The 72,089-nt window shown below is 39.6% G+C and overlaps 3 long non-coding RNA genes across 3 annotated transcripts in view; 2 read left to right on the plus strand and 1 right to left on the minus strand.

Moving 5' to 3' along the window:
* Positions 1 to 7,720: 7,720 nt before the first annotated feature.
* LOC124268267 lies at positions 7,721 to 10,528 on the plus strand. The gene is made up of 3 exons (XR_006896252.1): positions 7,721 to 7,990; positions 9,654 to 9,711; positions 10,325 to 10,528. It is a non-coding gene; the product is annotated as an uncharacterized LOC124268267 (long non-coding RNA).
* Positions 10,529 to 24,651: 14,123 nt separating this feature from the next.
* On the minus strand, positions 24,652 to 38,133 carry LOC124268220. Its single transcript, XR_006896240.1, has 4 exons — positions 37,935 to 38,133; positions 35,688 to 35,778; positions 25,209 to 25,285; positions 24,652 to 24,729 (listed from the first exon to the last, which is right to left on the minus strand). It is a non-coding gene; the product is annotated as an uncharacterized LOC124268220 (long non-coding RNA).
* A 16,590-nt stretch (positions 38,134 to 54,723) lies between these two features.
* Positions 54,724 to 72,089, plus strand: part of LOC124268224 — a 23,688-nt gene continuing 6,322 nt past the window's right edge. The window contains exon 1 of the long non-coding RNA XR_006896243.1: positions 54,724 to 54,789. This is a non-coding gene — a long non-coding RNA (uncharacterized LOC124268224). The remainder of the gene's footprint in view (positions 54,790 to 72,089) is intronic.

Below are 72,089 nucleotides of genomic sequence, written 5' to 3' on the forward strand. Positions count from 1 at the left end.
GCAAAACGAGACTTTAAAAAGCTATGCAACCACATATGAGTTATGAGACAGATATTGAAAATCTTAGATGCAGCAAAGAGCAATATATGTAAAGACTTTTGGAAGGCTATTAAGGAAACCCGGCGAATTGAAACTCAGTTGTTGTAATATATCAGCTGATAACTGGTTTGAATATTTCAGTTCACTGCCCAACCCACATAGCGACCATAAATCCCACTTTGATGATGAGGCAAAACACTTTATCGATAACCATGATGTTACAAATTGCGACCAATGTAAAGACTGTGACCATATGTTGCGTGATGAAATTACGGAGGAAGAAATTAGAAAATCCGTTCATAACTTGAAAAACGGTAAATCCCCTGGGGAAGATGGTATCCCGGCGGAGGCTAGCAAAGCTACGTGTCATGTATTGTCACCTTTCTATAAACCTCTTTTCAATGAAATTCTTAATACGGGGAAATTGCACAAGACAGGAAATAGAGATAATCCTAATAATTATAGGGGAATAGCGCTTCTAGATATTATTAATAAAGTTTTTACATCAATACATGTACTTGATACGCGTATAAAATTCTGGATATCAACCAAAGAACTACTGAGTCACAAGCTGGCTTTCGAAACAATTACAGTACAATTGACAGATATTCTCACGGATATTCATACTTATCTCAATAATTCATAAATACATCAGAAAAAAACGTGGCAAATTTTACTGTATATTTGTAGACTTCAAAAAAAAGCCTTCGACACTGATAGGAATAAATTAATGTATGTTCTTTTGAATAATGATTTACATGGCAAAATAACCTCTCTGCTTCGCAATATGTATTTGAATGTGAGAGCAGCTGTGAAATGCAGTAAGCAGGCTATGACAGATGTATTTAAGTCGACAGCCGGAGTCCGACAGGGTTGTATACGGTCTTTTATTTATTCTATATACAGAGGAACTCGTAAACGATATTGTGAATAGCGAATACAGTGGTGCATTCATTGATGAAACTGTAGATGCATTATCTATCTTATTATTTGCAGACGACGTCGCCATATTTGGAGATAGTGTCATAAACTTGCAGAAGAAAATAGATGTTCTTAAATCATATTGCCAAAACTGGGGACTGTCGATTAATACCGAAAAGACTAAGATTGTTGTATTTAAAAAAGGTGGTGGACTTTCCAAAAATGAAAAATGGTTTATTGGCTCTGAAAGACTGGAATCTGTTTCCTATTACAAATATCTCGGAATAGTGTTTTCATGCCGGAACCTGTTTTCAAGAGCTTGTGAGGTTCTATGTAAACAAGCCGAGAAGGCGTTATATCCTATCAAAAACATATGTCGATTTAAATCTCTTCCCCGAGATACATGCCTTAAGATTTTTTATGGCAAAATTCAACCAATCTTGCTCTATGGCTCAGAAATTTGGGGAACAATGTATCCTCATAACATTGAAAAAGTCCACTCTTTTTGCAAATTTGTCCTAGGAGTTGGTTATCGCTCTTCTTATAAAGCTGTTTTAGCGGAATGTGGAAGATATCCACTCCAAGTCAATTATAAAACAAGAGTTATATCATACTGGTAACCATTCGTGACCAACTCGTGTTATTCCGGGACAAGCCGAATAGCGACTCGTGCCCCTCTGGAAGGATTTCATATTGGCGCATGAACATCAGAACTACTTTAAACAGGAACGATAACTCTATTCTTGTTTGATTCCAATGGTACTTAATATCACCGAAGTAATCATACATTGTATTGCTGTTTATGTTTTTAAAGAATTAAACCTTTGTGATACAAATAAAAGGAGAAAAACTTATTTGTTACATTCTGACGTAAATATTACCAGATGTTCACCTTATGTTTCCAATTATATTTCTAAATAGGGTTTGATAATCACAAATGGGATCTGTTTTATTAAATATGTAAATAACATTTATTAAAGCTACATTAAATCCCAAAGCAGAAACTCAAAAATGATTTCAAAATATTTCTCAAGCTGTGTAACCTTGCTGTCATACCCCAAGTGGAATTTTGAATGAATTCGCTGAAAAATATATGAATGACCTAAAAAAAAGAGTCAGATTAAAGTACATGTATTCCCAAAGATGTGAAACATATGCCCTATGTTAAAGATTAAAGTTCATTAGTTACATGCAGATATATGTCTAATATTATTATTTTGAAACTCGTAGCGATTTATAATTACTTTTCCTAAAATTGTTGGAATCGCACGTACAATCTCCATTGCAAGCCCGCAAGATCGTCAGAAATACCCTCAGTTGGAAACATGAGAGCCGTAATGTCAACAAACGCACGTGCGTGTATTTGAATCTCTCACCGTCAATCGCATGATTCTTATCGAAAACTTCATACCAGGCAGCAAATCCTGTTAGCTAAGTTCTTTGTACTTTCAATATGACGATATATATTTTGCTTGATTTTTTAAACAATGACATAATGCCATAAACGATTTAAGCAGTTAGGATTATTTGTATCAAAGCACCGCAGTCATTTACGCGCGTTCTGATTGGTTTGTCGTATTTTCGCACATAACGAGAGGGGGACGGGTCTTCTTGGAGGTTATGGAAAGGGGCGAGTGGTGACGAATGACTGGTTACGACTACTTAGCCAGCCAGCCACAAGACACTCTAAACGTTGCTATAATATGATGAAAAATCTCGATGATAATGGAGATACTAACTGGACCTCCTCAGTTAGAACATTGTTATTTTAATACGGTTATGCACATGTATGGATCCACCAAACAGTTGTAGAGATATTTTTTACCAAGAATGGTCATCCGATATTGCAAGTTCCAAATATTTGTATGCATATTCACTATTTAAACATGACATTGTCCATGAAACATATTTAGAAGTATTATCCTCTATTCAACTCCGCAGATCTCTTACAAAATTTAGATGTGGCATCAGTAAACTGAATGTACAAACCTACAGAAGATCCAAAGATGATATCCGTTCTGCCATGTGCGCTCATTGCGTCAGTTTTGTCCAGGACGAGTACCATGTTCTATTACAATGTCCTGTTTTTTTCTGATTTACGCATCAGGTATGTACCACAATATTATTGTGTAAATCCCAACGTACAGAAGTTTGTAAATTTACTTAATACCCAAAATGCAAATGTTATTTTACGCCTAGCAATATTTGTAAACAAAATCCAGAACGTTTTATGATACTTATAAATGCCAGTGTACTTCTCATGCCAGCGCTCCAAAGAACATGATGTAAAAATGTCACTGTACTTTTGGCCTCATGGCCACTCTACGAAATAAATCTGTCTGAGAAATCTAATGAGATCATTACAACAGTTTAAAGAAGTTTAGTTTTACACCACATTTAGCAATATTCCAGCAATATAACTGCGGGGAACACAAGAAATTGGCTTCAACTTAGTGCCCATGTAGAGAATCGAACCCGAATATAAATCATAAAAATACCAATATCCCTAACTTATTTTGTCCAGTATATAATCTTTATAGAAATAAATAATTGCGTCCCAAAAGGCGTTAAAATGAAAAGGAGCTACAATGAGATGGGAGCAGTGTGCGAAATAGCTGCTAGCCCGCAGGCTCGTGGCTAGTAAAGAAACAGTCCAGTAAATCGACAGTCACTGACCCGACTGGCCTGTGAATTTTCATTTGGTATGGGGTATTCATGTATAACCTTTTTAAGTTATTTGAGCATAAACAAAATTTCATGTTTTCTTATTTATTTTTGATATTTTACCTTTTTGTAATTGTTTGTTTAGTTTATTCATTCACATTTCGAACTAGTGAATTATTTTGTGGGCTAGTAACTTCCGGGTATAGCTGGCCCTACTGGCTAACAAACATTGGGAAACTATTTCACACACTGGATGTGAGACTGCTATATTAAGGCTTTAACATTGCAGAAAGGGCTGGAGGGCTCAGCAACAATGTGGTTCAGGGACTGTGAGACAGACGACATGTTTTGAGACACAGTTGGTAACTGAAAGTGGGTCAAGCTTGGAAGGTGCGAAATGCACGAGCAGGCGCAGTCACGTTTGTCATTGCTGAAGGAGACAGAATGTTAAGTTAATTCACAGAACGACAAGGATATGCTGAGACAGTACTCCGGCTGACTTTATGGGACAGCATACCAGGACCACGAACACCATGTTTACTCCATGTCGGGAATATCCCAATCGTCAGAGGTAAGGTGTTATGGATGTTCCTAAGTTAGGTTGGTAGTCAATCTTGGGTGGTGGGGTAGCCCACAGGCCCTCGTGTCTTTGCCAGGATCAAAATTTAAATAATATTGTTTTTGAGATGACCCCCTACTCGAAATGCTTCACAGTACAAAAATAATGACAGTCATGATGTACTGTATGAATGACAGTCATGTATTGTACTGTGAAGTATTATGAGTTGGGGGTCATCTCAATTTTTTATATACATGTATTTTTTTTAAATCATTTAATCCTCGCAAAGACACGCGGGCCTGTTGGGTAGCCTTGTGGTTAAAGCGTTCGCTCGTCACGCCGAAGACCCGGGTTCGATTCCTCACAGGGGTACAATGTGTGAAGCCAATTTCTGGTGTTCCCCGCTGTGATATTGCTGGAATATACAGGGGCGGTTGGGTATCCGTGGGGTTAAAGCTTCCAAAACAAGCTTGACTGGATATTCAGGGCGACATAACGAACTTCACAGACTGCAAGTCTTGATATTATGTAGGGGCGGCGGGGTAGCCTAAGGTTAAAGCCTTCGCTCATCAATTCCCCACATGGGTACAATATGTGAAGCCAATTTCTGGTGTTCTCCGCTGTGATATTGCTGGAATATACAGGGGCGGTTGGGTATCCGTGGGGTTAAAGCTTCCAAAACAAGCTTGACTGGATATTCAGGGCGACATAACGAACTTCACAGACTGCAAGTCTTGATATTATGTAGGGGCGGCGGGGTAGCCAAAGGTTAAAGCCTTCGCCCGTCGATTCCCCACATGGGTACAATATGTGAAGCCCATTTCTGGTGTTCCCCGCTGTGATATTTCTAGAATGTGGCTAAAAGCGGCGAAGAACTATACTCACTCACTCTTTGATACAGCAAACCTCAGAAAGCGGCGTAAACCCAACTCACTCACCCACCCTTTTTCGAATCTCCAAAGTTCCACATTGATACCAATTTTTCTGCAGTTGAGATGGTAGCATTCTCCAGACCCTTCATCGTTGGTAAATACATTTCTACGCTAATAAATGTTCATGTTATTCTCCAAACGCGTTTGTCACAAAACACTGACATTTCATCCAGACATAATGTTAACCTATTTAAAAATGTGTATCTACACACTCAAAAATTAAACCCAGCAAGAGCCCCAAACAATTCTTTGTCAGAGCTGCGGCAAGTTTGACTTGTCCAATCATTCTTGACTTGAGTTCGACTACGCGTAATTTCTGGACACCGATCCTGACGACCCGACCACGTTCGGGAGAATTGTTTTTTTCTTTATTTTAAACCGACCGACCGACTCAACTTAGGATCACGGTGACTTACTGAAACACATAAACGAAATGCTGCCCTCACGGTGGAACTCTGGGCCTCCGACCGTTTCACCGAACGCTCCCGAGGGTTGCCGAAAAAGGGAAACCGGGTTCACCCGAGTTGTACCGAATCTCCACATACCGGCTTCAGCAGCTGCTTCTGTTAGTCAGCGCTCAGCATACATATGCACGTCGCTGGCGCCGCGAGTGACTGTTAACCTGTTTGTATGTATTTCTGCTCCCCTAAATATGCCATTAACAGTTTCAACATACAGCACAGAATAACTGCATAGTAAGTCACCGTTCACTGTTTTCCACCGTTACACAAATCTACAGAAATCAGCTGTTGTGCCTTCACAGATTTTGTAACGAATGCTGCGTCCAAGTGAATTATTTACCAGCGAAATGTGGTGGGTATGGATATGTTGATGCCAGTGCGCAGTACTCGGGAGACGAGACAGGTATATAACGGTTCCACGTGCTGGATCAGTCGGGAGGTCCGCGGCAGTCAGTTCTGTATCCGATACTCTGGAAACTGATAAATGTAAGATAACGCCGACTGTGTACCTCGACCTCCTTTTGGTGCCTTTTTTGTTACCATTATTTCCTTCAGGTGCCACAATATCCAAATACAACAACCATCCTTTCCACACCCGCAGGACATCGACCCCCTTTTGGTGCCTTTTTGTTACCTTTAGTTCCTTCCGGTGCCACAATATTTTCATACCAAGATCTCCCTGTACTGACCACCTTCGAGCATGTACTGCCTTTTCATGTAAATACGTCTTTTTGACATCACGAACCTGTGTTTAAGCACAGTTAGTGACATGCATGTACGTCTGTCGATGCTTGTACCCGTGAAGATCCGGGTTAGAATTGATCTTCATTAACCCATGCCTGTAAGGGATCAAATGGTCAGGTTCGCTCACTTGGTTGACACATGTCATCGCATCCCGGCTGCGTAGATCGATGCTCATGCTGTTGATCACTGGATTGTCTGGGCCAGACTCGATTATTTGTAACTTGTAACAGACCGCCGCCATATAGCTGGAATATGGCTGAGTAAAGCTAAACTCACTCACTCACTCCATACAGCCACATTTGGGTTAGAATTTGTCTTCAGCAGCTCATGCTTGTCGTAAGAGGCGACTATCGGGATCGGGTGGTGGACGCCATCGTATCAGAATGGAGTAGATCGATGCTCATACTGTTGATCACTGGATTGTCTGCTCCAGACTCGATTTATTTATATTTATTTAACATATGTTATCGTGTACGTCGCCATATACCGGGAATATCGCTGAGTGCGGCATTAATCAACAAACAAACAAGGCGGTGATAGTACAGGAAGATTGCTAAAATCGCCGTAAAACCACGATCACTCCGGGAAACCTCGTGTAAAATGTGCTCGTCAAAATCCGTGCTAAGACCTGGACGCTCAGCGAGATCTGTGTTGCCCGATGCCCCTGTTGCCTTGTGCGCAACACATTCGGCCAATCAGAAGCCAGCTTTTTCGAGTCCGATGCCCATTCGGAACTACTCGTCCTTTTCCGTACGATGGCTTGAAGAGGGAATCGTCCATTACGTGTGACGGGAGCAAGGAAACAGCAGAGACCATCCCCGCAACAAAACATGAGTCAATACAGCTATCAGCGTTGAGTGAGCGAGTTTAGTTTTACCCCGCTCTCAGCAATATTCCAAGGCGGCGGTTTGTAAATAATCGGGTCTGGACCAGGCAATCCAGGGATCAACAGCATGAGCATCGGTTTTGGCAATTGGGATACGATGACATGTGTCAGCCAAGTCAACGAGCCTGACCACCCGATCCCCGTTGGAGCGGAACATGACATTGGTCTGTTAACTATTCAAACGATTCTAATTTATTATGTGGGCAATGCTTTAGTTACAGCAGATTCTGAGGGTTTGGTTAAAGATGAAAAACCTAAAGCGAAGGAATTGGCTCGAGGTTTCACGTTTTCATCCAAACCAATATCATAACCATAACCATAACAAGTAGTTTCTACAAGAAAATAGGGGCGGTGGGGTAGCCTAGTGGTTAAAGCGTCCACTCTTCACGCTGAAGACGCGGGTTCGATTCCCCACATGGGTATAATATGTGAAGTCCATTTCTGGTGTCCCCCGCCGTGATGTTGCTGGAATATTTCTAAAAGCGGCGTAAAACCATACTCACTCACTCGCTCATTACAAGAAAATACAGTTCCTAAATTACAGTAAGAAAATGCAATGAAAAGAAGCCCAGAGATCTTCATTTCGTGGTAATCTAGAATTGGCTTTCTTGGATATATTTTGTTTCAGGGTCTGTGACGGACTATATGTACCAGAGAGAAAAAGACACGTCAGTATACCTTCAACTTTAAACAACTCGGTTGTAGCCGGCGAGCGGGCGAAAGACCACGTGCAACATGCAGACAATTGAAGTCCTGGCATCCGATGGGAAAACCGTGCGTTAAGGTACTGAGCATGAAAGAGGTGAGTTTAAATTGGGTTTTACGTCGTGCTTGAGAATATTTCGCTCATATGACGACGTGCATGCGTGTGTATGTGTATGTGCGGCTGCTTGTACTAGCCCAGACTTAAGCTGGTTTTATAGTGCTAGCCCACTGAGATACCATGCCGCAGTGAAGCATGAATACCCCACTCAGACACATTATACTGACTCCGAGCCGAACATTCCTTGTTGTACCCATTAATGCCGAGCACCAGGCAGGGACCAACAAGTACCGTATTTTAATGTTTTTTGGTATGACGCGATCGGGGATCGAACCCGCGACCTTCCGCTCTCCGGGCGGACGCTCTAACCACTACACCACGGAGGCGGTCTGTACAAAACAAGGACAAGCATGGGTTGCTGAATACCAATTCCATCCCGGATCTTCACGGTTGAAAATACATATGTATTCCTTGTGGTCAATGTTGGGATAGGTTCCCAATAGGAATCAGTGTATTGTTTGATCCAAGCTACAATATTTTACAGTTTGACACATATCTGGAATATTGTCGGGCGTTTAACAACAAAACAACCATACTTACGTTTGGTGTGAGAGCCCCAGCTACAAGTGGGGCTATCATCCCGGGTATAGTAGCAATTGTGTTGGTAAAACCAAATAGTAAACCTGAATAGCTGCAAGAGAATGAAGACATTGTTGAAACTAGATTTAGTTATAGCCACAATCATATGGGAATGGTTATTTTACTGCAAAATGTTGTGTAACGATCATGTTTTAGTTTTTCTTTCAATTACTTTTTGAAATATAAACCACAGTTACTCATTCTATTTATTGTTAAGATTTTCACATTTTGAACACATATCCGTATCCAGGTGTTAGTAGCTTATTAGTCAATATTATGCAAGTGGTAGTGTTCGAGAAAAGGGTAAGCTTGTCCATATTTTAACGTCTTTTGGTATGACGCGGTCGGGGATCGAACCCGCGACCTTCGCACTCCGGGCGGACGCTCTAACCACTACACCACGGAGGCGGTCTGAGCATGAAAGAAGGACTTGCAGGCATGATTCACGCCCTTTGATTTGTTTTACCTGTATCCTGTGAAATCACGATTTGATGCAAAGTGAAAGGCTATAGGTACAAATTATAGTTCAGTAAACTAGGTCTGAAAATGCAAATGTAAAACCTGATAGCAAGCTATTTCTAACAGTTTTAATGTTGTGCTTCAACGTTGGTCTCAGTGTTACTATGAAATGCTTATAATACAATAACAAAATGGCCTTTTAATGTGAGACTGCTTAAATAATGCAGGGCAAATCTGAAATAAATGAAAAGAAATTTACAAGTTTGGCATGACATCTGTGCATTTGATTGTGTATATTCCGATCCACAAAGCCTTCGTAACGTTACGACATGTCGTAGCTCTATACTACACCATTGGTATACGAATGACGGAAAGCTACAAACGCATTGTGGATAGGGTCCCTGGATATTATTGCCCCTGGGTGCAGAATTATTTATTGACGCATAATGTTTATTTCGAGGATTTCCATTATTCTTTGACTGATAGTTAACGATCCACAAAAGGATGTACTTTAAAATCATTTTTTGTAACCCACCTACCTTTTAAAATCGTACAAATAATCGTCGTTGACTCTTTTCTTACGCAGGTGATTGAAGTTTCCCTGGCTGAACAGCTGAATTGTCCATGTGTTAACCCAGGTTAAGGTAATACAACAAGTTTAAAGTTCGGTCAATTGCCCACGTTAATCAAATGTATACTAAAATCCACGGAAAGACCAGATATGGAACATAACCATATTGTACTAGATTATTGAAGATAGATGACGCTTAAAGACTTGCACAGGGGCGTGTGGGAGGCCTAGTGGTTAAAGCTTTCGGTCGTCACGCCAAAGACCTGGGTTCGATTCCCGACATGGGTACAATGTGTGAATCCCATTGCTGGTGTCCCCCACCATATTGCCGTGATATTGCTGGAATACGTTTCAAAGTGACGCAAAACTAAACTCACTCACTCAAGGTTGTGAGTTTTAAGACAGCAGCCATTTGTTGCAATTTGGGGAAATGTTCACGATGCCGAGCTGTAAAAAACAGTACTTCACCTTGAAACCCTGACCCCTATACTGGAGCCAGCCGATTGCCCGGGTTCGATTCTCCACATGGGTGCAATGTGTGAAGCCCATTTCTGGTGTCCCCGCCGTGATATTGCTAGAATATTGCTAAAAGCGGCGAAAAACCCAACTCACTCGCTCACAACCCGGGTGAAACGTGAATTACTGTTTTGTGGATATGTGCAGTAATATGCCTTTTCTATTTATAGATTCGTTGTTGCAGTCGACATAGGATTGCCCTGTTCCATTAACTCGTTTGCCATTGGTTGACTTGCCAGCTCTGTCCACACTAGAATCAACCCATGCTCGTTAGAGTCGACTTACGATTGGTCAGACTCGCTGACTCAGTTGGCCACAAGAAATGGAAGGACGTTTACGTCAAGCCCAGAATCAGCCATTGACGTTATCTGAATTGGGACAAGCGTTGGTTCAGACATGGAACAACATTACCCAAGCTTTCTTCAATCGCTGTGTGTTGTCGTTACCAAGCCTGCATCAACGCCAATGGTGGACACACACTATACTGAATTTGTGAACTGACTTTTGACAACACAACTCTCCAAGAGCGTGTGACCATATCTAGTGTTAAATCATACAAATTTCGATATTATCCAGTTAAACAGTGATTTAGGAAAACACCACAAATCATGTTGTAATCTTTTTGCATTAAAAATGGCGTAACATCAAATAATGCACAGTTACTTTATTCCAGTAGAATATGTGTACTGTGCTCGGACATCGTCTCACCCTCATGTGAATTATGCTCGGACATCGTCTCACCCACATATGTGTACTATGCCAGGACATCGTCACGCCCACATGTGAACTATGCTCGGACATCGTCTCGCCCACATATGTGTACTATGCCAGGACATCGTCTCGCCCACATATGTGTACTGTGCTCGGACATCGTCTCACCCTCATGTGTACTATGCAAGGACATCGTCTCCCCCTCATGTGAACTATGCCAGGACATCGTCTCACCCTCATGTGAACTATGCTAGGACATCGTCTCACCCTCATGTGAACTATGCTAGGAAATCGTCTCGCCCACATATGTGTACTATGCCAGGACATCGTCTCACCCACGTGTGTGTACTTTGCTGGGACATCGTCTCAACACACGTGGACAACACTTTGCCTATTAGAACACCCTATTAACCAAATGTCTGATGAACACCTGACACCGTCTATCCCACATGTGGACATCCTCTCACTTACACACGTGCATATCACTATGCATTTTGGACATCCGTCCAACCACATGCGTATAACATGGGAACTGACACAGGTCTATGCAACCCTAGGACACCGTCTAAATAAATTGAATTCTTTAAGTTAAAACAATTTCTTCCACTTGTGAGTACACTACTATGCCAGTGATGACACCTTTTTAACCTCATTTCTCTTCAGTTCAAGGACACACGCTATCAACCACATATCAGTACAGGGCAGTGGGATAGCCTAGTGGGTAAAGCGTTCGCTTGTCACGCCAAAGACCCGGGTTCGATTCCCCACATATATATTTGGTGTTTCCTGCCCGGATATTGCTGGAATAATGCTGAAAGCGGCCTAAGACTAAACCCACTCATTCATGAGGACACCCTTTTATCCACATTCTGCACAGCACGTCTCACCCACACGTGTGTTGGCTCTTTGTTCACAGTACTGCGAGATGGACGTAGTTTCTGGTGGTCACGCTCTGGCCTGTCTCTACTTCTGTCCATTCCTGGCACTGGTGGGCGTGGTCAAACTTGCTATCCTCTTCTACTTCCAGGATGTCATTGCTCCCACGTGGCGCCAAGAAAGGTTTTCTAATCCGTGAAGATCCGGGTTAGAATTGGTCTTCATGCAGTGAAGGACAAATGTCTTGTTTCGCTCCAACGGGGATCAGGTGGTCAGGCTCTCTGATTTGTTTGACAAATGTCATCGTATCCCAATTGCGTAGATCGATGCACATGCTGATGATCACTGGATTGTCTGTTGGTCCAGACTCGATTATTCACAGACCGCTGCCCTGTAGCTGAATTATTGCTGAGTGCGGCGTAAAACTAAACTCACTCGCTCACTCATGTTTATTCCACTTCTTCGCTCTCTTCCCCCTGGGATACGCCGTCATAGAGAACGTTTAGTTACTTGCCATTTAGTGTTCTTGAGTGTCCGTGGGGACGTCGTCATAGACTACATTTAGGGAACTACCACATTAGGGACCATGTAAATTACTTGTGTGCTCTAGGATTATCAGCCAAAAAGCCTCACCGACTCGGAACACATTCAAACATCGAATCACATTCAAGGCGAACCGAGATTCGAACCCATGATTGCTGGTTATTGGTGCACCTGATGGGATCCGAACGGTGAATTTCGCCTGAGCTGACCGGGGAAGATTTATGCTGGATGTTCACAATTCCACATGTTCTACATGAAAATATAAACAAAAACCCCATCTTTTTCAAATGAAGACGAAAACATAACAACAAATCTGCCAAAAAATACATTGTGACTTTTCCGGTGTTCAGAAATCGATTGGATCGACCCTAAATTCGGTTCAGAAACGGCGGGGGCCATTGAATTATACAGATGCACGCACAACTCATTGAAGTAGAAATACACACCGTATCCATAATAATTTGAATAGTTTCCAGCATGACATAATATTTACTGCTAAATCTGCAACCACCGCTTGGCCGAAATGGTTGTAGATTTTGAGGTGGATCGACTCTACGTATGAATTTTTCACTCAGTGGTTCGCCAAGGTATGAAGTAATATTTTTCAAGGTAACATCAGCATCTTTACATTAGTTTCATGTTGGGAGTGTAATAAACCTTATCACCAGAGAAAAATATATGATAATATATATATATATATATATATATATATATATATATAGATGACGTCATAGCAGTTTTTCCTCACACCAGGCCGTGTAGTTTTTTTCTTCATAAAAATCACGCGTTCTGAACCTTGAAAACTGGGAAATGGGCAGCAAACCGCCTTTAAGATCGGATCCATCGGCCAGAGGGGTGCGGGATTCAACATCGATCGGATCCACTTCCTTCAGGATGTCAAAATCTGTAACTTCGGATCCCAGGTATCGGTACTCGGCACCTTGCTCAGAACCCTTGCTCAATATTTCGGATACCGACGAAATCCGAAATTAACTTGATCACCGGCTCATTGAAAGATACACACCCTGAACGTATGACAACGGTAACTCGGATCCGAACTTAATGCCAATTTGGCAAGCATGCATGATAAGATGTACATAATTTACACAGACAGATACGCAAGAACACTTGGCAAGCGTTTGAATTCTATGATTTTTATACACTATATAAGGTGTAGTGGGATTTTTGTATGCACTTCAAAATCCAGTTCGCCGCAAGCATGTTGCTCGACCTCTTGGGTCCTCAAAGCGGTGAATGTCTTAGACCTGCCAACTTCGGGCTTCCCTCCCACACAAAGCACACACACCGTGATATCATTTGAAAACTGTTCAAGGCGGCGTTAAACCCAAAAGCCTCACTTACTCACTTTTCAGACTTCAAATGACTGCGGTCCGTTTCAGCTGGAGCGGCATGTTATTGACGTCATCGCCTCACGTGTGGGAAACCTCCCTGATTGGCTACAAGACGCTCTGGATTACATAGCAACACCCTCTGTCATTATCGCCGTCATTATACTCCTGCTGTGAGTTATACACATACTATTGTTTATGATAACAACCAAACATAAAGATTCGGATCATAACTGGTCTTCAGCAACAATGCTTGACTTAAGCAGTGATCGGGTGGTATGGTCCACTGACTTGGTTGATACATGTAAAAGTATTCCATTTGCGAGGGCGGTGGGGTAGCCTAGAGGTTAAAACTTTCGCTCGTCACGCTGAAGACCCGGGTTCGATTCCCCACATGGGTACAATGTGTGAAGCCCATTCTGGTGTCCCCACGCCGTGATATTGCTGGAATTTTGGCGACGTAAAACTAAACTCACTCAATCCATTTGCGAAGATCGATCCTGATGTCAATCACTGCATTGCCTGATCCAGACTTACTTACAGCCCGCCGTTAATGCTGGAATACTAAACTATAAAAATTGGCGATAAACGTTAACTTTATACGGAAATCTTGGTGAATGTATAATTTTAAATTTATCGCTTTCCATCAACCGAATGATATTCTTGAACCTTCACATCTAGTATTGGTTTTGATGATCGAATGTAGGTCTGGGTTAAACATAATTCTCTTTAAGCTGTAGTGACGTCATCCTAGTGTTGGTCGGTGTGGTGGGCTAGGGATAAAGCTCACTCCGAAGACCCGGATTCGATTCCCCACATAGAGACAATGCTCAATGCCCGTGTTTGGAATCCCCTGCCGTAATACTGCAAAATACTGTCGCTCGTAGGGTTCCTTAAATGGTAGAAAGCGTCTTTCCAGGGATTCCTTTAGTGAAATCAGTTGTTGCTATTCTCAGAAATACCTAGTGTCAGGTGTTCGATGTTCATGATGTCAATCCCTCGATTATCTGGTCTGATTCACATGTCACTGACTTCGGTTGTCTCCATGCAGCCCGTGGTCTTTGTCTCGCCCTCGTCAAAGATTTTGAATCAGCAGAAGGTATCCCGATGTACTCTTTTTAATATTCATTTTTGTATTTTTTGCATGTGGACGGCTCATAAATTACAGGCCAACCAGCTCTTGTGAGAAACAAAGACAACATCGACATCGACTGTTCCCGAACGTTTAATACTCAACATGTAAACATAAAACAAATACACAACCAGCAGAATATCCGAACAGGCAACACAAACAATGATGAGCGGATATGACGTGAGTAGAGCTGATGAGCACATCCTGCTCGCGGTCCATCGTACACCATCACCCGGAATACCAAGCTGACTGACAGAACCGGGAAATCACGTATTTAAGCCCCCGTTAATAATGAAAAATAACCCCTTTGGTATTCAAATTATAAAACCATACTTAAGCCCAGGTCTTAAATTCTGGAATTGCACATATTGAATGGAAAACACATGCAAACAATAATTATTTACTGACCTTTAATGTTTAATTCGTTTAAAAGAACACAGAACTGTAACCATAAAAGGATAAGTTTTCAAGAACTCAAAATGTTTTCTGGTTTTAAGGTCACAAGAAACTTCTATTATATCTTACAAGATCAAAAGTCTTAAACGAACAACACCTTTCAAATATTAGGCCCAATTTTGGGCCCTTGGACTTAATTTCGCATGGGCTTTAATTGATAGGAAATCCCGGTACAAATGCAGACACATACTTGTATATAGAAATGTAGAGTCGACCATGTTGCCCGGGACACGTGACTGATGTGCGTTATTACCGACGCAGACCAGGGGATAATCGATTATGGACTTATATGTCATTATATGAATAACAGTAATTAATGAGACTTGATAGTGTTGCTAACAATCAATATGCAATGCGATGCTGATGATGAGTAACAATGAGGATTAGTACATAATGAAGAATGCAACTTGCTAATTCCTCTGTCAATATAGGTCCATATAAACAGGTATTAACCTCCTGAAAATCTTTATTTGCATACTAGCGTCATAGACATTATGGCAATAACGTAATGCTGTATTTATAGGATCGTTCTACTAAGTTCATTGGACTGGTTTATTGCATCGACGACACTGACCCTGGTGCGCCAGCAACTCACCTGGGCTAAGGCTGTCAGTAGTTTTTCTGTGGTACTTATCTCCATCCTCACCCAGAAAGAGAGTGGGCGGGCGGAATAGAAAACTCAGTAAAAAAGTTTTATTCAATGGTTGAAAAATTCATATTTAGATCACTTGGCGAGTCTTGAAAAAGCATGATGTACCTGTTATTTTTTATGAGTACAATTGTAAGAATATGTTTTTATCACATCAGAGTATATAATTATTTTTACACTGAGAGAAGAAAACGTTGTATTTGTTTACGTTGGAATGAAAATTCAGGGCCCGGTGGAGAAGGGTAACAGAAGAATTTCGGACCATCCTCATGAGTGTCACCAAATTCAACTCGTCCACGACCTTATTTCGACCGGGCTACGACATTTAGATGTCATGTCTTGATTCAAATGAAATACTGTTTAAAGCGTAAAACACACTCCGCTCCTTCAATACCAGACTTACGCTTGTTATGTTTCAAAATACATATCTTCCACACAACAGACCCATGAAGATTCGGGTTAGAATTGGTCTTCAGCAACCCATGCTTGTACGAGGCGACTAACGGGATCCGGTGATCAGGCTCGCTGAAATGTCATCGTATCCCAGTTAGGTCTAGAAGCCAGACCCCCCAAAAGGGTGAAAACAGAGTATGAAATATGGCCCGAGACGGGCTAGATTTCTGTCGGATGGTCTAAATATACAGCTGGCCAGCCCGATGGTCTGGTAAAAAGATTAGATAACATTTTCCATAAATCTGAGTAAATTCACCATGTCTTAAAATCTATTTTTCAAACTGAGCGTTACATTTAGACTGGACAATTACTGTTTGAACATTGAACTGCGTTGACATACTCAAACAGACACCTATCGATGCGCGGAGTAAATACATGTCTTAGGTTAATTGAATTTTTCTTTGTAACTATAGTACTTTCTTTGAATTGTCTGGTCTTGATAAATCCATTTTGGGCTGGTAACATTTTGAAGTTACCAGCCCGGATGTCTGGCTGTGTTTTTGGCTTATTTCATACACTGGTGAAAATGTGGTGCAGTTCTGGCGACCGTCACATTTAGGAATGATTTAGCTTTGATTAAAAGACGCTTGTCATCAGCTCCCATGCGTGACTACCGTGCAGGGGCCCTTTTAAGGTGCAACATGTCATTTCAGTATTGGTAATATTTCAACCGATAACTGGATGGTTTAATTTAATAACTCTGGTTTAGATTGACCGATTTTCATCAAAATAGTAGTTTTGGAATGCTCAGATCATGATTTATAATTGTGGACAATAATATTATGTATATACTCATCGCAAAAATATTTTTGTAAGGTCAATTTTAATAGAAAGTGCATTTGATGAGAAAAATATGAGGTAAATTTTGGAAAATATAGGTATTTTACCAAAAGTATGTTTTACTAATTCAGCTATATCATTTGAAGATCAAATATACGGTTAGTTGGCGCTGTATGCATGAAAAGTTGGTACTATGTATTAATTACATCGGCATAATGTTTATTCACCAGTAACAGCTCCATGCTTTACATAGCATCAACGACACCAAATATGTCGAAGATACTGTTGGACTACGCGTATTCCCAGTTGACATTTTATCATAGGAATATTTGATAAAGATCTATTACGACAGAAACTTATTGCTTTAAATACAAATTCATTAAGTGCCTACTTTTATGGAAAACTGAAAGATATTCCTTGTTAAAACTAAGTTATGTGGATGTTAGTCGCAAAAGGGTAAATTTTCATGTTAACTGCAAAAGCTATTAGTTTATAAACAAACTAAGGGAAAGGTTCCCATAGTTTGTAACTAAATTCTACTCTCCCATAGTCATGTGTACCCTCTCATAGTAAGGCGAGCTGTCTCTGTTCCATAGTATGCAACGTTCTCATGTTACCAAAACTGATCGCAGAAATACAGCAGATAGAGACAGCATGACGTCATTAAGTAACCAGCTTTTGGTCGGTTGAAAATGGGATCTAACCGTTTTCAACACTTCCTCATTCAGTTGGTTGTTAAACGCAAACATTATGACAGTGGTTTGGAAAAATAACACATATCAATAAGAACACAAATAACATTATATTTTAATTAAAAATTTGAGACAGAGTCACAACATCTTTCAAAACTAGTTGAAGATCTCGCGGGGAAGAAGTTCCATCTTGGACTACATTGGCATGTTCAGGGCCGGTTTAAGTTGCGGATGGAGGGGCGGAGACCGAGAACGTGGGCGACGATGTCGTGGATGTGGATGTGGATGTGGCTGTAGCTGCAGCTGTGACAGATGGGCGTTTCCTCTGTATTATGTCATTAACCCGGGCCTCCATCTCAGATGATGTTCTCTGCGTTAGGAAAACGTGAACATTATTCACAGAAGCATATCATGATCTTATATTAAGGACCTTCTGGTAAATATATAGGCAAAGCCTACTATCTGAAATTTAGGCGACAGCTTGAATAAAATAATCTTAGGCAGACGAATTGCTGTTTACAAATCGATATGCACAAGGACGTGGCCCAAAAAGTTGAAATGTGGAACATCTGTGCCGACAAATTATATTTAAAGTAGTTACATTATATTTCGCCCAAAAACCTACTGATGTAAAACGTCTTTTGGGGGCGAGTTTATGATAAAGAATAACTGTATACACACCTTGTAACTCCTAATGGCTACTATTTATGCCCCATCCTCTCTGCAATAAGCTGTTTGTCTACACCGGCGTCGTAGAGACGTGTAGCTGTTGTTGCTCTCAGAGAGTAGTTGGAGTAGAATCCTGCAAACCCAGCAAGTTTGTATATTCGCCCGACTGTTCCTCTCAAAGGATGTTTACCAATAGGACAGTCAGCAAACCACGTGTTATCTTTCACAAACCTAAGTGGTCGGAGGTAGAAAGCAGAACACTTGCCATCTCTAGGCGTAAAAGAGAAATAAGAATTTGTAATATAGATATCTTGCCCATTCAGTGACAATTTGCAATAATGCCACTACATTGTAACAGTAATTCCAATATTATAAACCAAGACAAAAATAGAATTAATTATTTCTGACAGTCGCACATGTCATGCCTTCTTGTGTATACCAAATATCAGTGAGAGTGAGAGTGAGATTGGGTTTAACGTACGTTGATAACCAGTCAGGTCTAAGCAGCGAGCGAGACCAAAATCAAGTATTTTTAAACAACATTATCAAATCAAACTAAAATATTCACATGTAATATTATGATAGTAATACTATTTATTACTCACCGAAGTGACATGTACTTTTGGTAGAGACGAATTAGGTATCTCTCAGGTCGCTCTCTTTTGACGGATATGCTTATTGACATTTCTTTAGCATGCGCCTGTGTTTTATTCCTCCTGTTTGTTTTGGAAACATCCTCTGTGTGCCTAAGAGTTTTACACCCATCTTCGGTGTCGGTCAGGAAGAACGGTGAATTCGGTCCCACCCTTAGATTTCTGTGTTCATCCCTAGCTCTTAATGCACAGTTCAAACCAATCAGATACACTAGAGTGTCTAGGAGTTTTTGAGGGGTGTCCTCACCTAAAATTCGCTTTTTCCACAACAACATCCTCCTGTCCAACACTTATCACAGCAGCCTGTCTCTTATCAATCCCAATTCCCTGTCGCGCTAGAGATTTCATTTTGGCTTCCAAAACAGTTCTAAGTCCGTAGAATAAGGGAGATTCGTAAAAGTTTATTTGAATTCCATTCCGACGAATAAAGTATTGAAGTGAGGCAAAAAACCTCATACAGTGTTTTGTCCCGATATTCTTGACCCTTCCGATTCCTGACCTCCTTCAAAAAATACATTAATGTTTTGTTCAATTCACCTTCATTCACTGCTATTTCTAAAATGTTTGAATTTAAGTCAAAACCACTAGGCCCTTATCTTGCTTTCCTCTCGTTCTACCCATGCCTGATAGAGTCTGACAGCCCACATACACACTCCGGCACAGCGATGACTAACATAACATCACTGCCACAGGCTAATTTGCATATCACGTGACCGGACTTTTCTCTTGTTTGTAATCAAACGCGCATATTCAAAATAAGAAGAGACTGGACTCACGAAAGCTTTTCGGCACTCTCTTCATAATGTTTTACATTGTTACATATATATTCTTCCACAACTGCGACAGTAAGGTCTATGACAGTACATATTTAGATATCAAACTGGCTGCATCGTTTGCTCTCCATCAGCTTCGATGACAGCAGGTGGAGCCGTACAACCTATGTAAACAAAGGATCGATACGCAAATCGAAATAGTGTTACATGTTTTTGGATATTTTCTCAGTGAAACTAAACCATTCTATTAAAGATGTTTAGTTAGATGTGTAGACTCCTCAAAAATATAAGAGTAAAAGAAATCTGTACATTATATTGAATGGACATTGCAAGATGTGACGAATCGTCACATTTTTCTGGCCTGTGGCAGAGGTACTATGCTGGCTTGCCGCATGGAACTCTGGGTAGGAGAGTGAGCCCACATACTTTTGTTTTCAGTATTTGTAGAATAACATTAATTACATAACTTACTGAAGTCAGAATCTGTCAACGGTTTGGCAAAACGGAATCTATTTGCAGCATTAACTATTTCCGGAATCAATGGCTGCAGTTGCTTCTGTAGAAGGGGCCTAGATGGTTTACGTTTGTTAGACAATTCATTATTGTATAAGTTTTCTTCAATAGCCTGACCTGCTTCAAACAAATAATCATCTGAACCAGAGGAATGTCAACATTTAAATCAAAACGTGGGGTGTCTTTTGGTTCTGAAATAGTGGTATTAAGTAAATCTTCAAAGTCAGAATTGATTACAACTTTTGAATTTCGAGAAAAAATGTTTTGCGTAATAAAGATGTCCATATCGGAATCAGAGGTTTCCATTATGAACCCAACAAACCAACAGTTCAAGCAAAAATGAATGATGCACGTGCCGTTATCAATTTTCACGCGATTAACACTCCCCTAGTTTTGTTCGTGTTAAGCTGCGTTCAGGCGAGGTGTACACACGTTTCCAGACCATGGCAAGCATTTGATAGTAACATAAACATTAGATGCGCACGAACAAGTAGTCAAACTTTGTTTTAAGTAGGCGAAAGCCTACGGCCTCGAACCTGCTTCCCGTGGGAACTAATCGCGAGTTTTCGGACATTCTCCTACACATAATATTTATATAAACATTTTGCTTCAAATATAACGTTCATAAAAATATGCAGGCCTCGGTTTTAGTAATATCTAATGATACACACTAAAGAGTTACACATAACAAGTGGGATACGAACACATAAGCTCCGCCCACTGCTGAATATTCATGATTATTGAACACTTAAGCCCATTCTACATTTAAGGTCACAACACACGTCAGCTAAATGTGGGAGGACACGTGAACTTCCCTATGAACCAAGTCAGCGCGCCTGACAACCCGATTCCGTTAGTCGCCCCTTACGACAAACATTGGTCGCTGAAAAACAATTCTAACCCTGTACTGCATGATCACTGGGTGGAGAGGTGGGGTTGGGAGAGGTGGGGGTTGGAGAGGTGGGTTGGGGTGTGTGTGAAAGAGATGATTTTACGGGAGGGGAAGCAATATTGTACATGACATGCAGGATGGGGTCACTTACTTTGTACCTATTTTTTTTTTTGGGGGTCTTTCACATTATACATGCTTCTCCTCCATAAAAATCATCATCACCCCACTAGACATAAATTATGAACGGTCCCCTACCTCACTTATATATGAGTGAGTGAATAATGAGTTTGGTTTTACGCCGCTTTTAGAAATATTCCATGTACATCTCGGGGGGACACCAGAAATGGGCTTCACACATTGTACCCATGTGGGGAATCGAACCCGGGTCTTCGGCGTGACAAGTGAATGCTTTAACCGCTTGGCTACCCAAACGCCCCACTAATATGTGACCTCATACAATCTTCTATGACATTCGCCTGTTATTCTACTTCCCTTTCATCCGACAGACATGCCCAGAATATCAGGATTGCAGTTTTGTTTGTCAGAGAAATTGTTGCTATTTCTTGAAACCGAAACTGGAATATGCTCAAGTAAATAATTTTAGTGATACAGAGCAAAGGTCACTAATTAATTGCTCAAAACCATAAAGAAATGCAATCAAATTCATAGCGGCTACATACAGGGGCATGTGGTTTTGCGACATGCCAAAAGTCATGTATAGCACAGACAGTTGACAACAATGTACTTGTGTTCAAGAGATTAATATTTCTCACCAACGAAAGATTCCTGCGTCGAGTTGACATCATGAAAATCAGTCGGCATTTGGTTATTGAAAGCTTTCAATATACACATACATTTCTGGTAGTTCAGGGTAGGGTCACGATTGCCGATAACGACCTCGCCAATGGGTTAGATAAAGGCCGTAAAGTATGTGTTAACTCAAATCTTTGAAGGGCATTTAGAAGTGGAATAAAGAAGTTGACATCCATAAATCTTGCCTTTCTTATGTGTAAACTGTTGTAATAATCTCATTACATTCTTTTGTTTAATGTCAGATATTAGGTCATAATGGCTAGACTTCGAAAGGGTATACCTCAAGTTCTTGACGAGTGAAGCACACAACTTTTGTATCAGGCTTACAGATAAATGCAATGCGGAATGTATATGATCAGTGGTTATGTCCTTGATAAATGCTGATGTCAATTCAAATATATACTAAGTCAAAAAAGAAACTTCACAAAATGTAATTTGAAAAATAATGAATAATTTTTCTCTGATGATACATCTATGTATCCGAAATGGGATCCCTATCTTACGACTCTAGAAAAACGTTAGCAAAACCCACTCAAACCCATCCATTCGTCGTGCAAATGACGTTAGTGCCAAATCAGGTTTTGCACGTGCAGTCGATCACGTGATCTTCGCATCGAAGTTTTCTTCATATGCACGTGTTTGCATTGGCCTCAAGAATTGAAAAAACACTTTTAAACCACAGTTCTAACGGTACTTGAAATGCCACGATTGTCAAATGTGCAACGTGAACGTGCCGTTGGCATGTTGCAAGCGGGAAGATCAGTTATTGACGTCGCAAGAGCAATGGGATGCAGCCGTCGTACTGTGTATGACTTGCGAGGTCGTCTACAACAAACTGGCACCACTTCCGATCGCCCAAGGTCGGGTCGTCCACGTGTGACGTCACGAGCAGAAGACCGTCAAATCGTCCTACGTCACCTACGCGACAGATTTCTGCCGGCTACACGAACCAGGGCTGAGATGTTTAGAGGTCGACTGTCCTCAGAGACCATTCGAAATCGGTTGCGGGCTGCCAATCTCCATTCTCGACGTCCATATCGTGGGCCAATATTGACGCTGTTTCATCAACGGCAACGTCTGCTGTGGGCCCAACGTCACCTCCGATGGACCCAGAGAGACTGGAATCGAGTCGTCTTTAGCCATGTATCCATGTTTACCCTCAGATTCGCGGACGGCAGGCATAGAGTCTGGAGACGACGTCGTGAACGGTATGCCCAATGTTGCGTACAGGAAGTCGACAGATTCGGGGGCGGAAGTTGCATGGTGTGGGGTGCTTTCTGTGGGAACAACCGTTCCCGACTTCTGGTCATCCGTGGAAACCTCACAGCTGCTGCTTTACCGCGACCAGGTGCTCACCCCTGAACTCGTTCCTTTCATGGCGGCTCATGGCCCAGGTCTACAGTTCCAGCATGATAATGCTCGGCCGCATACCGCGATGTTGACACGAAATTTCCTTCAAAACGCTGGAATCAACGTCATGGACTGGCCATCGAGGTCCCCTGACCTTAATCCAATAGAGCATGTTAGGAATGCACTTGGGAGAAGGCTTCGTGGTCTTAGGAACCAACCTGAGAATTTGCAGGAACTTGGCGCTGCCTTGCAAGAGCAATGGCGCAGAATCCCCAACCACGTGTTCACAAGCATCAGGCAGTCGATGAGGAGACGGTGTTTGGCAGTGGTGAATGCGCGGGGCGGCCATACACGATATTGAACTGAGAAATTTCGCATTTTTATTCTTGTGACTTGACATTCTGTATACCCATGTTTTGGAACGGCGGTGTAGCCTAATGGAACTGATTATGGCACTGTCAGTGTATCGAGTACATCACACAGATCTCAGCAATGAAATAATAACAATTTAACCATCTTACCATCTCTTGTTCTTTTATAGTGCCCTGAAGAAGAATGTGAAGTTTCTTTTTTGACTCAGTATATTATAGTTTGTGCAAATGCAGTGCTTCATATAACGTCTAATTGATTCTACTGGACTAATCCGTTATAAGAAATAGGTATCAGCTTCAGGATTAGTTTGCGCTGAACCAGAAATGTTTTAAGCTGTCTAAGTTTTGGGAGGTTACTATTTTGTTCATGATGGTGACACGGGATGCTCAGCTTCTCGCTAACCCCATGCTAGTGGCACTATTTGAAAGCGATTCATGGTGATGTTGCTGAATGTAGCGTGAATCTCGCATGGTCAATTGTACAATTGGGTGTTTTATTCACCAAGTTAGTATAGATGCTGTGAGGAAGATAAATACGTTTTTCACTGGATTATTTACTATCGTTTCAGGTTTCTTCGAAGCTGGGGCCACGGCAGGCTTGCTCAACTTGAAGGGTCTATACACCGCTTTAAAAAGGGTAATTGTTCTGTCACATGTGACAAGTCTGTATTTTAGCGGGTAAACGACTTACTCGATGGGGTAGACAGGCTCGCTGATTTGGGAACCGATGACGTGTCAACTAAGCAGTAAAAGTAAAATAGGTAAATGTCGACACGGAATTAAAAAGCACGTAAATAGTTGAGGCAAGAATTTGTTGTATGTGGTTTCAGCGGGGATGAGAATTGGACAGATTTTTCTCAAGACTCGTCTGACAGTAGTGCCAAAGGATCTGCGAAACATCTGGAATGAAAAATATTCTTTGGATCAAATCGAAACAGTACATACGGCCAAGCATCTATAAATGTGCTTTTCAGATGTAAATAAAACGTATTCTCCATATGTTTATCTTTTCTGTAATATATCTATTAAGTCTCAGTGTGCGGAATTTATTTGGAACAGACAACTGTCGACTTCTAGTCCCGATGTTGTAATATGTTCGACTTGTGGAATAAACAATATTCAACTAAAAAGTAAGTTACACGGGTTTCATACTAGGAAGTCCCACAAGCAGAAATAGGCTCTTCAATACAAAGGAAACCTGTATCCTTTAAGCAAAGTTATAGGACATGCTGTTTGTTTTATATTGTATCCCCCAAAAAAAAAAAAAAAAAAATAAAAAAAATCCCCCCCAAATAAAAAAAAAAAAAAAAACAAAAACAACAACATTGTTTTAATTTTTGTATGACAACATCTACCGATTCAGTGTGATCTTTACTCACTTTCTAGTTATTGTCCGGACGAACATCACTCACTCCTAAAGCCACCTTCCCTGTGGCGGAAAGACAAAGGGGAATTCCTGCAAAATACACATGAAAGAATCAATCCGTTAGATGTCTGAATAAAACAAAAGAGTTACTGTATATTAATTTCTAACTGAAAGAAATTTATCTTTATTTTCAATGGTCTCTCTAACAGATTTAATACAAGCTATTTTTATGATAGAAACTTCATTTATCGATGTCAGTCATGCCTTCACCCATTAATTATACGTTTTATTATCTAAATACCCTAAATGACAATACACGTTCAAAGGAATCTTCCTGTCTAAACAGTGCAGCATGCAGTTGTCATTTATCTGATTATGACGTCATTTATCTCTAAAACGACCTTTCCGACGATGGTGGTGTCACGGGGTTAACAAACCCTTCTACTGAAAGCCTGAACTTCCTTCTTGAAGGTGGGACAATACACCTATAAAACACTTCAGTAAACAAGACAAGTGTGGATAAAAGTAATAATGTTGACATAACTGTAAATTGAGTCAAGAAAATATGCAAAGTCAGCTTCGACTGCGCTCTAAAGAACTGTTACTCAACATGGTTACACGTACACAGCTCACACAAATTAACAGGGACAACAGGTGATCACTGTTAGAGTGAGAAAGTTACTAAAGAGATTATAAAAGGTATACCCAAGAAGGTGTCCTCCCAAAAGTTAGACGCGTTAAAACAACAAAGGTTAGGGTTGTTCACTACAGAGGTTCACTACAGTGTTACCTTCGTTAATTAATGGACTAGTCCAAAAGTATAAATCCAAACAATGTTAGGTGAGTGAGTGAGTGAGTTATTATTTAACGTCACATCGGCAATATTTCAGCCATAGGAAGGAAGTAACTCCATTAGGTTAATGAAAACTCTTGAAATAACCAAACATAACCAAATCCATATGAAAACAATAAATTACGCACAGATGAAACAGTTATAACCACAATTATCGTAATTACATTAGCATATCATAAGCTTTTTGGAAATTCTTTGTTGATGCATATTTACAAGTTTAAGCCGGTATTTTATGAAATGCCGTTGTGCATGTATGTATATATACTGAAAGGCAAACGAAATGTCGTAATATTGGAAATGACATTTAAGTATCAATGGAACATTTGAACCTATTTTTTAAAATAATACGCCACTGAAATGCAGTACCGACTTTCATCAGAGAAGATAACCCCTCTCCATTGTCCCCCACGACAGTTTTGCCGCTGTTGTGACCACTTGGATACGTTCCCGGCGGTGACGTTGGGTGAATATGGGTCTCCTGGCAGGACATCGACAAAACAGGTTCCTGGCTTGGTCACCCAAGCTGTTTCTCTGGCCCTTGCGAATAGGTCTTGCACGTGTTGATGGACGATATGACGGTCCTGGCGACGTGTTGTTACACGGGGTTGACCACTACGTGGACGGACATCAGTGCTGCTGGTGGCGTTGTATCGCACTCTAAGACGTTCTATCGTTCGTACGCTGCAACTGAAGTCATTAGCAATGACTCGAGCATGTTGACCAGCGTGCAGACGTCCAATAGCTTGTTGTGGATGATCTCTCGTTAACCTAGTCATAGCTGCTGTGTTCAGAAAATAAGTGAACGATTGCCATTCAAGCCGGCAATTTATGCCTGAATGCATTTATGATGCACGTGCATCTCGATTTCAATGTTGTGTTTGTGGGAACTTTTCCCTCTCCAAAAAACAAAAACATTTCTAACTTCAATCTCAAACAATACTTTATTGGGCAATGCAGGCTATACGACCACGATTCATGTTTCCTCAAACTTGACTTCTGGTGTATATTTAAAAAAATAGGTTCAAATACTCCATTGATACTCAAATGTCATTTCTAATATTACGACGTTTCTTTTGCCTTTCAGTATACATTGGGTAACGATTACACAATGCCATTTAGAAAGTGGTCAAATGCAACATGTTATATTTGGGATTACACTTTCTTGGTAAAATACAAATTCTGGTACTTTTGGGGGTTGAGGCCCCTTTTTGTGTTAGTCGCGGTGGCTGAGCGGGTTAGGCGGCTGACTGTGCTGGCGATTTGCTGCCTGACTGAGGGCGTACTTACAAGATGAAAATGGAATCCCTAGATATCTATATGAATCAACTGTTCACCTTTATAAAACCATTTCTCGCTAAGTGTCCACCTCTTTGAGTTCTCTAGATTAACTGTCAACATTAGTATTCTGATCAAGGTATTTCTATACAAATATGAAAACCATCTCGTTAGTGTATGGGACAGGTTCATTATATCAGTGGGCGAGACTAGGTTGTAATCACAGTCACGCCTGATTAATTTGTCTGACAAGTGGGATGTATGACTTTGGGGAATTCTAACTTTTGGGAGCAAACCCCCAAGAACACTGTGCCAACTGATTAGCCTATGTACGTAACGACCTTATATAACCTTCGAGCGGACCTGAGAGAATGCCGGCACCCAGGTGGGGTGCTTAATTAGAAAAGGGCCAAGGGTTGTGTTTGTTCTACAGCTTTTAACACCACACGAAATGACTGTATTACCCAAATTTTCTAACGTTAGTAAATAAACGTGTCATCCGGCGGCCATATGAACAACGTTTGAAATCTACGTATCATCTGGCTGTCAGATTTACACACGTTTAAATAGGTGTTTAAATATTTGAACATTCAACTCTGTATTCACATGGGTTTTACAGGTGTGGAAATCTGGCCATTGTTTTCGTGTGTTTTCTAACATGTGTAATAAACGTAAATGTTAAGAATGAAGGACATGGATTTCAGTACCCTTGAAATCTTGTATGACCAGGGTTAGGTTTGTCATATATTTAATACACGCGTAAATATTTGGTAATGTCTAAATGGAATGTAGCAAATTTGACACTAGATTAACATGTATGTCAATGGTTCGCTAATATAACTGTAACACCGGGCTCGTTAGCGCGTCCGACCACGTCATAATGCACTGAGATAACTAGAAACACATGGTGAAGTGATACCCATGACTGAGACCTACACTTTAAAGGGCTACACAGACTATTAACGTGTGCGCCTTTCTTGCCCCACACATAATGTCTGTTTAGTGTCTTGCACACGACGCAGACCTTTAGGTTTCAAACTATTCACACGAGGCAGACCTTTTTTTCCTTTGATGTTCGCCGAACTGATTGGTGTTTGTTAAGTGGCTTAAAGATGAGATTTCTTGATTGACTAATTAACTTATTGAATACTGATCAATCAGATATCACCTATATGAGTAGGTATTCTCCTACATTGAACCGTGTTCAGAATGACACCTGTCATTTAATGAAATGAGTTTGACGGTATGGGGGCCACTGGCCCATTATACATGTACAAGATACAGCGTAAAACATAATGAAGCGCCTGAAATATATATTATACATGTGACTGTAGAAAACGTGATCGTAACTTAAATCCTAGGAATACATACTTCCCAAGCAGTGATAATACATTGGTATTTTCAGATGCAATCAACTGTTGAGAAATTTTAATTATGACGGAAATATATGTATATTAATATGCAGGAATAATAGAGCGTCTACGACCATCATAAAATGGACACACTCAACAAAGGTGATATTCTGATTTTATGTTCCTAACTACACACAAAGGACATAACCTTTCTTCTCTATTTAAACCTTTTTTCCTACCTTCTTCTATGAATAACTTATGGCTACAGCATCGGAGAGATACACGACAGGCAAACTTCAAAGCTTGCCTCGTGTTTTATAGAAGGGTACAAAGTTAGTTTATTATACTTATGGAGACCTTCAAACCAGCGTTACTCATCTATGTCTATACACCTCTGCTTGAAAGACGATATGAACCGATTTATAATACCAACATCCTGATTTCTCCACATTTACCCAGATCCATAATCAAACAATAATGCTTTAACGTTTCATGCCCACCAACTCAAACACTTAATCATAATACTATGAACAGTATTCATCGGGATACTACTGAAGGGAATGGTAATTTGGCAATGGCATCAATCCCAGCGATGGTCCACCCTGGCAGTTGACATTTGGGTTGACATCAACGCCAGCAAGCCAGATGAAGCTCGGTGCACAAGCCTTGCAGACTACGTTACCAATCAGTGGATAGTGGGTGATCTACACACCTGTACCCGCCTGTGGAACCCTCACCAAATCATCGGGCCACGGACGAACAAACACTTGGAAGGATACCATAGTCGCCTGAAGAAAAGCGTCTAAAAGGCTCATCCCAACATCCTTGAAGCCATCACATTCCTCAAGTCAACACAAATATCCACTGAATCGAGATTGAAACAATATCCAGCCTGAAAGGGAAGGAAACATGTCCGATTGGATGAGACCCTTTTAGCTCTGAGAACGACGTCTACAGAATGACGAAATGTCCCTCATGGACTATGCAGATTTTGCTTTTTTCAACCTTAAGTTGTGCTAGCTTCCATTTGTAATGTAACATCTGAATTTTACAGAGTTGCATATACATGTATATATATAAATATTATTTTAAAAACTGTATATATCTGATTTCATTTTGTATGTACATGTGTACCAGTCTATAAGCAAGGTAGACCGATAGACCTAACGAGCTGATCACTCAGGCATATAATCCTGATTTGCCGGATTAGTAGAGAAGACAAAAACATAGTTAAAACTGGCTTAACACTACTGGTCAAATGCACATGATGCAGACCTAATTTTTCCCTCGCAGAGCTAGGTTTGCTTCATGTGCATAAAGCGTCTGTTTAAAAGGTTCATATATCGGCTCCATGGGTGAGCATTGGTCCTTCTGTTTTCTTTAGTAAATGCCGTTTCTTGTCCAGCAGAAGTTAGCATGCTGTGTATTAAGTGTAGGATGATTGATAATAAATAGTTTATTTGTAAGATGGATGTTATCGGTTATTAAAGTGGTTCTTTATCTCGTTAAACAAAGTTTGGTTTTGCTTTGTTTTGTTCTGTGTGTGTATGCTTCTGTCTGTGTGAGAGAAAAGGTGGGAGAGAAAGAGGGGATAAGTATTATTGGTTTACATTTTAAATAACTGACCTTATGTAATCTGATATTGACATAGAAGGCAGACACTGGTTATAGCAATAAAAACACAGACAGTTGTATCCACAAAGACTTGAACCGTCAGGTCCCCAATTTTATTACACCATTGTATGATTATCGTAGCTGCACAAATATTGTTACCTATATTTTCAAATTAATGACAATGTATGAATGATTTTCGTAGCAAAATACTCTTGTAAAAGTGTTAACATGAACATACTTAGTATAACCTCTTTTATTCGGATTCCAGACATTTTGCCATACAGAGGTTTTCTCAAATTTCAGTTACCCGCCGGAATTTACCCCAAACCTGTTTTGACAATACATATTTTGGTTCATATCTAGGGTCGAAAATAGAAAATGATAGTGACTGCAATTAGTTCATTAGCTTAAATAACAAAGCAGGTTAATATCGTGTATCGTATAAAGAAGTGTCAAAATACACAATCAGGTAGATGTTTTTGACGTACTTGGTATAAGAGTCATAGTTATAAAATTTATTTTCCACTCAGAAAAAACCCCAGGTGCTATGTAACATAACGTCATCTACACAACCAACCTGTTAACTTTATTTACATTCTCTCCATATGTAGGAGTATGTAGTTTATCAAAACAAATGCCGCAACACTTTAATGTTTCCAAAACAGATTGAGGCACCTTATTAATTTGAATTTGAATGGTGTAAAGATCACACGAACACGCACACGCACACGCACACGCACACGCACTCCATATCCCTTACTCCCCAACCCCCACCAAGACTCATGCCAATGCATGGACTACCAGTAAATGTGGCGAATGTGTGGTACAACAGTTAAAGTCGTTTCTCCTTTATGGACGTATTGTCCGCCGATGAACTTTGAACTGATATTTTGCACAGGCATGAACACTGCGGGACCGTCACATTCAAAAATATTGTTGCAAAATAAAGTTACGAGTGAAGTCTTGAAGTGATTGGTACCAGGACATTCGACCAAATGTCAAGTCTGTTCTCTGACCACGCACTGTGACATAACACCTTATGTAGTATAGAACCTTTCCTGGGCGAAGATTTCCAACTCTGTCAATGTTCCCGTCAAGACCACACCAGTTTGCAAGCACAAAGCTGGAACGTACAGAACGTGACTCTTCGCTGCCATATACTTCTCCCAGCATCTCAATCATTCCAACTTTTGTAAACCCTTGTCCTAACTGCAGATCAGACACACTGTGCATAAGCGTTACACGAAGGGCTGATTTGAAGAATTCAAATTCAGCACTGGAAAACATGTCCGGAACAAGTGGTCCTATTGTGCCGACTTTAATGGAAATAAACTTTGACAAATCCGTGTCATTTGAAAGGTTAATAACCATACGTGCACTGGCAGCAAATACTGGTCGTTCATCGTGATCTTGGAGGAAGGTAAATGACGCCAGGAAGTCATCCTTGTACAGAATAGGGAGTGGCCAGTCCAGAATAATTTGATTCCGAATATATTTTCTCATTATTTGAACTTCAATCGATCGTTGGTTTGTTGAATATTTTTCCAAAATCCCATTTTGTCTTTCATACGAAAATAGCCAGAATCCGTACACCGGCCCATAATCAAGTATGCAGTCTACAAGATGGCTGTGCAGATGCATATTTGGAGTTACGGCTACGCTGCAATACCGGACGACATAGCTTGTGACATGCTTCCACAAAGATACACCAGCATGAATAATGTTTCTCAGGGATTATATCCTTTAGCGCGACTAATGAGAAATAAAGAGTCCAGTTTTTCCACTGATCAGCCGTGAAACTGGCAAAGTTGCTTGCAATCTTCCTTGGGATTCTCCCCGTTCCACTGGGAACTGATACCCTGTCCACCCGCTCTTGGATCACCTTTAAATCGGCATACTTAAGGATGTCCTGTTTGAGCCAAATCCCTTTGAAGATATGTTTTGCCGTTCCAAGGAAAAGGTTGTGCATGGGATCAATGATTGCAAATTTCACACAGTCGAAGTAGCACAGTCGCATCAGTTCAGAGTATCTTGCTCCCGTCTTCTTCTCAATAGCATCTCTTGCTGTTTGTGTAGATACTCCGAGTTGCTATAGATGCATTCCCTCTCTGTCTCTCACTTGTCCTGGGAGGACATGGGGAAAATCCACCATAGTTCATTTTATCTCCGAACTTTCCTTGAAAACAAAGGAAAGAATACTTATTTTATGTCTTAATCATGTTTTACAAAATTGCATTGTCAGTAATTGAAGACTTACTACCTGACAACATGTATGTTGCTGATGAGTTTTTAGTTTTTCGTTTAAATGAAATCCTTATGGAACCTTGCTCCAATCAGTTACATATAGTTATATATATTACGTGCTTAGCTTATAGACTGCATCAACTGTTTCGTACATATTTCACACACTTGGAACACGACTCCTAGCCTCTAACTTCTTAGCTCACCAAGTGCTTGCGAAGTAAGAGTTGGCAGATGCGAATGTTACTGAAGATGTTGGTCCCACCAGTCATGGGAATTTGGTATGTTTACTCTGTAACCTGAACCCTGCAGTGACTTTTCCAGCAGATGATAACAGACCCTGAACATGAGGAAATCTAGACTTCATTCATTTAGGGAGTTAATTAGTACAGCATTACTGAAAGGGCTGGGATGAAGGGAAAATAAGATCGTTCTGTGACTTTGGTACAGACGGGGGCACAATGTGTGAAGCCAATTTCTGGTGTCAAGTATGAAGTAACTAAATTAATGCTACCCACTCTCCAACTCGTATGATGAAAAGTGCATGTCCTGCAAAATACTAACAACAGATAACATTTGGACAACAGACTATTATAAGTCTCTCTTAATTATAGTTCATATAGCTCAAAATAAGTTTCGATATCCTTCCAAAACACATTTGGTTGAAGCTGGCCAATATACATTTACTTGAAGGCAAGAACGCATTTTAATATGTAATTCCAGTGAGTGAGTGAGTTTAGTTTTACGCCGCATTTAGCAATATTCGAGCAATATCACGGCTTCACATTGTACCCATGTGGGAATCGAACCCGGGTCTTCCGCGTGACGAGCGAACGCTTTAACCACTAGGCTACCCCACCGCCCAATGTAATTCGAAAGTACATGAGCACGGGTATCACTTTTGTCTTTTGTCCTCCACATACCCCTTTGTCACAGGGGCAGACTATGGCATATTCTCTGATATATATATATAATTATGATCAGATTTGAATTAAAAAGGAGCCCCAGTGAAATGAGAGATCGTTCCCGGAGAACTTGGGGAAATCTAGACTTGCTTCATTTAGGGCTTTAACATTGCAGGGAGGGCTAAGAAGTAGGGAATATAATGCGGTTCAGGGGCTGTTAGATAGACTATTACAGGGGTTCAACAATATTCACATTATAAAATATCTCCATTGAGTACGTGTATTACCTGAAACAAATTCCTTTGTACACTTGTGACACCCTTGCTTTGAAGTGTGACCGAGGAATCCACAGAGTTTTCTTGTTGCTGGGACATCACAGGCACAGCAGAGTATGGCAGCGAAGTAGTTTTCCAGCTGCTTACGCCCGGATGCTTGAAACGATAGGCCATATTCCCAAAGTGTTACAAATTCATCAACAAGAGGTTTCAAATACGTGTTTATATCCTTCGACGGTTCATCTGAACCTTGTAGAACTCCAGCCAAAATAACATTGTGCTTTTTGTACCGTTCTTCGCGAGGCAAGTTCATCAATGTCAAGAACAAAACTCCAACGCTGTAGGGAGAATGGTCAAAGGGTTGAAACCAATCAAGATTTAACATGAGAGCAAATCGTCTCTCAGTATTGAGGAAATCAACTCCCAAATACTCTTCGAAATTTCTCCATATGCGTCCATCATACACATCACGCAGAACCCCTTTATCTCTTAATCTTCTCAAATGATTTGTCGCAGATTCGTAGAAGCCTGGCCTAAGTAGAAATGACTTAAGAGTATCCACTACAGGTCTGTAACTATATACCTTTAAATGGGTAGAGGTTGCGTTCACCGTGTCTTAGCGTGATTTCCTTAAGAAGTGGGTGTCCGCACGCTCTAGATCTGGAACTTTGTGGATGATTTGGAAAATATTTGAACTGACATAGTCGTGAGATGTCTTTTCCGTACTTGTGTTCCAAACAGTCGTCATATAGGTATGTATAAACGGCTCCAATACAAAAACGAAGACTTCTAGTTAAAAGCTAAAAACTTCCAGAAAGAGCGTTACCTACGCTACAAGAGCATCTATGTACTTGTGACATGAATAGTAAAGATAATGCCAAAATACGACCAGAATAATCTGTATTGGGACAGAAAAACATATCCCGTAAACAATGCTAAAGTACAATATATACCCAGAAAGAGCAAATGATGATGGAATAACGCAATGACATAAGTCGGGAAAGCACGCGAACAGCATGACAGTGGGATAATTTAAGGCCAAGTTGGCCATTTCTATTTCCGTGAGTATTTTAGGGTATGGGGCTGTGTGTCGTATGACTGCAAACTTCAGCTTGTCACTAAGAGAGTGATTTTAGTTTTACGCGTCACTCAGCAATATTTCAGCTATATGGCAGCGGTCTGTAAATAATCGAGTCTGGACCAGTCAATCCAGTGATCATCATCATGAACATTGATCTGCGCAATTGGAAACCGATGACATGTGTCAACCAAGTCAGCGAGCCTGACCACCCGATCCCGTTAGTTGCCTCTTACGACAAGCATAGTCGCCTTTTGCGGCAAGTATGGGTTGCTGAAGACCTATTCACAGTGAGAGGAAATCCCAATGGCCAAAGATACCAAAGCAAATCTTCAAGAGGCATTATATTGATGACAACGCTGGGCCACATCGCGCACACGCAGTCATTGATTTCCTGCTTCAAGGAGCCATTACCCACCTTCCATGGCCAGCCAGAAGCCCTGATTTGAACCCAAGCGTACGTTCAGAATATTGATGAATTAGAGCGTACATTGCACCTAGAATGGGACAGATTACCCCAACATTTGATTCACATTCTTGTGCACTCAACGGTGACGAGGGTTCAAAACGTCCTACAGATCGGCGGAGGTTACACAAGATACTGACCGTCTTCTGTTTCTGAAACTAGAGACCCTATTTGTGGATTGGGTGTATGAATTATGACTATGCATCGTGTTACCCGTTTGGGGTGACCATACTTTTGACCCATGTTTAATCAAATACCATTCAGATTCTTTATTGTTGGCTTTTGCGTTAAAGAAAAGTCTTTAGCACTTTGGCTACAAAATTTCCTGTGAAGACGCACGAAGACGTACATAAACTGATTAAATATAGCTTTAAATATTTTTCCATCTGTATATATTGCTCATACCAAATGTCAATCCTTCCACAATACACACCTAGTACCGTCCCCTTGATCGCTCTCCTCCAAACCTTAGCGGCTGCTATCACGGGTTCACAAACACTTCTAAGGTAAACCGGAACTTCCAGCTGGAAGGTGGAAAATACACCAATAAAACACTACAGAAACCAAGACAAGTGTGGGTAAAATTAGTAACGAGTTTATTTACAGTTATGACAACCAGAGTACAGAAAATATGCAAGGTCACCTTCGAATGAACTGTCAATTAGCTCGAAACAATCACTCAGACATAACCACTGACTCCCATACTCAATATAACACACAGGGCTCACACAAAGCCAATTGACGAAGCTCAAAGTTGACCTAACAGGGACAACAGACGATTACTGCTGGAGTGAGAAATAGTCGCTTAGAGAAACAGGGTAATACGCAAGTAAAGTTCTACACTAACTTACTATGCAACTTTTATAAATGGGGTAGATGGGTAGGTTAACTAAAGGAACAGGAAGTTAAGTAGCGTAAGTGACTATGTGACCAATTCACCAGATGACTACAAAAAGTAAGAACTGTCTCACCCAAATGTCATCCACGTTCTGGTGGAATTGTCTTGTGGTTGCCCCTAAATGGGGAGGAGTGAGTAAGCGAGTATGGTTTTACGCCGCTTTTAGCAATTTCACAGCGGGGGACACCAGAAGTGGGCTTCACATATTGTACCCATGTGGGGAATTGAACCCTGGTCTTCGGCGTGACGAGCCAACACTTTAACCACTAGGCTACCCCACCTCCCCTAAACGGGGGAGGGGAGCTACAAGAGCATATAAAGAGCGTAACTTACGCTACCAGAGCATATAAGTACTTGTGACATGAATAGTAATACATTAATAAATGGTAAAAGGGGCAAAATACGGCCATAATAAGCTGCTTTGGGACAGAAAAAACATATCCCGTAAACAATGCTAGAATGGTGAAGTAGAATATATAACCAGAAAGAACCAAGTTAGCGCTACAAAAACTGTACAAATGACCATGGAATAGGACAATTACACAAGTGATAATAAGTCGGGGAAAAGAGCACGCGAACAGCCTGACACTGCCACGGTCACACTAAAAGGGGTTTCTATCTGTGGCACAGACCGCCTGATTATCCTGTCAGTATTTCCTTCCTAAATGTCTCCAACGCTCTTTGAGAAACAACTGCACCTGTTTTACGTGTAATAACTTTTAATCTGGTCCAAGTTCTTTTTCCTCTCCTATACTCATCTCACATAAAGACTGATACATTCTTGAAGAGCGAGTTTAGTTTTACGCCGCATTTAGCAATAAACCAGCAATAGCACGGCAGGGTACACCAAAAATGGGCTTCACACATAGTACCGATGTGGGGAATCTAACCCGAGTCATCGAGGCGACGAGCGAACGCTTCCACCAGTAGGCTACCCCACCGCCCCTTTTTGAGGAGAAAGACGTTGTATGAATTTACTTCTTTATTGCAATCGCTGCGACGTTTCGGTGCAGATGGTAAGACGCGAGTGATAACGGCGTTACAGGTAAACGGCGCATCTATTGCAATACAGTTGTCAATCCATAAAACGTGTTCCTCTTTGTCACACCAGTTTCTAAATGCCTAATGAAGTGGTATAGCCATACCCACGCAGTCAAATCTCTGATCAAGCGTAACACTCTTCTGAAGATCAATGGCTAGCGGAATTTCGCACTGCATGGACGACTTTTTAATTCTGAACCTAATGATAAACATTTTCATGTTATTCTGTACTAAGCCTTATTCTAATCCTTATCAAACCACAACTCAGCTCTAAATTTCATTCAGCAAACTTACAATCCAAGGAAGTAGCGGTCACCAAGCTCCCAGCCACGGGGAAACTAACCTGGCTACAACCACCCAGTTACTAAAATAACTTATCTCAAATGCGTACATCGATGAATATCTGAACCAGACTATTTACAGATGACCGTCAAAACGCATGAAAATTGCTTTGTGCAGCGTTAAAAAAACTTCTTATCGACAGTCCAACTCTTCCGTGGAATCATTAAATAATTCTCACCCCTGTAACCGACATGTCAACATTCACGAGATAATATACGCTAAATATTGCTGTAATTCTCATTTGACACAGGAACCGACATCCGACAACTTATCCAGTGGATACCTCTGTAAACTGGATACACTCATTGCCATGTCTCATTCACCGACTCCAGGGTGACAGTAAGTTAACATGCTACTTCATCGCAAACACGTATAACCAAACCAAAACGGTCTACTCACGTCAGCTACTAGTATATCTTCGCCTTGCAATACCACGACTTCCTCACCTCCTCACTGATTACCTCGAGGTGTGAAAAATGGCCACATGAATAACGCACATGCTCGTTCTCACTCACATCGGCGTGTTCAACTCGTGTCTATTCGGAGCAACCGAATAGACTTGGCTGCGGAAAGGGACGAGTGGGGAAGAATGGCACGTGCCGACCAGCATTCACGTGCAAGATATGTGCGCGAGACACGTTCCCAACCAACCGGCTGCGTTCTTGCGATCTTTTCAATCCCATGTATGACCACTTTAAATCAGATTCTAGGAATTCCGAGTAAGAAATTAGTGAGTGAGTGAGTTTAGTTTTACGCCACTTTTAGCAATATTCCAGCATTATCACGGCGGGGGACACCAGAAATGGGTTTCACACATTGTACCAATGTGGGGAATCGAACCCGGGTCTTCGTGTGGCGCTACTAGGCTAGGCTTAACCACTAGGCTACCCCACCGCCCCAGTAAGAAATTAAATCCCCAGCAATCTCTGCTTGTCGTAAGAGGAAGCTCAATCAGCTACATGAGTGAGTGAGTGAGTTAAAATATAACGTCTTGCAATATTTCAGCTATATCGAGTGAGTTTAGTTTTACGCCGCACTCAGCAATATTCCAGCTATATTGCTGCGGTCTGTAAATAATCGAGACGGGACCAGACAATCCAGTGATCAACAGCATGAGCATCGATCTGCGCAATTGGGAACCGATGACATGTGTTAACCAAGTCTGACCACCCGATCCCGTTAGTCGCCTCTTACCACAAGCATGGGTTACTGAAGATCAATTCTAACCAGGACCTTCACAGGTATTCAGCTACATAGCGACGAGAAAGGTTTTACATGCATAATAAATACAAGTTGTTACAAATCCGCTCATAGGACTTTAAAATAACTAGAGTACATGGGGCGGGTGCAGACGTTTGTGAAATGGGGGTGCACAGTTCATTTTCACACTATTTCACGAGAGTTTCATGCCCCTGCCCCCTTTCAGGACGGGGGGGGAAGGGTGTTCTGCAAACCCCACCACCACCACCCTTTTTCTTGCTGAGGGCGGCGTTAAAAAAATACACTTGGAGATACATGCCATGTCTGGATTTGAGTGTGCTTACCGAAATTACTATTCACACTTTGCTTAGGATCATATTATGGATTCAACAGAAAACTATGATGTGGGGTCAAATTTGGTTTTAATATCTAAGATTATGACAGACAGACAGACATTTTATTCAGTAACAGGCCTATAAGATTATTGTAAGCATGGATCCTATGTTTCAGTATGCCATTTCATCTTGTGGATCTCATACCTGCTATTGACAGGTGTTGTGTACTTGTCAATGACCCGTTCCATGATTTGCAAAATGGCTGACAGGTGCCATAAAAACCATTGTTATGTTTACTCATGTCTCTTAGATATTTTGCCACGTGATGAGATTTTAATACATATTTGGAGGGCAGATTTATAACTGGGATGCAAGTATGCCAATTGCCAGAGGATATGATAGTTTAACTTGGAATGGACCCGTGCATAAAGTGTCATGTTTGTATTAATTGAGGTTTGCATAACCCATCTGTGTTCTTCATAGCTATGTACAGATGTATTTACAATTTTTCGCCATTCGTACTTTGGAGGGAATACACCTTCTTTAATATATTTATCTATGTGTACATGTAAATTATATTTGTAGAGTACTGATAGTAGATCATCACAGATTGAAGGGGATTTTGTAGATGTGGTTATTGCTGCACAAAATATGTTTTTGGCAAAATTATTACAAGAGATTTTGCATAGACGTCCAAGAAAAATGAGTTTACATTTGTCGATGTAACCAATGAGTGTCCACAATCCCAAATTTGCAATAGTAGAGTCTGTTGGTGATCTTTTATCAAGCCCCTGCACAATATGAGCAAAATATCGTTGTGTAAGTTCAAGTGCATCGGCTTGTTGACCTCTAATGTTAGGTAATATTTCACAGCCATAGAGACTTCTTGTAAGTATCATTCTCAGCCAGATTTTGACGCATGTGAATGGGTGGAGTTGAGAGTGATGAAGTCCCGCAGATCTTAGGGAATTTATGTTTTGTCTTGCTTTCTGACAATACCTAACGATTCTTGTTTTTGTTGAGAGATTATCAGTTAGGAGAACACCTCCATAGGTAGTTGATTCAGACTGGGGGATAGGCGTATCACCAAGACGGTACTGGAAGTTAGAATAAGTGGATTTTCTTTTGCTGAAGACAACTATAGTTCTTTTAGCTGGGTTGTAGGTCAAACGCCATTGGAGGCATATGACGACACGATGTCTAATGATGATTGTAAACCTTTAGGTGATGCACTAATAAGCGTGGTATCGTCAGCAAGCAAGACTGCAGGAACATGCATACCGTATACACAAATACCACAACTGGCTTCTCTGAGAGAAGTGATAAGATCATTTATAAAAATAAGGAAGAACCAAGCTGAAATAACTCTTCCTTGGCCAACACCTTGCTTGACACAATATGTGTCTGATCTCTCACCCTGGTAACAAACAAAGGATTCGCTATGAGTATAACAGTGATATAAAAGATTCCAGGTATTACCGCTTATACCAATTTCATGTAATTTATAAAACAATCCATCGTGCCAGATTCTGTCAAAGGCTTTTTCGTTGTCAAGAAAGGCAGAGAAAACAGCAGAATCTCTATGCATATAAAATTGAATACTTTCCATGAGCGTGAATAATGGCTCCATGTTGGCGTCGAAAGCCAAATTGTAACATATCCGGAAAATCTGGCCTTGATTTTGTTAATTTATGTTCGATTCTTTTAAGAAGGAGCTTTTCAAAAAGCTTACCGAGACAAGACGTTAAGGTGATACCTCTGTAATTTCGTGGGTCACTTTTGTCTTTTTGCCTTTATATATTGGTATAACCATACCGAGTCTATATTCCTTTGGGACATATTGAGAGGTAGTGATAGCATTGAATAGTTTGCATAGATGGGTGGTGATAAAGTCACCTGCAAAGATGATGTGTTCATTTGTAATTCTATCAGGGCCAGGTGATTTGATTTTACTCAGAGATGTAATGGCATCTTTAACTTCACTTAAAGAGAAATCCTGTTACAGTTCTTCATCATAGTCGTGATGGGAGATTTGTATATCAGTAACCTGTTTAGATACATGATCTTTGAAGTCAGAGTCCAATTTATCTGACTCATGTGGTTGAGCTAAATCTGAGAAATATTTCCCCCAAATTCTACAAATGTCAAGGGCTGTTGATCCACTCGCTTCCCCGTATGTAAGAACAGGGACATTAGTAACAGTAACCCCACCACCACCACCACCACCCTTTTCTTGCTGAGGGCGGCGTTAAAAAATACACTTGGAGATACATGCCATGTCTGGATTTGAGTGTGCTTACCGAAATTACTATTCACACTTTGCTTAGGATCATATTATGGATTCAACAGAAAACTATGATGTGGGGTCAAATTTGGTTTTAATATCTAAGATTATGACAGACAGACATTTTATTCAGTAACAGGCCTATAAGATTATTGTAAGCATGGATCCTATGTTTCAGTATGCCATTTCATCTTGTGGATCTCATACCTGCTATTGACAGGTGTTGTGTACTTGTCAATGACCCGTTCCATGATTTGCAAAATGGCTGACAGGTGCCATAAAAACCATTGTTATGTTTACTCATGTCTCAAGTGCATAAGGTTAGATTAAAGTGACTGTTTGCCTAAAGACGGGTTACCATATTATTTATCCAGTTTTAAATGGATACAATTTCAAAATATAAATCTACGTTTAAGTAAAATTGTGAATTTTTGTGATCCTTAGCAAAGTGTGAGTAGTATATATTGTTATATTGCTTCAGTTTCACGTTATATTCACTACCTGCACATTCTACACCCAACCAGGCATTGTGACCTTAAAACGTGATAGCATTTCAGTGTAGTGTGGTCTTAGAACTGAACAGTGGATCAGTCCATCATTTCTTTTGATCATGGTTGGTTGATTGGTTGGTTGTTTAACCCCGCAATGTTCCAGCTATTTGGCGGCGGTCTGTAATGGATTTACAACATCTTTATTTCTAGTGATTTACAACACAAGGTTTCTGGGCTACTGTTTGCCGTTTCATCAGGTGTCTGGTCGAGATTTGATTATTTACAGACCGCCGCCATACAGCTGGAATATTGTTAAGTGCAGCGTTATGAATGAGTGAGTGAGTATGGTTTTACGCCGCTTTTAGCAATATCACAGCAATATCACGGCGGGGGACACCAGAAATGGGCTTCACACATTGTACCCATGTGGGGAATCGAACCCGGGTCTTCAGCGTGACCAAAGGGGCAAGAAGTAGCCCAGAAACTCTGTGTTGTAAATCCTACTATACGTTGTTATGTTACCTTCTAACTTCTAAATGTCCATCAAGCATCTGGGTCTGGAAGGCGTTTCGTGGTTATATACAAAACTAACTTGTTCTTTTGTGTGTCTTTTGTTCAAACCTATTACTTTATTTACATCATATTTCTGAATAGAAATGACTTAATGATACATGGCAATTTAACAGCGAGTATATGTATAAATGTTGGATTACTAATAATCGGTAACGGTGCATGTTACATTTGAAGAACAACTTTAACAAATTAAACAACTTGGCCTGCATTGTTCATCCCTATTGTCCACTTCGTCATCAGTAACTGATCCGGCTGTCAATACTCTCCTAATGCATCCTACATTAACAGACACTTTTCATATAACGTATTAGCAAGATAGCAGCTGCCAGACAAGAGTTAATGGTTAAAAAAAAAAAATGGTTTCTGTATAATTTTCTCTTTCAAGACCTTATTTTTGGTGGCGTCGACGCTGATTTTCAGTGATTGAATCACATTTTAACGCGGTTTTGCTTTTAACGCCTATCTGTAAATTGCTAAAATTTTCTAGCATTGATGTTATGTTTCAAGAATCATTGTTTATGACACAAGTATTTATTCGTCTCAATATTATGCTGTCCCATAATACCATATAGCATCAATTAAGGGGCTGGAGATAAGATCGGACGTGTTCTGAGGCCTCTCTCACTGAACTAACAAACTAAAGGCTTTCATAACACCAAAAATCATGTGTAGCATTGTATAATGCCCTTTAACGCTGACTTTTATGAGAAGATGACTTTTACTTCTGACGATATCTGTCAGATTGTCAGAAAGTAAATACGATCGTGAAAATCGTGGCCCACGCCATGGTTGTGCATGACGCGTCGACAATCAGTGAAATGTGCTCTGGATGTGATTCACTGGTTTTCTGAGGATTTCACTCGGATTTGTTGAATTACCAAAGTGAGTACTTGATGTTATTTTGCGTATATCAAATTAACTTTGAACTGAAACCTATGGAAAACGTCTGTACAAGTACACCATCTTCTAGTAAACGAAATCGTGAACAAGTGTTTACTTCACCAGACTCTGACTCTGATTTTGATCTAAAACGCCAGTGTCAAAATAACTCTGAGCTAAACGTTTGTGACAGTTTTGACAATATGAGCGAGGAAAGTGAACAGCTCCATGCTGGTGACACTGAACCTAAATCTGTTCACTTAGTCAGCGAAATGTTGAAGGCTTTTCAAAATAAAGACGTCCTTCTCGCTATATCCGGAGCTGTTGGTGAGGTTATCCTACCCATGTTCCGTCAAGAAATGGAAGAGTTAGTTGCTCAAAATAAAGCCTTGGAGGAGAAAGTGTCCGTGTTGAAAACACTATCACAGAGCAAGATAAAGTTATAGAAACACTCACTCAAAAGCTCGACCGCAGTGAACAATATTCACGTAGGAACAACATCCGTATTTCGGGTGTACCTGAAACTGAGAACGACAACACTGACAATCTTGTGTTACAAGTGGCGAAATCTATCGGTGTAGATTTGACTTCTGCTGATATTGACGTCAGCCACCGCGTCCCCCGACGCCCAGCTACGCCCCAGGACCCTCCCCGTCCCATTCTTGTGAGATTTGTCAGTAACACCTCCAAGCGCGCCATTCTGGCATCACGTTCTAAACTTAAGTATGCTCGTAAACCAGGAGCCCCTAGGATCTTCATAAACGAAGATCTCACTGGCACTAGAGCTACCATTGCCCGACAAGCTCGTGAACTTGTCAAGGAGAAGAAAGTCGAGGGAACCTGGGTTACAAGGGGTGTTATTCTTATTAAACTCTTGGATGGCACTGTTAAGAAAGTTGCTAACAATACCCACTTCCAGGAGGTCTGCGAGGCCACGAGGTTGAAAATGGTGATCAACCTTAGTCAAAAATAGACGTTGTTCTCGCTTCAAACGAAACGCGTAATACGTTGAATCATGACTGTCCAAATGTCTGAATATTTCTCCAGGTTATTCTACAAAGGGAATGACTAATAATTAACAAATACATTCAGTCAAAATATACTTTACTGGTATCACAATAACGTATTTTTATCTTTGTTTTTAAGGAAACAGAAAACAAGTGTATTGATTGCTATCAGATTTAACCTTGAACATTAATGTACGGAAATAGCATGTAAACATCATACATCCCGTTAACTTGTCAATGACACATCCCGATGTGCTCTTGCAATCCCATTCAAAACCCTTACACACTTCCCAATGACTAGGGGGCGGTGAAGGTAGCCTAGCGGTTTAAGCGTCACGCCGAGGACCCGGGTTCGTTTTCCCACATGGGTACAATATGTGAAGCCCTAGCCGTCATATTGCTGGAATAGCGCTGAAAGCGGCATAAAACCATACCCACTCACTGTGAATGTCTTATTACTTTACTAATGTCACTACATAACGGACAACACAAACATTATGCGTATCTTTATGTACGAGTCACCTCAGTGCTGCTATAATAATTGTTATTATTATTATGTCACAGTTTGAACTAGCATGAAAACGGCATACCGCCCGGGAGAAGAGTGCATTGATGATGCTGTAGTTAAATTTACTTCATTCAACGTTGCAATCCTATCATATTTCTTAATATCCTGTTGTAGATGTTTTCCTAATGTTTTTAAACTGTGCAAACCGAGTTACATCACAATATTATGCAATGCATCTCGGTATTACAAATCAGCCATAACGCTTATAAACTTGTAGAAACAGTTAATCCTGCTTGATGCACGCTGTAATCATGTTCGACATGATATGAAATGGCATGAAAACAGATATGCACGAGAAAAGCATGCGATATTGACATGGCGCGACGCGATTCACGTGTAAGTTTCTTTTTCATTATGTTAGCTTGATTGTATTGGGGATTTTCTGTTGGTCTTTTATGTGTGTTTTTCCCCTTCACTTTCATGTTATTGAAGTTAACCAAGATTATACGACAAATATATATGTCTTCTTTGATTGCATGTGTTTTAGTATGCACTCACTCTGAATGACTTATTACCTTAATAATGTTATTACATAACGGAGAATACAAACATTATGTGTTTCTGTATTTACGAGTCATCTCAGTGATGTTTTGCAAATGAGTAAATCTTGTTTCCCGACTTAATCATGTATGTCACGGTTTGAACTAGCATGAAAACAGCATACCGCCCGGGAGAAGAGTGCATTGATGATGCTGTAGTTAAATTTACTTCATTCAACGTTGCAATCCTATCATATTTCTTAATATCCTGTTGTAGATACTTTCCTAATGTTTTTAAACTGTGCAAACCGAGTTACATCACAATATTATGCAATGCATCTCGGTATTACAAATCAGCCATAACGCTTATAAACTTGTAGAAACAGTTAATCCTGCTTGATGCACGCTGTAATCATGTTCGACATGATATGAAATGGCATGAAAACAGATATGCACGAGAAAAGCATGCGATATTGACATGGCGCGACGTGATTCACGTGTAAGTTTCTTTTTCATTATGTTAGCTTGATTGTATTGGGGATTTTCTGTTGGTCTCTTGTGTGTGTTTTTCCCCTTCACTTTCATGTTATTGAAGTTAATCAACATTATACGACAAATATATATGTCTTCTTTGATTGCATGTGTTTTAGTATGCAGGTTTACATCTCGTAAACGGGTTTACAATTTCTTTTCACAGTTGGTGTTTCTAAATTTAAGAGTCGTTTTCTTGTAAACTCCATGAATGTCCTTTTCCCTCCTCTCTAACCGGCAGATCATGGTTATAATCTGCCTTCTTACTTTTTACCTTCATTGTTCTTTACAACAATTACTGTTCGTGACTTTCCCCTTCATGACGAATGATCTGAGTTCACATAGTGCATGTATGTTTCTAAATGTTATATTATGTATTCAGAATGTAATTGATTGTTACCATTTTTGCAGACGTGACTTAATTCATGTTTCGTGGTCAGTTTATACCAGTTCTAGTTTGTATCCCCACCATTGTCGCCATTCATTTGATCTCATAACGACCAATAATGCCAGTTAACATTTCTCAATACAGGCAATCGGTGGGTTTGTTCTCTCTAAAATTTCTCTTGTGAAAAAACACATTTATTAAACTTTCGAAAGTTTGTAGTAATGATGACGTGCCTTTACGATGCTAGAATATCTCTACTCCTAACCTTATTGCTATTACTTTGTGGTGATATCCATCCCAACCCAGGACCAACGTGTTATACTGATCTTAAAATTAACCATTTAAATGCCAGTAGTGTTAAAGATAAAATTGAACTCATAGGTCTAGAACTGAACGAATATGACGTTATCTGTTTGACAGAAACCTGGCTCCATGAAGGTATTTTAGATAGTAATACTCTTATTCCAGGCTTTCAGTGTCCCTTTAGAAAAGATAGACTTACACGGGGTGGTGGGGTCGCTGTCTACGTTAAGAGCACATTCATCGCCAAACGAGTAAGACCTTAGATGAGATTGGTCTGGAAGCATTATGGATAGAGCTCCGCTACAAAAACAGGAAGTATCTAGTGGGTGTATTCTATAGAGCAGACAAAAGTGAGCAGTATTGGAACTTGTTAGATCAATCGATTGGAGATGCAATGGATATGGATTTAGATACAATAATTGTTGGAGATTTTAACATTGATATTTACAACAAATTAGACGCTAAAATAAACAATCTTATGGTGGCTTACGGTTTGCATCAACTTATAAACTCGCCAACCAGAGTCACCCAAAACAGTAGAACCCTTATTGATTTGATATTTGTTTCTCGTCTCGATATGGTAAAAGAGTCAAATGTTTTAGAACCTTTTTGTAGCGATCATTTTCCAGTATCCGTAACAATAAAAGAATGTATGAAGTCAACGAAAATATATCTGAGAAAAGTTTACGATTACACATTGGTAAACAAAGATGATATCTGCTTCCACGTTGATAATACTGATTGGGAAAACGTACTGTCATCACCTGACATAAATGTGAGCACAGGTGCATTTGTGAAAACCTTATCTCATATCTGCGATTCCAATATACCAAACAAAATTGTTACAATTAGATGTAAAGATACTCCCTGGAAGAATAATAACATTCGCGGAAACGAAATCGACAACATAAAATAGCGAAACAAAAAAATGGTGAAAATGACTGGGCTACTTTTAGATTATTAAGAAATCAAGTGACTTCTGCAGTTGATAAAGCCAAGAAAGATTAGACAACAAAATTAGACACTCAAATAAACAATAATCATAGCACTAAACTATGGTGGCGTTTAGTTAAAAACTATATGAACAGAAAATCTGAAAGTACCTCCTTTCCTCCTATAACCCACAATAACGAAGTCTATCAAGAACCAGAATCAATAGCAAACGTTTTAAATAATTACTTTATTGACCAGGCAACAATCGCTGACCCTAATAAGGATCTTCCAAATATGACCTTAAACAATAATAGTAAATATATGAGTAATTTATATCTTACAAAGCAGGATGTTGAAGATGTTCTATCATCGTTAAACACTACCAAAGCGAGTGGACCAGATGGTATTGGAAACCGCTTCCTACGTTTGGTATCCCCTCCTTGTCACTAGCATTAACTAACCTCTTTAACAAGTCACTTCAAACATCAGTTTTCCCAGACATATGGAAAGAATCATCAGTCATACCAATCCACAAGAAAGGTAATATTAACGACTGTTCGAACTATAGACCCGTTGCCTTAACATCTTGTTTATCCAAGGTCTTTGAAAAATGTATATTTAAATATGTCTTTAACTTCATGAGAGATAACAATTGCCTCTCAAATTTACAATCTGGATTCATGCCAGGAGATTCAACAGCTTACCAACTCACGCATTTGTAAGGCATTTGATAAAGTTTGGCACAAAGGGATTATCCATAAACTAAAATCATGTGGGATAGATGGGAAGTTATTGAAATGGTTTTGAAGTTATTTGCAAAATAGAATGCAAAGAGTAGTTATCCAAGGTTACAAATCAGAATTAAAACCGATAATAGCCGGAGTGCCCCAAGGATCAGTTCTTGGACCTCTTTTATTCTTAATATACATAAACGACATAGTTGATGGGATCGAAAGTAATATACGCCATTTCGCAGACGACACATCACTCTATGTAATAATCGACGATCCCCATACGAGTGCATTTATTCTTAACTCAGATTTAGACAGAATATCTAAATGGGCGGAAACCTGGCAAGTAAAATTTAATCCAAACAAAACTGAAACTATCCAGTTTTCACACAAAACGAAACCTTCTACAAAACCTCCCCTCTCGATGAATGGTACCCTTATAAATGAAGTGCAGATTCATAAACACTTAGGCATTATTTTTCAGGAAAACCTTCTTTGGCATTCCCACATTAATGAAATGATAAGGAAAATTAGCCTTATGATTAATTGCCTTTGTAGTTTAAATATAGACTATCACGCAAAACTCTCGAAACAATGTATAAATCCTTTATCTTACCTCTATTTGACTATTGCTGCCATCTCTGGGACAATTGTACAAACGAACAGTCCTTGTCACTAGAAAACATTCACTTAGATGCCTTACGCACAATATGTGGTGCAGTTAGAGGTACGAGCCATGCGAAACTATATCATGAGACAAACCTGACTTCCTTATCGAAACGGAGAGAAACTTCTAAATTAAAATTATTTTACAAAATGGTAAACCATATGGTTCCTGACTATCTTTGTGATCTTGCTCCAGGGAATGTTTCTGATAACAGTAACTACAATCTTAGGAATAATGAAAATTATCAGACTATAAGATGCAAATCTACTAATTATGCCAAATCGTTTTTGCCCGATACAATTAAACTGTGGAATGACCTACCTACAAATGGTACAAACGCTTCCTCTGTTGGACAGTTTAAGAATTCAATCACACCACAAGTTAATACCAACACAATGTTCGATCTAAATTTTGGTAGTCGATTTTGTCAAATAATACACTGCCGCCTTAGATTGGGATGCAGTGACTTAAACAGTGATAAGTATAATCGTTTCATTTCTGATAATGCTTCTTGATCCTGCTCACAAGATTATGAGGATGTATTCCACTATTTTTTCATGTGTCCTAAATATAATACCATTCGATACGAATCGTAGTTCTATGTGAAAGGTTTCTCCCTGCAGGATGTGCTAAATGGCAATAACTCAGTATCTCATCAGACGAATATGGATATTCTACGGTCAGTCCATCAATTCATTATTACATCAAAACGTTTTGATTCATAAAGTTTTGTAGCTTCTCTTATTTTTTATTTGTATCAACTGGTCACGAAACAAAACCAAGATAAATTGTTGATATCCATGATTGTTATTATTCAGAGATAACTTGTTATAACCACTATAAATATGTACAACATTATGCACAAATGTGAACCTTCACATGTATTATGGAGCGGCATTAATATAAGCCATTTAGGCTTGTTTGCCAATCCTTTTCTTTCTTCTTGAATAGAATAAAATATGTTTAAACCACTAAGGGGCTCAACTTTCGATGCACGTATTGTAATTTAACAAGGCATTGTTCGGGAGTTTCATTGGTACGCATTGCAAAATGAATCAGGAATTTCAATATTTTAACTTTATGCCATAGTTAAGGCGGTAGCTGCTGTTTGGTGTGCTGCGTCACAAATCATATACATGGACTTGAACACAATGTCACAGAGTTCAGATTAAGACCTTTTGCGGGCCTTGTCTTCAGTGAACGAAAGTATCTAAGTAATGGGCGTTGAGGGCATCTATGAGTAGTACTGTAAGCAGCTTTGCACCGCTTTTAGCAATATTCCAGCAAAATCATGGCGGCGTATTCCACACATTGTACCCATATGGGGAATTGAACCCGGGTCTTCAGCGTGACCAGCGAACGCTTTACCCACTGGGATACCCCACTGCCCCTCTAAAATTGGAGAGTACTCTTCTGTTGTTCTACTGTGCCCATGTATGCCTAGGCCTTGCCAAATGTGCTATATAGGCCCCTCCAGTACGTCTATCCGTAAATTGACAATGTTGTTAGCAATAGGTCTGGTGACACTTCCATCGACAATATCGATCATTGAAGACTGCCTGCATTCAGAGTATATAAGTCATGTCATGAATGTCACTTCCATTAATTTCATTTGTGATGCCTTGATATTCCTTTACAAACAAATATTGGAATGCTATTGGTCCTGACGTCACACAACGTTTTAAGAAACATTGGAATCAAACAGAGATAGAGTTATCGTTCTTGTTTAAAGTAGTTCTGATGTTCATCATTCGTGACCCACTCGTGTTATTCCCATTCGTGACCAACTCGTGTTATACCGGGACAAGCCAAATAGCGACTCGTGCCCCTCTGTAAGGATTTCATATTGGCGCATGAACATCAGAACTACTATAAACAAGAACGATAACTCTATCCCTGTTTGATTCCAATGTTTCTTAATATCACCGAAGCACATGTACATTGCTAGGTTGTTGTTTTTACGGGATTTTTTAACTTAATTATTTTAAAGAATTAAACCACTTTGATACAACTAAAAGAAGGAGTAAAACATATTTGTTAAAGACATATTCTAATGTAATTATAACCAGCTGTTCACCTTATATTTCCAATTATATTAATTTTCTTAATAGGGTTTAATCATCACAAATGGGAATTGTTTTATTGAATATACACAAAAAAGAATTTTCAGCTACATTAAATCGATATCCCAAAGCAGATACTCAAAAATGACTTTTAAATAGTTCTCAGAACATTCGTGTAACCTTGCTGTCACACCCCTGGTGGAATTTCAAATGGATTCGCTGAAAAAGAATATGAATGACCAAAAAAAACACTCAGACTAAAATATCCCCAGAGCTATGAAATATAAGCCAAATGTTAAAGATTAAGGTTGATTAGTTACATACAAATACGATATTATTGTTTTGAAACTCGTAGCGATTATAATTACATTTCCTAAATTTGGTCGAAGCGCACGTACAATCTCCATAACAAGCCCGCAAGATCGTCAGAAATACACTCAGTTGGACCCATGTGAGCAATTATGTCAACAAACGCACGTGCGTGTATTTGAATCTCTCACCGTAAATCGCATGATTCGTATTAAAAAACTTCATAATAGGCAGCAAAATCCTTTAGCTACGTTCTTTGTACTTTCAAAGCACCGCGCTCATTTACGCGCGTTCTGATTGGTTTGTCGTATTTTCGCACATCACATGTATCGAGTAGGGGACGAGTCTTCTTGGAGGTTACGGAAAGGGGTGGGGTGGTGACGAATGGATGTTCATGTGCAAATTTTATGAAATCCTTCCAGAGGGGCACGAGTTATTCGGCTTGTTCCGGAATAACACGAGTTGGTTCCGAATGGAAAACAACAAGGATATTAGGTGGAACTCAAGCAACATCATGCCAGGACGCACCAGGATTTGTCAGTATCAACGTTGAAGTTCCCGGCGCTGATCCTCTGCCAATCTGTTCTGCTGTCTTAGTCTCCACCGTCACCGTCTTCACTTCCGACTTCTGTGTTGCACAGCTGGCTGCGATTCCAGAGTACGTGGAGTTAATACAGCCAGAGTAGCATCTGGTTACATTAGTTCCTGTTGATAGTAGACCCGTGAAGATCCGGATTAGAATTGGTTTTCAATTGATCTGTCATGTGAGGTGAGGTGAAATTGGGTTTAACGTCGTGCTTGAAAATAACCTTGTCTGGACCAAGTAAATAACCTTGTCTGGACCAAGTAAATAACCTTGTCTGGACCAAGTAAATAATCTTGTCTGAACCAAGTAAATAACCTTGTCTGGACCAAGTAAATAACCTTGTCTGAAACAAGTAAATAACCTTATCTGAGCCAAGTAAATAACCTTGTCTGGTCCAAGTAAATAACCTTCTCTGGACCAAGTAAATAACCTTGTCTGGTCCAAGTAAATAATCTTGTCTGTACCAAGTAAATAACCTTGTCTGGACCAAGTAAATAACCTTGTCTGGACCAAGTAAATAACCTTGTCTGAGCCAAGTAAATAATCTTGTCTGGTCCAAGTAAATAACCTTCTCTAGACCAAGTAAATAACCTTGTCTGGTCCAAGTAAATAACCTTGTCTGGACCAAGTAAATAACCTTGTCTGGACCAAGTAAATAACCTTGTCTGGACCAAGTAAATAACCTTGTCTGAACCAAGTAAATAACCTTGTCTGGACCAAGTAAATAACCTTGTCTGGACCAAGACCAAGTAAATAACCTTGTCTGGACCAAGTAAATAACCTTGTCTGGACCAAGTAAATAACCTTGTCTGGACCAAGTAAATAACCTTGTCTGGACCAAGTAAATAACCTTATCTGAACCAAGTAAATAACCTTGTCTGGACCAAGTAAATAACCTTGTCTGGACCAAGTAAATAACCTTGTCTAGACTAAGTAAATAACCTTATCTGAGCCAAGTAAATAACCTTGTCTGGACCAAGTATATAACCTTGTCTGGACCAAGTAAATAACCTTGTCTGGTCAAAGTAAATAATCTTGTCTGTACCAACTAAATAACCTTGTAATAACCTTGTCTGTACCAACTAAATAACCTTGTCTGGACCAAGTAAATAACCTTGTCTGAACCAAGTAAATAACCTTGTCTGAACCAAGTAAATAACCTTGTCTGGACCAACTAAATAACCTTGTCTGTACCAAGTAAATAACCTTGTCTGAACCAAGTCACGTGACTGACACCCTGAGCATATATCTACGTAAATGTGACACACTGACATGCATCAACCGTAGCACCCAATAGTCAAACGCCACAAGCCTTGAAGAAACGGACCTTTACGGCGGGGCGTGTACTAAAACCACAAGGAGTTTAGGACACAATTGCTCAAACACGTGCACAATTTTACGTGAACCTTATTTTGATATGTGCGAATGCTACAGTAGACAAATTGTATTATCACCTTTGATCAGCATGTGATTCGATACTATTTATGTTTAAACACTTAGTTCGTCCATGATTACAGCACGTCGCTTACCCTTTTCCGGGTATACTCAATCCATGATTGCTCCAGTCTTTTAGATTATTGTTTTAGTTTCAGTATATGACAACAGCACTCTGTTTGATGCCGCGCTCTGTCCTGAGTGTACCGCAACGACGCCTGAAACGACACCTCCCCCTCCAAGTTGTATAACAAACAACGACGACCGAGCCTGTTGTGAAGCTGGTCAGTAAAGAACTGGGGTGTGGCGGGCGAGGGAGGATTTTAAACAAAATTCACAGGACCTTCCGTAATATAGTAGATCCGAGCGAAAGGAAATTCAATGTTTTCTGGAGAATCAGCTTTAATGTTTGCACAAAAAGGGAGGTTTAAACGTAGTGTGCGTACTGTGTAAATTGGTGAGTGAGTATAGTTCTACGCCGCTTTTAGCATATTCCAGCAACATCACGGCGGAGACACCAGAAATGGGCTTCACACATTGTACCCATGTGGGGAATCGAACCCTGGCCTTCAGCGTGACGAGCGAACGCTTTAACCACTAGGCTACCCTACAGCCCCGCGTACTGTGTAAAGCAGCTATTATCATATCTTGTAATATCCATGAAGCTATTATATATTGAAGCCAATTCTGATGAAGCCAGACTGCTTATTATTAATCATAACACAACTACCCTGTGCTTTTGCTTAGCCAATGAAATGTCATGGAATCACTTGCAATTTATATGTTTTCTTAAGTCTCTACACTTCCTTAATTAGGTCACTTTGAACATGACAATGATTCATAGCCAAAAGCTTTTGACCAGGACACCCAAAGAAAACTAGCCGACATCGACCAAACCATGGAATATGTAAAAAGGTGGAATAGAAATTGCCGAAAAAATAGCAAAAAGGACGGTACTGATCAAAACCTACGTTTTAAGGGAACCAAACAGTAAATCACGAAGATCGCAAGAAACTGCGTCCGCACACATTCGAAAAGGTGGATCTCCATCAAAGGTGTTCTGGGTTTTTCGACGCACGCTTTATGGACATTGTGTATGTATGTTTGTATGTCGGCTCTTTCAATTTCAACTTTGTAGGACATTTGTCTTGGTAAAAGCAAGATGTTAAAGTCATTTGGTGCAATGGGAATCTACATAATGCGATTAAATATTTCTGGATACCTGTGCCAATTGCAGAGAAACTGCCTCCTACTATTTGATGCTAATTAGGCCAAGAAGTTGTAATGAGCGCCATATTGGTAACTGAAGCACTCTTCCACTTTGGAAACTGCTAATTAAGAAATGATGTTCATTATAAAAGTTAAACAAAAACTGTCAATTCGCCTTTTTTTCAAAACCTGAACTAGTTATTTCTTTCCTCTTACAGATCCATCCACATGCAACGGTGTTGACTGTTCGTGTGAGCTTCCAGACTCCCCATACTGTGCAATCTGTAAGTTTTGTTTGTTAGTTTGTTGTTTTACGTCACACTCAACCATATTCCAACTATATCAGGGCGGTGAACCAGACAATTCAGTGATTTACGTAACACATTTAGGGAAACGATGACGTGTCAACCAAGTCAGCGGGTCTGACCACCTGATCCTTCCTGTTAGTCGCCTCTTACGACACGCATAGTAAGTGAGTGAGTTTTACGCAATTTTTAGCAATATTCCAGCAATATCACAGCAGCCTGAAGTTGACGAATAACGTGCTAGCAGCGGGTTCGTTATTCGTTATTTGTTTTTCGAATAACGAATAACGTGCTAGGAGCGGGTTCGTTATTCGTTACTAGTATTTGTTTTTCGAATAACGAATAACGTGCTAGCAGCGGGTTCGTTATTCGTTATTTGTTTTTCGAATAACAAATAACGTGCTAGCAGCGGGTTCGTTATTCGTTATTTGTTTTTCGAATAAGGAATAACTTACGGGTTCGTTCGGTCATTCCAGTTCTATCAAATATGAAATATAAGATACAAGATAACTAGCGCCGACTATGCAGACTAAGAATAACAAGTATTCGATGCCTAAATCCCCGCGGATTCGTTTTTCGCTGCTCATATAACGAACCTGCTGCTTGCACGTTCACCTTTTCTCACGAAATGTGCACCAACTGATAACTGGAAATGATAAAAAATTAAATTCCCTTTTTTAAATGATAAGTCATTTTAGTGTTAGAACATCATTTATTGTTCACAAAATTCAAACTATGAAAAGTCAGATGTCAACGAGAACACGATGATCGCCAGTCATGATTGGGTACCCAGGATTGGCTAAATTAATTTGCATAAATTGATCATCAAACTTACTTTACAGTTTTTTTGTAAACAAAGTGTTACTTGAAATATATTTCACATAAGTTTTATCTGTATTATATTGTGACAAAACAACACAATATGGCCATTATACTTGAATACCATCTTGTCATCTAAGTTACCGTAACATTACCGTATCTATATAGAAATTTAGGCAAAATAATGGTGAAATGTTGCTATTCTATTACACAGAGTTACATTAAAAGATACAAAACAAAATAACTGTTCTTCGTTTCATTCATTATTTAAAGTACAGACAGTACATTAGCACAGTGAAAATTCATCCAATCTGTAATCACGTTACCTGTTTAGTTTGATGTAGAATAGCAACAATGATAAGCCAATTAAAAGTAAATAATCATTTAACGTTTAGAAGAGTTCATGACATAACTTTAGATCCATAAAACTGTCTTACCTGAGTAGCCCTGATAATGTGTGATCAGTTCTACTCAGGTTCTGCTCTTGCACATTTCAATCCCGCAACTGAACAAAATGTCCGTCATGCCATGTGTTTTTGGCGCTTGTATGACTGCGTCAATATTACTTCTGGAACCAGTGCACGGTCAGTGCCAAAGGTACGTAACTATTGTGTGCGATCCGTGAAAAAGATGATGCTCCTTTGGAAATGAGGTCACGCAGATTACATAACGTAAATTTTGGTATGACACAGACGTGATACCATGCCGCAGTGAAGCATGGATACCCCACTCAGACACATTATACTGACTCCGAGCTGACAAGTCCTTGTACCCATTAATGCCGATCGCCAGGCAGGGACCAACAAGTACCATATTTTAACGTCTTTTGGTATGACGCGTCGGGGATCGAACCCGTGACCTTCCGCTCTCCGGTGTAAAGAAAGAGCATCTCCCTCACTTACTTATTACGACTGAATTGGTCCATTCATTTTAAAACCCTTTTGGTGACATTGGATGTACAGTTTTTGTCTTATGGTGGTCACGTAGATTACATCCTAAAATTCTCTACAACTTTAAACCTGTGAAGCATCATAGTGAGAAATCGGCTGAAATTTAGTGGCTATGAGATCGATATTGGATTGTCCCCACATAAAACTGTAAATAAGAAATACTATTTAAGGAATACATGTAATTTACGTAATAATTATGTGGTCATTTTCATGGGGTAACGTACATAACGCATTTTGGGAGACATCATATTAAACATAAATCCGAAAACAAATAAACCATGTGAAGATATGTTCTGGCTTTCTGGGTATGGACGAAAGGGACAATACCTTATGTCGAAAATGTAATCTGTTTTGTTCACACTACATGACTATTTACTTTGAAATGTTCACTCAAAATGTTATACTATCATTGGAGACATGCACATTTTGGTGATTTTGACTAACGTTTACCCTGAGTCACACACAGGAATAACAGATCATTAACAATTTCTACGTCTCGGATACCTAGTAGTACCAAGCCTGTCGCCTAATATAAACAAGAAATGAACAGGTGAAATCACTAACAAAGTTTGTTTTAAAGCGGAGACACGTAACATTACAAATGGTGCACATTTCGTGAGAATAGGTGGTTATTCGTTATTCCAAAAAATGAATAACGAAAAACGAACCCACTGCTAACTTCAGGCTGCTCAATATAATGGCGGGTGACAATAGAAATGGGCTTCACATAATGAACCCATACGACAAGCACAGGTTGCTAATGATCTTCACGGGTGGCCGTTAAGTCTTCACAGAGCTATGCACACGTGTTTGCTGGAATTGAATGCATTCCGAATGCTCTGTCAGGTCCAGATTAGTGAGTGAGTCAGTTTAGTTTTACTCCGCTTTCAGCAATATTCCTGCAATATCACAGCGAGGAACACCAGAAATGGCTTTCCGCATTGTACCTATGTAGGGAATCGAACTCGGACCTTCGGCGTGATAAGCGAACGCTTTACCCACACGACAACCCCACCGTCCCTGGTCCAGATTAGGAAGTAGGTGCCGCAATAGTAAGTTTTAAACAACTCAGTGCACATGTCGACGGCACTTCAGGCCACGACGTCCATGTAGGTGCATCATGTATTTCAAAACAAAATGTTTGCAATGAAATCCCAGAAACATCTTAATCTGGTGTTTAGTTTTATAGTTTATTACTAATATAGCTATTTGACATCTATTGGCATATATTAAATATTTCAAGTGGGACAAAAATAGGATAAGATAGGGGTGAAGTGTAAGAAAATGATCATGAATTTACAATCAAAATTGATATTGTTTTTCTTTTGAAACTTTCAGTCCGATGTACTCTGTATGCCGATTTTTGTTCACAATGCTTCACACCACCTACTACAACCACGACAGTACCAACGACGACAACCGCAGCTGTACCTGTCTTCTGTCTAGGTGGTGGACGTGAGTGTTTTAAATCAAAACAATCCTCTTGCCTCTAATCGTGTGAAGAATAGATCTAGCATCTTACAGGCTAATTGCCTGTGTCTGATTCAGTGATCGGGGACATATGGGCCCGCCTTAGGATTTAAGGCACCCGAAAACTGCTTCTCTTTGTCTGAATTGCCTATTCAGGTCGCGCAAGTATGTTTATTTTGGGGTTGTTTTTAGTTGTGGTGGGGTGGAGTTCACTTATCACGTTTTGTCTCCCAGAGTTGTCCCATGATGCGATGATCGTATTTCAGGATTCAAGGACTGACCTATATATAACCATTCTCATATCAGAACTATAGTCTTTTTGTAAAAAGAACGTGAACGATCCGTTATATTTTCTGCAATAAACAACGAAATACTGCTCAAGCAAGGTTGAATACTCAACTCAACATTCACATTTTCCAGTTTACTGTCGGCTTGAAGAATGTTGTGCTGTCGATGCCTGTGCACAACTTCAAATCTGTTCTGGTGAGTGTATGTTTTGTGATTCTGTAGAGGTTTAATGCATTAGTCAGAATCTGCCCGTTTTGCTTTACTTTTGGTTTTGTGCTATATTAACTCTACACTAATGCATAAAAAAGTGAGCAGATCTGTTTTTAGGAGTGAAAAACACACTTTTGAGTGACACTGTTTTCAGTTAAGGGTAAGGTAGGTGAAGTAAATGGAGTTAGATACACACAAACTCTTAAAATGTATGAACTAAAGTACTGCTAATACTATATTGTAATACGTTTATTGTAATTGGGTTTACGTGGATATAGTTAGATACACACAAACTAAACTAAAAGTAAAATACTCGTTTGTGTAACATGTGATTTTAAAATGAAACACTGAAAACAAACTGAAAAAAGAAAAAAAGGATAGGAAACTTAAGTAGACCATAACAATGGTAAACCTAGATAAAATACAAAAAAGCAAAATGCGCTTTTATAGGAGGAACAACCCAAGAATTTGAAACAAGGGAGACTCTACAGATTGGCAATTTCAAGCTTGCATGCTTAATATCTACACAATATATACATACATATTCATACGCATACGCCCGCCGTTGTATCCATACATATTTACACCAAACCATACACAAGTGACCAAACACACGCACTTATACATGCATACACACGCAGATATATACCAGATATATACATATTATAAAGGTATTACAAAACATTTATACACACGGAACATACATGTATCTTCTGCACACATACAACACACATTATAGTCCAACTATGCTTACTTCTACACATACTACACACATATTCCACACATACAACACACATAACAGTGCATGTATGCTTAGTTCTACACATACTACACACATATTCCACACATACAACACACATAACAGTGCATGTATGCTTAGTTCTACACATACTACACACATATTCTACACATACAACACGGATTACAGTGCATGTATGCTTTAGTAGTACACATACTACACACATATTCTAATACACATACAACACACATTACAGTGCAAGTATAGCTTAGTTGTACACACACTCACACACATATTCCACACATACAACACACATAACACAGTGCATGTATGCTTAGTTCTACACATACTACACACATATTCCACACATACAACACAGATTACAGTGCATGTATGCTTAGTTCTACACACATACTACACACATATTCTACACGTACATCACACACATTACAGTGCATGTATGCTTAGTTCTACACATACTACACACATATTCCACACATACAACACACATTACAGTGCATGTATGCTTAGTTGTACACATACTACACACATATTCTACACATACAACACACATTACAGTGCATGTATGCTTAGTTGTACACATACTACACACATATTCTACACATACAACACACATTACAGTGCATGTATACCTAGTTGAACACATACTACACACATATTCCACACATACAACACACATTACAGTGCATGTATGCTTAGTTGTACACATACTACACACATATTCCACACATACAACACAGATTACAGTGCATGTATACCTACAGTTGAACACATACTAACACACACACATATTCTACACATACAACACACATTACAGTGCATGTATGCTTAGTTGAACACATACTACACACATATTCTACACATACAACACACATTACAGTGCATGTATACCTAGTTGTACACATACTACACACATATTCCACACATACAACACACATTACAGTGCATGTATACTTAGTTGTACACATACTAATACACACATATTCCACACATACAACACAGATTACAGTGCATGCATCACCTGGTTGAACATAATACTACACACATATTCCACACATACACCACGGATTACAGTGCATGTATACCTAGTTGAACACATATACTACACACACATTCCACACATACAACACAGATTACAGTGCATGTATAGCTAGTTGTACACATACTACACACACATTCTACACATACAACACACATTACACAGGTGCGATGTATGTTTGGTTGAACACATGCTACACACATATTCACACATATTGGTTAAACACACATTACAGTGCATGCATACCTAGTTGAACACATACTACACACATACATCCACACATACACAACACACATTACAGTGCAGAGTATGCTTAGTTGTACACATAACACAACACACATATTCCACACATACAACACAGATTACAGTGCATGTATACCTAGTTGTACACATACTACACACACATTCCACACATACAACACACATTACAGTGCATGTATGCTTAGTTGTACACATACTACACACATATTCTACACACATACAACACAGATTACAGTGCATGTATGCTTAGTTGTACACATACTACACACATATTCTACACATACAACACAGATTACAGTGTATGTATGCTTAGTTGAACACATACTACGCACATATTCCACACATACAACACAGATTACAGTGCATGTATGTTTAGTTGTAATACACATACCACACACATATTCCACACACATACAACACAGATTACAGTGCATGTTATGCTTAGTTGTACACACACACATACTATACACATATTCTACACATACAACACAGATTACAGTGCGTAATGCTTTGGTTGTTACACATCTCACATACTACACACATATTCAATACAGAACACATACACAGATTACGGTGCATGTATGCTTTGTTCTGTACACATACTACACACATATTCTACACATACAACACAGATTACAGTGCATGTATGCTTGCTTTGAACACATACTTACACACATATTCTACACATACAACACAGATTACAGTGCATGTATGTTTGGTTGTACACATACTACACACATATTCTACACACATACAACACAGATTACAGGTGCATGTATGCCTAGTTGAACCACATACTACTACACATATTCCAATAATATGCCAACACAGATTACAGTGCATGTATGCTAAGTTGAACCACACATACTACACACATATTCCACACTAATACAACACAGATTACATAGTGCATGTATGCTTGGTTGTACACATACCGCACACATATTCCACACATACAAGCACAGATTACAGTGCATGTATGCTTAGTTGTACACATACTACACATATTCTATACATACAACACAGGATTACAGTGCATGTATGCTTAGTTGAACACATACTACACACATATTCACACATACAACACAGATTACAGTGCGTATATAGCCTAGTTGAACACATACTACACACATATTCTACACATACAACACAGATTACAGTGCATGTATGCTTAGTTGAACACATACTACACACATATTCCACACATACAACACAGATTACAGTGCATGTATACCTAGTTGAACACATACTACACACATATTCTACACACACAACACACATTACAGTGCATGTATGTTTAGTTGTACACATACTACACACATATTCCACACATACAACACACATTACAGTGCATGTATACCTAGTTGAACACAAACTACACACATATTCCACACATACAACACACATTACAGTGCATGTATGCTTACTTGTACACATACTACACACATATTCCACACATACAACACACATTACAGTGCATGTATGCTTACTTGTACACATACTACACACATATTCCACACATACAACACAGATTACAGTGCATGTATGCTTAGTTGAACACATACTACACACATATTCTACACATACAACACAGATTACAGTGCATGTATGCTTAGTTCTACACATACTACACACATATTCTACACATACAACACACATTACAGTGCATGTATGTTTACTTGTACACACACTACACACATGTTCCACACATACAACACACATTACAGTGCATGTATGTTTACTTGTACACATACTACACACATATTCCACACATACAACACAGATTACAGTGCATGTATGTTTACTTGAACACACACTACTACACACATATATGTTTACTTGTACATACACACACATATTCCACATACAACACACATTTACAGTGCATGTATGCTTTCTTACACATACTACACACATATTCCACACATACAACACACATTACAGTGCATGTATGTTTACTTGTACACATACTACACACATATTCCACACATACAACACACATTACAGTGCATGTATGCTTACTTGTACACATACTACACACATATTCCACACATACAACACACATTACAGTGCATGTATGCTTGTAACAGTTCTACACATACACACATACAACACTACATATATTACATACACACTATTGCACATACACATACAACACACATTACAGTGCATGTATGCTTAGTTGAACACATACTACACACATATTCCACACATACAACACACATTACAGTGCATGTATGTTTACTTGTACACATACTACACACATATTCCACACATACAACACACATTATAGTGCACGTATGCTTACTTGTACACACACTACACACATATTCCAAACATACTTCACACAAATGCAAGAAAGTATGCTACATACACCCTCCACAACATTAGTGCATGTGTGCTATGCTACTTACGCTGCACATAATGCTTGTGTGCTATGATACAAGCAAATCACACATATACTACACACACGTACAATACTTACAGTCATGTATACGTTGCACAATGTTTTATGCATGTATTCATATTCAAGATTACACCTGGTTAGAGATGCCAACAAATGTGTATTCGTATGTGCATGCACATCATTTTAATGAAATGAGAAACCAAGCAAGCAAAATCATAGTATACATACAAATCAAATCAGTACAAAGGGGATCTTTGGAGGAAGCTCACCGTTAGCCTGTATGCACGATCTATTGTAAGTTGGAGTTGCCTGTCTGTAGTAGACAGAACCGTTACATAGCATGTTGAGCACGGACACACTGCTCGTGCATACCACGCACTCACGTGCTTTACAACATTCGCAGCGCGTTTACCGTTAGCATCTAGCGGTGAGTGTCACTGACTGTAGATACGAAGGGAGACGTTGACAACTGCACGAGGGCAGATTATTATACCATATATGAATAGAGATAGTGTTTTATTTCAGTCTCAGTTCACTTAGTATATATACATTGAAATATAAAACACATAAAATACATAGAAGGCGTAAGCCACGAGTGGTAATGGGAGACTATATGGACGGATTTATTTAATCATGTTACAACATGCTACATTTTACAGAAATTATAAATAGTTATATTACATCATATTACGAAATGTTACAAAATATTACAAAATTTTAAATATACATACACATTTATAAGTACATTATAAATATATAAAGATGTGAAAGAAGAGACGCTGAATCAGCAAACTGTCTAACAGTTAACATTCCATTTTGAAACTGGTTTCTCAGTTCTTTAAGACAACGTTCCAGGTATCGGTATTTTTTCTTCGTGGGTTGTCTTTGGCCTTCGGCATATTGCACCAACGAGGTGTAGGAATATACTTATGTTCAAGTTGAGCATTAGCCATTTCGAAATCGAATGTACACTTTCATGCTTCTTCTCATTGTATATCCCCATGTAATAAGAGGGGAACTGATCCAGAGCTTTTAATGTTTCTCGCCAACAGTCTAATTACCAACCAAACTGCAAGCTGTTCGGTATCTGCTCCCTCGACCGTGACGGACACAGGGACTGGGCTTCTGGCCACCTTGACAAAAATTCTTCAACCCAAACAGCGGGACATTCTGAAGGTCTGATGTGACAAATGTATTACATGTTATGTGAGATGACCAAGCCAAGAAAGACACAAGTGGATTGATTGCTCATTATTGGCTAATTAAATTACTTTTTTAAAGAATGGTGGACATCATGCAATTAGTTGCCATGTGTGCGATCTTGGATGACCAATGAGATTATACACCAATGTGAAAAAACTGAAGTGATGTATCCCTTTTTCGCATATTAGACTGTTAAAAGATACTTGACTTTGGACAGGATTCTTTGTCAGCTGCAGATGAATGGCATATTGTTCCTTTATGTGGAGGTAGTGTCCCATTTTTGACAGCGTCCTGGTCACTGATTTGTTAAGGCGTGAAGTTTCGCTGTCAAACCTGGGATAACAAGCTGCACCAATTAAGGGTAGTTATGTAAATGCAATCACCTGAGAGAAGTACAGAACAAGTAACATTCTTGAACACTAATGCCACAATCAACTGAGAGAAAAGGATGCGAGATGCAGCATTATCCATTGAGATGTATGAATGCAATATTTAAAAAAAGGTTACGTCATGAGCAGGATGGGAGAAGTAGCTTTACCAATTACTTGCAAAGTATATATGCCCACATATACATCACATTTTCTTATCGTATTTCATCATGGCTGAGAAAGGTACAACTTTAGATGGCAGAAGACCAGGTGGAGAATTGTTGCTGGATGGATATAGGTATCTGAGACGATCTGCAAACAGGAATGGTACCATGATATGGAGATGTCAGTGGCTGAAAACAGCCCCAGTCACTACAACAGCAGATGGGACTGTTGTCAGAAGAGGGGACCAACAGCATACACATCCAGACCAAAGCTCTATTGGTTCCTATATCCTTACCAGTAATATCAAAAAACGGACACGAGAAGAGCTGAAAAGTGTACCAAAGTTCACTGTCAAAATTGGGATAACTGGCTAGATCAATTACAGAAGTGAGAAATTTCACTGTCAAAATCGGGACAAAACCTATGTGGATATTGATGGATACATTCCTCGAACAAGGTAATAGGCTGATATTGTTGCAGACTTTAGTCTGTTTTATTTCTAATATTTGTATTTTGTTTTTATTCATTTGTGGTAGCATTCAACAGAATCAATTGTTTTCGCCGTGTAACATAATGAGACAGACAACATACACTAGGTCATACCTAGGGCGTGTGGGAAATATGATTCATGTTGGCATTCTTTAAAACTTATACTACTGTCATGTTATAAATACAATATAAGTATAAGCAGATCGTATGTTTTTTATTAAGTTTCAAAATGCATACAAATATGGCAATAAAATAATTAGGATTATAAGACAAAATATAAAGACATACATTGACTTCGTTTTTTTCAGTCCTGACGTTCTTTACCTCTGGCAGATGATTAAACTTCAAAATGTTTTCATTTGTTATAATAACAATGAAGATGGAATTATTATCGAGTAAAAAACATTTCATTTTTGTTGACCAATCTATACCTATACTATCAATTGGGCATGCGGGTGGCGCAGCAAAGGTCATGAACCAGTCGAAAATACTGGGATATCATCCGGGTACTCGCGAAAATTGCTCTGGATCAGTGCCCTTTTAAATGTGTTCATCATATGATTGTTTTAATCATGTTTTTACACGGTCTGCTTCCGTGTGCGATGTGTTCACTTCCATCAACCACCAGCTTGTCATAACACGTCACATGAGATTAGCCATTTGCTAAAATAACACCCAAACTTCAAAGCGTACCCCTTGTCAACGTCCTGAGCCTTATAAAAATCGAAAGGTCGGCTTCCTGAGTCGACACCTTCTCAAACTATTGTCATGTAAGTGGTAATAATTCCTGAGCAGTAGAGGACAGATTGACTTGCTTATTTTGGAATTTAATGCTTTAATCTAGAATTAAAATTAAAACAAGAATCTCATGAACTATTTGTCTCTGGAATCATCTGTGATATCAGGGAGACTATATAAGTTGTAGAGTATCCCTGGTGATATGAACTTGTGTAGTGATTTCTCTTGAAATTATTTAACGTGATCTAAAATGAATAATGCATTAAACATTTAGTCACCTTTCATTGTAAATGACCAAAGTAATTAGTTACACTATGAAGTTTTTAAGAAGGAATTCATTTGGGTTGTTTTTGCCTCAGTCCGCCCGTGTGTGGACAACATAACCAATTATCTATTAACAAGTTCATGATATTTCGTGAATACACCAACTGCATAACACCGTTTCTGACCACAAACCCAAACGGGTTGTTCTCTCTCCGCCTACATTCCAGTTCGCCTACAGTCTTAAAGCAACATTTCATGGTCTGTTGACTGTTCATTACGCAATGATAAACCACCCAAACGGTCCATCCCTTGTGACAGGTGTTAATTAGAGGGTACCAATACTACTATAATAAGCCTATTATTCCCTGGCAAGGGTTCACTTTTATGGCATGTAATAAACCCTGTCCAGTCAGTCAGTGGGTCCGGTAAACTTTTATTTAATCCATGATGTAACGTAGGTCTATGTAATTTGTGTTTATGCAAACCGTGACAGGTCAAAAACTATTGTGCGCTTCTGTGGATAATAAGTAAAAAAATACACTTAAAAGGGTATTTTTGAAAATGCTAGCCATACCAAGGGCAAATATAACAGTCAATATCAATTTTTGACACTTAGAACAACAAGGATGCAGATGAATGAAGTTATACCAGGGATAATCTACAACGTTTTATAGTCTCCCTGGTTATACTAATATATAAACAGACAGACAGATAGTTTATTTAGGTCTCACCTCGTGCAATGCAACATAAAAATAAATTATTATACATAAATTCATTGACGAGCCACCCATATAGGGTTACGAGAGACACATAAACAGTTAAAAACAGTATATACAGTAAAATATATAAAGTGTTTCACACAATATTATATAAAATACCCCTTCTTCTTTCTAAAATAAACTTGCAGGTTTTGGCCGATAAAAATACAATATCTGGGTTAGACAATATAAAACTGACTTTATCACAGGCGATCAAAAGATTAAAATTATCACAAATACTACCACATTCAGCTAGAAGAACTTCCCTGACATCAGTGTAAATAAGGCAATCCAATAAAACATGACATTCATCTTCAACACAATTCACACAATTAAAACACACTCGCTCAGAGAAATTGGTTCCTAGGTGATCGCGTAGGAGGACGAATACACAGTCTATACACTCATGGGGATCCTTGGGAAAAGGAGAAACTGAAAGAAGTAGTGGTAAAATCCTTCCTAAATTTCCAAACATTTCCAAGCCTTGGAAATATCATGTTTCCAAATTTCGGAAATTTTTGGAAATATGATATTTCCAAATGAGAAATTTTTGGAAATCACCATTTTTATTCTTGTGTATATATCTAAATCGAGCATCAACATGTTTCATGAGGTTCATAGTGTTCATTCATATCACATGTGAAGTTCTACAAAAGCGCAATGTCACTGTAAACAACACAGTTTATTATCTTACCTCACACATAAATGTCGCTTCTGATTGGCTGAGCGCTCTTCTATTATTTTCAATGTACCCCGCTTACAAACGAGTAACATTTCAATGTACACCGCTGTCAATGGCAACTCATTTGGTACTTTGTGGTAGTAATTCTTTACCTCGAATAACATTGAATCACGTATGATGTACGGAAATTACCGATGTTTTGCGAATGCAAATCGATGTAAGGGAGATAACTCTATAAATCTGTTTTGCTTGTCAGCAAAATCTAGCGATGACCACAAAAATATCTGTACCCGTGCTTCAAACAGTTCAAAATTAACATTAAGGTATTCGGTAAGATAAATACGTTGTTCACTGGTCCCTCGGGGCCCATGGGTTGATATTACCCTCGATGTTTGTTTAACATAAACAAACATCGAGGGTACATCAACCCATGCCCGCCTCGTGACCAGTGAACAACTTATAATGTACAGTTGTACTGACCTTGACATATATGAAGCATAGAGTCGTGATGACTATCGACAGTTCGTGAGATCATGCAAAGGCATTATGAGTATCTGTATCTCAAGCAATTTACCTCATTATTGTAATAGTGTGTTTTTTCTTGACTCAGACTAATCACCATCTTGAGTTTAGTGGACTCGCACACTTGACTCAGACTAATCACCATCTTGAGTTTAGTGGACTCGCACACTTGACTCAGACTAATCACCATCTTGAGTTAAGTGGACTCGCACACTTGACTCAGACTAATCACCATCTTGAGTTTAGTGGACTCGCACACTTCATCGAAGTGAGTGTTGTTGGTGACTTTTCTCACCGTCCCGTTCAGCATCTTGATGAGGATGACCCCACTGGTTACCCATGATGCCTCAACTTTCTTTTCCGAGACAAGTTGGCGGGCCCTTCGAGCTAACGCTGCTCGGGGTCCGGTAAGATCTTCATTGGTGAAGACTCTACGGGCTCCAGGGGTTTTAACGGATTTAAGTTTTGATCTCGACTTGAGGACAGCACGTTTCGAGGCGTTGCTAACGAATCGGGCAGTTATATGTAATTAGTTGTCCTGTGGAGTGGTATGTCGTTTGGGAATACGATGACTAACATCGATGTCACCAGGGTTGAGATTAACCCCAATAGACTTAGCCATGTCTAGCACCAACTTGTCAGTGTCCTCATTCTCGGACTCACACAACCCTGAGATTCTGATATTATTCCCTCTCGAGTACTGTTGGCTTCTGTCTAGCTTGTTGGTGAGAGTCTCTATTGCCTGTTCTTGCTCGATAAGTTTGGTGGACATGAGTGACACTTTCTCTTCAAGAATTTTATTTTGAGAAATGATCTCGTCCATTTCTTGACGATATATTGGCCTTATCGCCTCAGCGACTTCAGAACTTCAGTGTTTTTCAAAGCTTTAACCACTCTAGAAATAAGCAAATCAGAGGTGGGGCTATTAACAGACACATCAGAACTTTCGGCTCTCACCATAGTAGAAGTGTTAGAAATATCCAAACATTGACTGACGTTTCAAGTCAAAATCTACCTCCGAGTCGGGTGATATGAACACTTCGTCTCTGTGACGTTTTGTTGTGAGAGGAGTACTTGAGATAAATTTCTCCATATACTATGTGCTAATGTCAAATACAATGAAAATCGTATGTACTCACTCTCTGACGTTGTGATAACCCCTGATATGTCCATGAAAACAAATTGAATTACATGTATATGCACATCACAAAGCACAAGAAAACAAGGAGTTAGCAACTCATACACGTGTTGATGGCGGGAACCACGACTTTCACGGATTATTTACATTCAGTCAATCCAACATTTATCGTCCAAACTACAACTCATCTTCTTCCAGATTTCACATATGATGCACTTGGAACCATTTTGAATATATATTTGAAGACTTTGCTGTAAGAGTTAATTCCTACACCATAAAAGCGCAGCTGATTGGAGTCAGCTCCCCGTGACACGTCCGACCACCATCGTGATGTCACTACTTTACTTTTTGTAGCGTTGACGCTGATTTTCAGTGATTGAATCACTTTTTACAGCGGTTTTGCTTTTAACGCCCATCCGTGAATTGCTATTATTTTCTAGCATTGCTGTTATGTTTCAGCAATGATTGTTTATGACACATGTATCAATTGGTCTCAACATCTGGTGTTCAATAATACCATTTTCCTTATGGGTGTAATGTGTCTGGTGTTCGATATGGATATTTGATAGTGACGGGGGACATTTCAATAAAATCTTGGTTGGAGTAGTTTGACTATTTCCTGAACAAAGTCATTTTTAAACTCCCATCACTCAAAGTTTCAAAGTATCAAAAACCCTCCCTTCCCTCCCACCCACCACCCCTCCATTTCCAATGCTGTGATTTTCAACACTGACTGGAAGCGACAGTACAGGGTACTTCGAGACAAATATGTTGACTTGGAAGTGTAAAGTTCACTATAAATCCTTCATGATGTCATCATGTCATTAGTGTGTTGATATGATAACGTTCTTCTTATTAACATACATTATTTACCATTTTACACCAGTTGGAATTAAGTGACAAATATTGTAAATTTACAAGCCATTGTTCGGGAGTTTGATTGGATCGCATTGCAAAAGGAATAAGGAATTTTAACATTTTAACTTTATGCCATAGTCAAGCATGGGAACCAGGTATATGCCATATTAAACAGTGAGGCCATTGTATAAAACCACTGACATAAAGGTCCATAAATTTTAAAATCATCATTTTAAAAACAAAATAGTCTCAATTAAAAGGTGTCTGATTTATATCATCATATTCATGTAAATACAAAACTATAATGGAAAGATTTATCATTCGGATCAGTGCATTTGGACATGCTTTTCGACATGCATTTGGTCAAAGGACTGAAATTGCTAATATTATGTCGTCACAATTCCACAATTAGTAGTCGATCACTTTATATTATTGGTCTCTTTTATCATGTCTCAGGAAAGAATCCCACATATATGGGGAATAAGATATCATAACACGGTTCATCAAGGGTTGTTGAAAGCTAAAGAGAAACTGCTGGGGATTGACTGTTGACTGAAGTTCTGTAGTTTCTCCACATTGTACCCATGTGGGGAATCAAACCCGGGCCTTCGGCGTGACGAGCGAAGCTTTACCCACTAGGCTATCCCACCGCCGCTGGTCCAGATAAGAAACTAGGTGTCACAATAGTGGGTTTCAAACAAGTCAATGCACATGTCGACGGCCCTTCAGGCCACGACGTTCACATAGCTGCATCAGAAACGCCTTTATCAGGTGTTTAGGTTTAGTTTTATAGTTTATTTCTGTAGTTTTCTATTTGATATCGATTGTCATATATTAAGCATTTCAAATGTGACTAAAATACGTTCAAGATAGCGGTGAAGTGTAAGAAAATGATCATGAAGTAAAAATCGAAAATTGCTATTGTTCTCTTTTGGAACTTTCAGTCAATTGTACCTGCCTTTATGCCGATATTTATTCAAAATCTTTCACAGTAACTACTGCAACCATGACTACAACCATACCAGCAGGGATACCAAGCCATGTCTAGCACCAACTTGTCAGTGTCCTCATTCTCGGACTCACACAACCCTGAGATTCTGATATCATTCCCTCTCGAGTACTGTTGGCTTCTGTCTAGCTTGTTGGTGAGAGTCTCTATTGCCTGTTCTTGCTCGATAAGTTTGGTGGACACGAGTGACACTTTCTCCCAAGAATTTTATTTTGAGAAATGATCTGGTCCATTTCTTGACGATATATTGGCCTGTTTTCCTTGTAAATTGTGTGAGCTGCGCTATGTTCTTTCAGCCATAACATTGCATTGCAAGTACCGCGAACGCTACACTCATTCAAACGAGAATCGTCGCGATTTTAGCCTTCCCGGCCATGACCTTTCAGCTAAGGGTAACGTTATCAACCAATTAGAGTGAGTGAGTGAGTTTGGTTTTACGCCGCCTTCAGCAATGTGTAATGATACCAATTGTACCAGAGAAGAGAACGGAAGAGATAACAACTGAGGTGCCAACGACAACTGAGGAGCCAATGACAACAGAGGAGCCAAAGACAACAGAGGAGGCAACGACAACAGAGGAGGCAAAGACAACAGAGGAGGCAACGACAACGACAACAGAGGAGGCAAAGACAACAGAGGAGCCAAAGACAACAGAGGAGGCAATGACAACAGAGGAGGCAACAACAACAGAGGAGCCACAGACAACAGAGGAGCCACAGACAACAGACAACAGAGGAGGCAACGACAACAGAGGAGCCAAAGACAACAGAGGAGCCACAGACAACAGAGGAGCCACAGACAACAGAGGAGCCACAGACAACAGAGGAGCCACAGACAACAGAGGAGCCACAGACAACAGACAACAGAGGAGGCAATGACAA

The sequence above is a fragment of the Haliotis rubra genome, unplaced genomic scaffold (genome assembly GCF_003918875.1).
Source record: "Haliotis rubra isolate DU_JTF1 unplaced genomic scaffold, ASM391887v1 Scf137, whole genome shotgun sequence".
Classification (NCBI taxonomy): domain Eukaryota; kingdom Metazoa; phylum Mollusca; class Gastropoda; order Lepetellida; family Haliotidae; genus Haliotis; species Haliotis rubra.